The 68899-nt window shown below is 43.5% G+C and overlaps 1 protein-coding gene across 1 annotated transcript; it reads right to left on the minus strand.

Moving 5' to 3' along the window:
- Positions 1-24719: 24719 nt before the first annotated feature.
- LOC121294915 (lysyl oxidase homolog 1-like) lies at positions 24720-51327 on the minus strand. Its single transcript, XM_041219109.1, has 7 exons — positions 50010-51327; positions 42658-42766; positions 42175-42312; positions 34857-35013; positions 28290-28385; positions 27560-27675; positions 24720-27418 (listed from the first exon to the last, which is right to left on the minus strand). The coding sequence occupies exons 1-7, from the start codon at positions 51028-51030 to the stop codon at positions 27412-27414; spliced, it is 1644 nt and encodes a 547-aa protein (XP_041075043.1). The 5' UTR covers positions 51031-51327; the 3' UTR covers positions 24720-27411.
- Between the last annotated feature and the right edge of the window lie 17572 nt (positions 51328-68899).

The following is a 68899-nucleotide window of genomic DNA, read 5'->3' on the forward strand; positions in this document are numbered from 1 at the left end:
CTCGCTCAAAGTCCTGGGCCAAGAACAGGGACTTTAAGGGGTTGATGAGCGACAATGTTGCCAGTTGTGATGACAGCTTCCAGACTGACTCCTTCAGCCGCTGGGGTTGGTGGTCTCCAGACCTCCGGCAGTGAAACTGCTGTGGGGGAAGGTGCTCTCCTGACATTCCCTCCTTTATAGCCGGCAGCTCCCTCTGGGGGGATTCCAGCCCCCAGAACTCCTGCAGCGAAATTGCTGTGGGGAAAGGTGGTCTCCTGACCTCTCCCCCCTTTTTCATAGCCAGCAGCTCCCTCTGGGGGGGCTCCGGCCACACTGACCCCTGCGGATAAACAGAGCTGACTGCAACCCCTGGCGAAGCAGTTCCAGCAACCCCAGGCAATACGAAGTGGCTGGCAACCCCAGGCGATTTGGAACGGCTGGCAACCCCAGGCGATGCCAGGCAGGCATCCTTGGGTGAAGTGAGGCAGGCATCCTTGGGCGAAGCGAGGCAGGCATCCTTAGGCGAAGCGAGATAGGCATTCTTGGGCGAAGCGAGACAGGCATCCTTGGGCTAAGCGAGGCAGGGAGTCAGCACAAGCTGGGATGTGGGTGTTGGCCCTCTTCTCGGCCACTGCCGCCGGACGGTTCGTCCCCATGCTTCCCTCAGCAGCCTATGAAGTCCCATATCGGCAACCAAGTAATTGATCACCACGGCTGCTGGGTTCACGAAGGGCATTAGGTAGAAATGTTGTTCCCAGCGTTCTCAACGTTCCCCATCTCTGGCCCACAGCAGGTCAACAACCAGTGGGATGTCCTCCCCCCTCCACTCCGGGTCCGACACCCAGTCCAGCATCTCATCAGAGGACGAGAAAGGCTCTGTCTCCAACCTCCTGGGCTCTAGTTCCTCCTCTTCATAACTGCGGAAGGGACAGCTTGAAAAGCGATGCCCCTGTTCGCAGAGGGGGCACACCGGTGACGGCTGGTTATATTGCCCTGGGTTCCTAGCCTTCAAGCAGAACTCCTCTATGTCCACTCCTCCTGCAGTCATTGCTGCCGCTTTTCTCTTCTGCTTCTTCTCCCCATTTCTTTATTATTTTTATTTTTTTTCCCCTCCACACAAAAAAAAAAATTACTTTTTTTTTCCAAAAAATTGTGCTCCCTGCTCTGTTCTGCATCTAGGAGGTGCTGGTAGTCCTGGTTCTGATAGCACGTGTCACAAAGATGGCCGGAGTGGGGGACGTCAGACCAGAAACATGAACCAGGAAATAAACGACAGAAAGGTGGAGTTTGGTGGAGCTGAGCGAATGGTCTCGCTCAGCATTTAATAGTGCACAGACAGACAGAAAATAAACGGTTGTAAGACAAACAAAAACACAAGACACGGCACCGGAAGCCAAAATAAACAGACAAACAAAACGGACTAAAACTAAACAAACACAGTGATCTGATATTGTACTTATTATTACTGTTATTATTACTATTACCTCCGTCTCCAATCCCATTCTACACTCACCGAACAAACAACCCAGAGTGAGTGAAAACATGTAGCTTTTAGGCAGCTGTACTGAGACTCGATTGCTATTCAATCATTCAGTTGGAGTCGCGGTACAACTGCACGTGAATTAATAAAGTGCAATTCCCTGTGCTCATATATTATTACTTTTTACTTGGACGTGACGTGCTGTGCAATCCTCATGCCTAAATACAAATATACATTTTATACACTCATGTTACACAGACCCCTTTTTTTACCACATTTCCAGTGTCATACTGTGACAGAAATACAATAAACCTTGGTTGTAAATCTCCCTCCCAACCTGTGAGGGTACTAAGCGAGGACAGAGTTTTTTTGACAGGCTTACCTGACAGTTCTTTCCCCAGGTCGGAAAGTCAGTCAATCTTGAAAAAGGCAAGAATCCGTTGCAAGAATGTATTGACCTGGAAGGGAAACAATGCAGCAGCCGCAAATTGTAAAGGCAGTTGCATTTGTTTACCAAGGGGTCATGAGTGACAGCATATAAGGGGGATGGAGAATCGTAATCAGTTCCTTCGCATTGGTTTGTAGTGAGTTAAAGCCAGAAGGACAGTAAAAGTGTGTTGTTATTGAAAACAGTGAGTGTTGTGTTTTTGTTTGTTTGTAATTGTCTCGTCTTGTCTTGCATGTTACCAGACAGTTAACACAGTTCCGGACCTGTCACCTTTGTCACAAATATAAAAAACCACAAGCACTAATTCACGCACTAACAGACTTGTGTATGTGGTTTTAGCGGGTGTACAATAAAAACAGGATTATTATTTGCAGGGCAACACAGGGATTATAAATTAAGTAATACACATTGCTGTATTACTCACCTCCATTATTATTTATTGTTTGTTTTGTCGTCAGGCGCTGGACTTATAAAAATAAAACAAACCTTTTCACCTGGATTACAATTGTCTGTCTGTTCTTTAATCACCTGCACCTGCATACAATCAACCACTTTGTCACACATACCCACACAAAGAAAGCAATACACACTCCAGTGTTTAAATATGGTCTTCTGTCTGCATGACTGGGGTGTTGTTAACAGCCTAGACCTGCAGATTTTGGACCATATTTGGACACCATGGAGTGTTATTGTGCTTATAAAACGGCAGCCCCAGCCAACCCTACCCATCCCAAAATGAACTGGTGGTCAAGTAAATCAGGTAGAGTGGTTCAAATAGTTCCAAGCTGTGCTGGTATGAAGAGATATCTGCACAGGTTGAAACACTTGTTAGCAAATGAAATTGATCCTGCCCAATTATTATTATTATTATTATTATTATTATTATTATTATTATTATTATTATTATTATTATTATTATTACTATTTTTTATCAGATGATAGATCGCGTTTTAGTCCTGCAGCACTCTGAAGAGTTATAGCCAGCCTGTCTCCATGGCAGCAGCAGTGCTTAACACAGGGTCCTGAATGAAGCCCACAGAGTGCCACAAGAAAGAAAGATGTTTATTCCAAAACAAACAAACCTGCTTTACAGCTGCAGCCAAGGGTCTGTGCTTTCAATCTCTGGTTATGTTTGTACATTGCATATATTTGCCATCATATGACTGCAATTAAAGCAATATACGCACTTCATTATGAGCACATTTGTGGTTCAGTCGTTGTGATTTGATGCTGATTCTGGGGTACGTGACATGCTAGATTGTAAATGTGCTAATCAAAGCACCAGCAGACTGCCAGAAGAAATTCTTAAAGAGTACTCTGACTTGCTTGATGGTGTGTTTCTTGTGTATATTACACGTGCATATTTATATTATATATGAGAGTCTGACCTAATTAATCAGCTGAACCATTAAAGAATGACGCATATCGATTAATTAGTTTCTTCTAAAGCTAAACAAATAGGCCAATATGCTGGCTTTTTTGGTTTAAATGTGAGTAACCACATTTTGTATTAGGTTATTAAAAACAAATGCAGAAACATTGAGTCAAGTGTCTATTACAATTGCAATCCTACATGTGAAGCCACATTAATAAGGAGGCAGAGCGAATGCACACTTACTGGAGGAGAGTGTGATATCTCACCATGTACTGGGATAAACTTGACCTTTCTTTTTTTTCAACAATACATGGCCATGTCTTTATGCAAACTACACATGGATTGTGTACATTTCATGCTGGCTATGCAATGAAGCCTTGTTTAAAAGCCACCCCCAAATTAGGGGAATTTGTAACAGTCCATTGACTTCAGTGTTAATAAATAAACAAACAAAGTTAATAAAGGCCACCCCACTATTAAAGCCACGTTTTGTTGATCCTTGTCGGATTTGCTTAGTCAGATTACTGCATGGCATGTGTCTTAGCCTGAGTGTAGTTGCTCTAGCTGTAGCTGTGCTCACCCCCATTACACATTGTATAATATAACCGGAAATTAAAAGCAAACAAACAGCCGAAGTTTACTTCTTTGACAAACGATGCTGCCAATTTGTTTAGTGATTTTGTTTGGTTTCCGTTATCATGAAAACCATTTGCTGACTGACAGGTTTGAAAGTTACTACGTACTCACGCGATCTCTTTGGCTGTGTGAAAGGGTTATGACGGTATTATACCGGCATAGATTGTACAGTTTCATACTGTGTGAATAGGTATTTAAATTTTTTTTTAAAATTACCTCTCTGAGATGGCTCAGGAGTGGCATTTGTGTGTGAAATGGGTAATAGATGCATTTATATATTCTTTATGAATATGGGACAAAGTTATATCCATAGATTGAGAACATGGTCAAATATGTTTACGTATTTAAAAAAGGGTTGTTTTCTTCTGGGGTATAGGTAAGATGACCATATGGCTCTGTGCTCAGTGGGACAGTTTGGGACAGTTCAGGCTTTTCAACTCACAACCCAGTGCATTCTGGTAAGCGTAGTCCTGCTTCTCTTAAAGGAAAGAATGGTACCTGAGACAGGTAAAATATACCAGAATGCATTGGGTTGTGAGTTGAAAAGACTGAACTGTCCTGAACTGTCCCGAACTGTCCCACTGAACATGAAGCCATATGGTCAACTGTCCCCCTTGATCAGCAGCAGTCAGAGAAACTGCTGCTTAAATGTAACCACTCATGTTCCCAGCTAAGAAGCCTCACTGGGACACATTGCAGACGACAATCTTCCCAGCCAAGTTGAACAGTGAGTGCAGGTTTATTTTGCTCCAGCCCCTTGAGTGTGTGTGTGCAAGTGAAATTCTCCCCATGCTAGCACAGTGAAAGCAGCGAGTGAACCAGAGCTGAAAAAGGAAGGAATATCTACAATATGGCAACGATTCCACATGCATTGGATCAGGAATGTGAGCAGTCTGGGCAGGAACTGATAGACTCATTTGAAAATCTTTATGCCTGTTAGCCCTTTCTCCATGCTAGGGATAGCTATTTAAAGTGTTTGTACTTTCACATTATTTTATAAATCTCTTTTGCACAGCCATTATCTACATGGGTGTCAAAAGTGCAGTTTTGAAAGAAATGGCTGTTCTAGTAAACATGTATTTTATTTTGAAACATGATATCTGGCACTACAACAGGTTAAATTAAGCTTTGTTTCAAAGCATGCCTTCACTTGGAGGGTGACATTGTTCCCAGTTGCTTCCTCTACTGACTGACCTGCTCTCAGCCATATGATACTACTTTAGGTTAAATAAAGCTCTCAGTTTCAATGCCTTATTTTCAGTATATCTGTGTGACAAAGTGCCTGCCCCTGTGTATATTATCTGTTATATGTTGCGTGTAGAGTGTTAATGTTGGTGTATAGTCATTGGTACATGGGATATAAACGGGTCTGTGTAACACGAGTGTTTAAAATGTATATTTGTATTTAGGCATGAGGATTGCACAGCACTTCACATGCAAGTAAAAAGTAATAATATGTGAGCACGGGGAATTTCACTTTATTAATTCACGTGCAGTTGTACCGAGACTCCAATTGAATGACTGATTAGCAGTCGAGTCTTGGTACAGCTTCATAAAAACAGCATGTTTTTACCCACTCGCGGTTGGGTATTCAGTGAGTGAAGAACGGGTGAGAGAGGAGGATAAACTATTTACAACAATTGCTATTGCGTGCTGATGGGGCCAGCACGATACTTATTTATTTAGAAACTCGCCATGTTTGTCAGTGTGTCTGTCTGTGCACCATTTTGTTAAGTATAGTCCGTTTCTTGTTTATCTATTCATTTTGGCGAATGTGCTGTGTCCTGCCTTTTGTCTGTTTAAAACCCTTTTATTTACAATAAACCGGTGCAAGCAAGCATCTCATCATTTCAATTCATCCGTCCTGTCTGTATGTATTCCTTTCCTGGTTCTGACGCGGCCCACTTCGGCTGTCTTTGTGACAATCTGTTACATTGGCACTTCCTGGGTCATTTCTCTGAAGTGTCTTCTGGATCAAAGTATGTTACTGGCTGAAATCATGTCAGTTAATAAGTGAAGGAGTGGGCACAATTTTACCCTGCAGGTGAAAAGATCAATCAAGAGCAACACTTACTGAAAGCATGTCTTTCAAACAGAGATTTCTTTAAACAATTGTAGTACCATATGCCATGCTTTAAAATACAAAAAGATGTTTGTTATGAGGTGTTTCTTTCAAAATGTGATGTTTGAAAATGAGTTCACTTAAGGAACAGATTCAACCCACAATGTCATACACATTTCTGATTCAGTTTTGATAATAATAATAATCAAAAATAAATAAATAAATAAGTGAATTGAAAATCATGGACATCAAGTTTTTTGAGGACACCGATCACATGTAATTTTATCTTTTTTCTTTTCTAGAATGTGATCTTTAAAATCTGTCAGCCCCACCTAGTGTCTCTGTCACAAGATTTAAACGCAAGAAGGAATCCCATTCAGTATCAGTACTTAAAATTCTCCAGACAAGATTGTGACTAGATAAATAGAAAAATGATAAAAACTCAGGCCTAGATTCTCAAAGATATCTCAAACTGTCATTAGCGCAATTTTCTCAGATAGTGGAAACACTCCCCAAAAAGTTCTCTTTCAATTTGAAAATAACCATCAACTAATGGGTATCGCCGTCAGGTGATAGGATTATGCTGAGCTTAATATAAAAGCTGCCTTTAGGCTTCAGTAGCTCTGATGTCAGTCCCCTGCCCCTCAGTGTCTGTACCCTTCGTTGTCTTACTTGTGCATGGGAAGCTTGCAACTGAATCTGTAGTTTTGCGTTTGCTGAGCGCGGGCCGCAAAATCACCGGGCTCAGTTGGTTTTTGGCGCTCGCTTTAGCTTTGGTATTCAACATGCCGGCTGGCACTGCCCCTTAAGCACTCAGCTGAGTCACTTATTCGAGCGTTCTTGCTCTTTTCAGCTTGTTGACTCTTCAAGTCTGTCTCCCTTGTATTATTTTAGAATTTATTGTTATTACTTGTATTATTTTATTACTTTACTAACGTTTTGTTTTCTTTCTTTCAGAGAGAAACACGAGGTGTGTGTGTGTTATCCTTGGGCCTCACGGAACACTACAGCAGCGGACTTGATTAGACCATAGCCTGCTCCATACACCAGCTGCACAGCTTAACCCTGTATGTTAGCTTAGATCTCCCGATATAAATTTTAATCAGATTTTCTGAGGGATTATTCCCCAAGTGTGTCTCACCACATCCTCGCAGCGAGACGCGCACGTGCGCAACCGTGCACATCCATTCCCCATACACCCTGTGCACAAACTTGCACCGTGCCCCGTGCACACCCATGCCCATGCACCCCATGCAGTCTCATGTTCCGTGCACTCCCGTGCCCCATGCACTGTGCACTCCCGTGCACACCCATGCCCGTACACATCCGGGCCCATGCCCAGTGCACTTCCATGCACATCCATGCCCGTGCACCCTGTGCCGGTGCACATCCTTGCCCATGCATCTCCGTGCAATTACCTGCACACTCTGTGCTTGTGCACTCTCCCATGCACATCAGTGCGTGCACTCATCGGTGCTCTGTACACCACCGTGCACACCCGTGCCCGTGCACTTATCGTGCACCCTATGTGCACACGTGCTCCACTTGTGCCCCGTGCACACCTGTGCCCATGCGCTCCACTGTGCAACCCAAGCACATGCACTGTCATGCTCACTATGACGTGCTTCCACGAATGCGGCTCTTGCAGCCGGAACATGCCCCCAGAGTACCTGCATGAGTTTTGTGTCTCATGTCTAGGACCAGAACACACTGCCTCAGCTTTGACCAACAGAAAGTTCTGCACAATCTGTGGGAAGTTCCTGAGGCGGGTCCTCAATGCTAGAGCCAACAGGGCAGTGGGACTTGGATCTGCTTCCAGCAGATGATCCCATTTTGAGTCTGCCCCCCTTCAGGGGAAATAGCACCATCTCCCGGTCACCTACAGCTCTCCAGGTCACCCTCCTCATCTCTTAGGCGATGCTTTCGCTCACTCACTAGGACAGTGAGGAAGCGTCAATGCTCCTCCTCAGAGGAACGCTTACATCCTGCTAAGAAGTGAGTGTGCCCCAGGTCCCCTAGGGACCTGCCAATTGGGATCTCGGCCCTCATGGACCAGATTGGTCATTTTATGGAGGTGGTAATGGGGCAACAGTCATTGAGCATGTTATCGGCCTCTGGCGCCACAGCTGCGCCGGTTCCCCAGCCGTCCAGTCCGACTCTTGAGCCGAAGCCTGAGCTTGAGCCTAAGCCCATCCCAGACTAAGAGGAGGATAGCTTCTCTTTGCAGGCTTCTGGTGACGAGGAGCTCATACAGGAGGGACGTTCTTGCAGCTCGCTGGATGAGCTGCTGCAGGAATCGAAGGCATCTAGAGTGTCAGCGTTTGAGGCTCTGGTTTAGCGAGCGTCTCAACGCCTAGGGGTGGAATGGCCCAGGGACAAGGAGCCCCAGGGCTTCTGGTTCCCCTCTATCAAGCTAGTGTATGACAGACACAGCCCCCTTTCCCTGACTTTGTCAGGGAAGTCCAGTCTTCCTGATCCAACCCAGTGTCAACACTTAGCATGGTGGCTGGAGCTTGTTTTTTTCCTTCCATGCAGGGAGTAGAAGGAGTCGGCTTGGCAGCCTACCCCCCGGTGGACTCCACCATTGCTGCCCTCGTAGAGGATCCGGGCATTGGACCGGCCAAGGACTTACAATGTCCGAACAGATACTGTCAGACAACAGAGACTCACCACAAGAAGGCGTATGCCGCTTGCTCCCAAGCTGCTCGGCTTTCTAATGTGGCGAGCATGCTTTCTGTTTATCAGGCTATCCTTGTTAAGAAGCTCTCTGATATGGTCATGGGGGCTCAGAGACAAGAGCTGTGCCATTTCTCTGAGGCGATCACCAGACTGGCCCAACTCACGGCCAGAGTGGAGGATCCATCCCATGTGGTGCTGGTGGTCATCAGACGGCAACTCTGGCTTTCCCAGGCAAGAGTTCAGGAGCAGGACAAGTCCTCTCTCTTGGACACCCCTATCACTCCTGGCCCTGTAGTGGAGGAGATGCTTCAGAGGACTCTGAAAACCAGGGAATCGTCAAGGCAGTATGCCTGGCTACTTCCACGGAAGCCCGTCTTGCCTGCTAGGGCTTCTCTTCTGTAGGGGTGACAGCCTCCGCCCAGGCCCGCTCGTGCAGCACCTGTCCCACAGCGTGGTTAGCCTGAAACAAAGGACAACTGGAGCCCTAGGGGGAGTAGCAATCGCCAGCGCCCCAAAGGTCCCGCAATTGTGGCCCCCGAGAGGCCTAAGGCTCAGCATCCTTGAAGGGCCACAGCAGCCTTCAACCCCAGTCTCCCAGTTACTATACTGGCAAACCAGTACCAACGACAGTCTGGTGCTCAAGACTATGCAAGCTGGTTACAAACTTCAGTTCCTGTTAAAACCACCCACCTTTCGGAGGGTGTGATAGTAACTGCAGTGAAGAACCCGCTCCAACGTGCGGCTCTCAACACAGAAATCCTGGTGCTTCTCTTGAAGAATGCCATTCCCAAAGTAGATCCACCTCTTGACGGGAGGGGTTCTATTCAAAGTATTTTCTAGTGCCCAAGAAGGATGGCAGGTTCCACTCTATCTTGGATCTGAGACTTCTGAACAAACACCTTTGGGTGTTACATGTCAAGATGCTCTTGCACCGCCATGTCGTCCAGGCCATTCGGCCAGGCCATTGGTTTACCACCGTGGACCTGAAGGATGCGTACTTTCACAAACCCATCAGGCCCAGGCACTGGAAATACCTTCGATTCGCGTTGGCCTGTCCCTTGATCCTCACAGCTTTTCCAAGTGCGTGCAAGCCATTCTGGCTCCCCTGCAGGTTCATGGTGTTCGACTGATGAATTAAATAGATGACTGGCTCGTCTGTGCTCATAGGGCGTTAGTCACAGACCATCTCCAGCGGCTCGGTCTCAGTATGAAAATGCAGAAGTAGCGCCTCACGTCAAGCCAGCAATTGGATTTTCTGGTACTCAATCTGGACTAGGTGTCTATGAAAGCCATATTAACAACTCGGAAAGTTACCAGAATAGAGTCTTGCCTCTCCCTATTCAGGTTGAGAGAGACATTAAGCATGGTGCTGTGTCAGCGCATGCTGGGGTTGATGGCTGCTGCCTCGCAGGCCCTTACTTTGGGCCTTCTCCACCAAAGGCTTTTCCAGGCCTGGTTCAACTTGTTTGTGCTTCACCCGCAATGAATCAGACATCGCTGGAGAACCCTGCGCTGGTGGAGGATCCCCTCCAACCTTCATCAGGGGACAACCATGGGTCCCATCTTCCGGAGGGATGTAATCACCACAGAAGCCTCCAACCACGGCTGGGGCGCAGTCTTGAACAATGTGGGGACTCGGGGAGTGTGGACGGGCCTTGGGTCTCAACCCACATAAATGCCCTGGAACTCAGTGCAGTATATCTCGCCGTACAGCATTTTCTTCCGGTTATCCGGAACAAACACGTGCTGGTATGGTCAGACAGCTCCACAGTAGTGTTATATATCAACTGCCAGGGCAGCCTGAGATCTCAGAGCCTTCACTACATGATGGTTCGGCTGTCACTGTTCTCTTCGAGCAGTCCACTTACCGGGCAAACTCAGCCACGCAGCGGATCTTCTCCCCATAGGAGGTCCCCTGGTCTCGGATTGGACTCTCTACCTCAAGGCTGTACAGCACATCTGGAAGTGGTTCAGCAGAGCAGATGTAGATCTCGTCGCTTCGCGGTAGTCTACGCACTGCCCTCTTTGGTTCTCGATGAGAGACCTCGACAGTCCCTTAGGAGTCGATGCCCTGCACCACAAGTGGCAGGCTTGTCTCCTATATGCCTTCCCACCGATACCACTGCTCCCCGCCTTCCTAGAGAAGGTCAGGGTAGAGAAAGCTACAGTGTCTGGTAGCTCCTCGGTGGCCCCGAAGGACCTGGTTCTCGACCCTGGTGCAAATCCTGCACGGCCAGCCAAGACAGATCTCCCTGCAGGCTGATCTCCTCTCTCAGGCTCAAGATGACCTGTGGCACCTGAACCCCCAGCTGATGCAGCTGTGGGTCTGGCCCCTGGATAGAAACACCTGTCAGCTCTAGGGCTGTCATCCGTAGTTATTGCCACTATTCAGATCACGAGAGCTCCCTCTACCAGGTCACAATACGTGAATAAGTGGCAGTTATTTCAGAACTGGTGACTGGCCCAGGGCAAGGACCCAGTTACCTGCCCCATGGCAGTTATCTTACAGTTTCTCCAGAAACTATTCTATGACGGTAGGTCCCCTTCCACATTGAAGGTGTACCTAGCAGCCATATATGTTTGTCACACTCGCTTAGATGGGTTATCGCCTGGAAACCATTTCCTGACATCCCAATTTCTTAAGGGTGCGAGGAGGCTACATCCTCCCAGGACATCTAGCCTCCCCTCGTGGCATCTTGATGTGGTTCTGAAAGCCCTTACAAACGCCTCATTTGAGGCACTCCACACGCTGGATCTGAAGCTCATGTCTTAAAGACTGCATTTTTGCTGGATATTGCTTCAGCAAAACGTGTGAGAGAGCTGCATGCACTTTCAGTGCACCCTTCTTGCACTCGCTTCTCTGGAGACTGGTCTAGAGTCTCCATGCAGCCAAACTCGGCATTTTTGCTGAAATTAATATCCCCGTTCCACGTGAACCACTCTGTGGAGTTGATGGCATTCCATCCTCCTCCCTTCTCTTCTTTGGAGGAGCAACGGTTGTACATGCTCTGCCTGGTGCGGGCATTTAGGTGCTATATTGACCATACCAGTCAGTGTCAGACACACTGAACAGTTGCTTGTGTGTTATGGTTTTAGGACGCTGGGTCAGGCATTGTCTAAACAGTGCCTGTCCCATAGGATAGTGGACGCCATTGTTCTGGCTTATGAATCTGCTGGCCTTTCCCCTCTGGGGCAATTGAAGGCGCATTCTACCAGGGGTATGGCGATGTCCTGGGCCCTCTTTCGAGGTGTCCCAGTTTCTGAAATATGTGCTGTGGCTAGCTAGGCTACACCACACACTTTCATGTGATTCTCAGACTCAATTATTTTATTACACCAGTGGAAGAGACCACTTTGTGTTAGTCTGGATTAGACTGCTGTACTCTTTGAGTACTCTCTCCAGCGTTACCCATGTGGTAAGAGTATCCCAGTACGATATCATACTGTTAAAGACCCTCTGTTCATAGAACAGTGTTAGGACATATGTCTCAAACCAGACGCTGAGGCGCTGTTCCGTGTATTTTTTACATGTAGACTGAACCTGTCCTATTTCCGCATGGTCTCCCTCACGACTGCTTTGGTACACAATACCCATTAGTTGAAAATAGTCATCAAGCAGCGAGGTTGCTTCAGTAGCCCTTGCAGCTACTACGCTCTGCATAGTCATTCAGCACACTAGGTGGTGGTGCTGACATCAGAGCTACAGAGGCCTAAAGCAGCTTTTATATTAAGTTCAGCATAATCCAATCACCTGACGATGATGCCCATTAGTTGATGGCTATTTTCTCTTTCAGATAACCGCAGTTGCATTCCCCATGTTAAGTTATCGACCCAGAAATAAACAACTCAGACATGTCATTTGAGAATGTACCCCTTGATATTGGAGCTGCTGAACCCAGAACTTCACAGAATGTACCCACCCCCCCAAAAAAATAAAAAATAAATAAAAAATAAAAAAACACGCTTGTGTAAAGCTTGTTTCTCCCATTCAATACTGCTAATGACCACCTGATAAGCCTGTTACTGTGTGCTTTGTACATCTGCTATATTCACTAACCAGCAGCAAATGACAAATTGCATACAAAATGAATCACGTGGAAAAAGATACCACGTCCGAGTCATTTACATACAATTAATAACGGTAATCCATGGAAATGTATTCAAATTCTCTCCCCTAATACTGCAAGGGAGGGACTTGTTATAAAAATCATATTTACTTAAAGGTGCTAACTTTCCTGATGTTTCAGCACGTGTTAAGCTTACAGAACACTACAAATAAAATGTCAAATATAGGCTACAAAAGATGTCTTTCGTTTGTTATGAAAATGCAACTTACCAAAAGATGACTGAGAGTGAACTGTATTATATAATCATTTCCTTTATTCCGATTCCAAACGTGTTGCTTTCTCAATGCAAGATGCATTGTAGGAATAGACAGTGCTGTATAAAACCCCATGATATACTGTATTTTTTCCATTATTATGTTGTACTGCCAAAATGGCCATGAGACAGTTGTGCTCTTTTAACACATGAATTACACTGAATTATTTCAGACCTAAAAACATTACCATTTTTTTAAATGAAAAGACAACTGTAAATACTGCACAAATTGTGACTAGTCAGTGAAGCACGTCAAAATCGCCAGATAAGCAGTTGAAGGCCGGGCCTTGTTTTGATTGTAGCTGCACATCCCAGTGCTTGCGTAGCAGATTAGCTGCAGCACGGCTGCTTACAGCTGGATCAGCCGTATACTCCTCACCGAGGCTCCCTCGTTGTTGAGTTGAGACGTACGCGAGCTCCGTTGGCCTTCATCACGTGTGTAGGTCTTACAATCAAGCAGAGAGTGTGCTATCCCCCATCTGTACTGTAATATTTAACTGTTTTTGTATTACTGTGTTGTAAAGTCAATCGCCCGCCGAGGCTTCGGCCCTGTCCCCCTGTTGTACGCTATGCGCTGCTCAGGGGTGTGACCACACGATCAGGGTAGGCACTGTACATAACTGCCCCAGTGTTTTTAATACCACGGTGCGTGAGACTCAGCAAATGCTACTTTGGTACCACTGCGCTTATTGACTTGCTGTACCGATACAGGCTAGCGTGCTGGTGCTGCATGGTACTCTGTGCACACAGTGTGCAAGGTGCCTGGAGCTGCACGGTAATCTGTGCACATTATACTTGGTGCTGTACGCTGCTTTGTGCATTAGACTCGGTGCACACAGCGCTCAGTGCACGCAATCTGGTGCTAGTGTGGGAACGCAGTGCTGTATGGTACTCTGCGCATGGTGCACACAATGCACACAGTGCTAGGCCACTGCTTCAGACCGAGTATAACAGTGCCTCATCTGTAGACGATGCTCCACTCAACTGTAGGCTACGCGCTGCCCCAGTCATGTGACTGCACGCAGTCCAGGCTAGACACCCCTGTCCAGCCACTACGCTGTGTTTACTCTTTTTCACGTCTTTGCCTTGCTCCGCTGTAGAGTTGACTCTGTTGGACTGCCTCAGCTGCCTACTCGGCATGCTGTTTTTTTAAAAAAATGGTGACTGCTATTTCTACTGGGACCCAGCTCTGCTGCGCCCCACTGTGGTGTTGCATACGCCAGCTTGTTCAGCCTGTATGTATGTGTGTGTATTCGTTTCTTTACTGCTGTGCAGTTAGAAATAGGTAAATAATAAGCGTGATTCCTCCACGGGAACCCAGCTCTGCTGTGTCCTGCTGTTGAGTTGAATCCGACAGCTGTTTTCAGCTCGCCTACTCAGCGCGCTGTTTATAAAAGTTTTTAAAAAGTTGCACGCACTGCCATGGTGACTGTTATTTTACCCTCAAAATTGCTGTTGTGTGTGTGTGTTTTTCTTACTGACTTGCAGTTTGAAAAGAAAAAGTAGTAGCAGCGTGATTCCTCTACCAGGACCCAGCTCTGCAGAGTCCCGCTTTTGAGTTGAATCAGCAGGCTTATTTTAGCCCGGCTACTTGGCGTGCTTGGTCACGTGCCTGGCATGGTGAATGAGTTCTCCCATAGCTGAATGGCTGTGTGTATCAGCCTGTATTTTGATCCTATTACTGCCTTGCAGTAGAAAAAAAAAAAGTTCTACTCTCTTATTCCTGCCTAACACTCCGCAACTCCTTGAGCCTGTGCTCCACTCTAGCTTACACTATGTGCTGCCACGTGGTGTGACTGCACGTGATCCAGGACCAGGTTATCACCGCTCTGCATCATGGTGCAGCACCATGCGCTCCCCTGTACTGCTCTCCTGATTGCCTACCGCAGTCACTTGAGCTATGTATCCACCCCAATGTATGCTATGCGCTAGCCCAGGTTGTGTTGACTTCACACGCCCATGCCTTGGTGCTTGGCACCACAGCATGTCAATAACACTCAGTGTCCCCAATGCTATTGGTGCATCAGTAATGTATTCTACCTCACTCAGTGTCCTCAGTGCGTCTGCACCCTTGGTGCCTGAGTGCTTCAATACACAGTTGAGCCGTATGGTGGCTCGCCAGGCTGTTGGACCGGTTATCATACTGGACCAGAAGAACCTGTTCCACATTCCTATGGGTCCAGCTCACAGGAAGTATCTCTACTTCGCCTTACAGGCGAGTGTCCTGAGTTTCCATGCAGTGATTCGGCAAGATTTCCTCAGCCAGACGAGAGGCACAATTTAGCACCCGGAGCCGGGCAGGCTCCAGTTATGGGTCTGGTCCATGAAAGGACCTCTGGTCAGCCTTAGGGCTATCAGACGTGGTAATGGGTACCATGCAGAATGCTAGGGCGCATTCCACTAGGTCACTGTATGCCTATAAGTGGAAATGTTTTCAAGATTGGTGCCGTACTAATGGTCATGATCAAATCTTCTGTCCATGCCTGTCATCTTGCAGTTTCTGCAAGATCTGCTTGAGGCTGGTAGATCACCTTCTACACTGAAGGTATACCTAGTGGCTATTTTTGCTTGCCATGCCCCCGTTGACTCAGTGTCTCCGGGCATGCATTTTGTGGGTACCCGGTTTCTCCGAGGCGCTCGGCAATTGCGCCCACCTAGGAGAGCTACTCTTCCAGAATGGAGCCTTGAGATTGTACTGGAGGCTTTCACGCAGTCCTCATTTAAGCCTATATACTCCATTGAGTTGAAGCATCTGTCCATGAAGACAGTCTTCCTCTTGGCTATAACCTCTGCAAAGGGGGTTAGTGAGCTGCAGGCGCTATCTGTGCATAGCTCCTGCATGCGTATTTAGGATAATGGTGGCAGAGTCTCACTGCATGCAAACCCTGCTCTTCTCCCCAAGGTGGTTACAGCCTTCCACATGAATCAATCTGTGGAGCTGGAGTCCTTTTATCCTCCACCGTTGCTTTGGAGGAGGATAGGAAGTTGAAACTTCTCTGCCCGGTTCGGGCATTGAGATCTTATGTGGATAGGACACGAGAGCGCTGCGTCAGGCTGACCAGCTCTTCGTCTGCCGTGGAACTCAGACCCTGAGACAGCCCCTTTTGAAGCATCGACTGTTGCATTGGATTGCGGACACAGTGTGTGTGATGGTGCTGGCTTACCCCCGCCTGGGCGGATAGCCGCACATTTCACGAGAGGTGTGGCTGCATCATGGGCCCTTTTTCGAGGTGCCTCCATGGCTGAGGTTTGTGATGCAGCTAGCTGGGCTACCTCGCATTCTTTTTCCAGGTTCTATTGCCTGAATGTGATAGATCCCATTGCCCTCTATGGGCACTAGGCTCCTTGAGGTTGCACGCTAGGAGTCTCTCATATGCTGTCATTCTTTTCTCCCTCGCGACGGTAGTTTACCTACCATAAACCTGGTTCCCTGAAAGAGAAGATGGCCACCAACTGCAGGGTCACATTGGTCGACATCACGGTTTCGTCATGAAAAGAGAGTGAGGCTCCCCTGCATGACGGTTATATACACTCAGTAGGCGAGACCAATGGGGTCACCGAGGGGAGGGGGCCTATCAGCAGCTTTGATAAAAAGAGCTCAGTGACACCTACCAATAGGCAGGCATATATCCCATAATTATGTTTTGGTGGCCAGCTTCTCTTTCAGGGAACCAGGTTTACGGTAGGTAAACTAAACACATTCTCAGTGTTAAACACAATTTTGTATCCCTGCATGATTCCATGCCTGTGCAGATGCAGTTTTTCAAAGCTGGACGTGGATGCGTGATATTCCTGTGCCCAATTCCTGTTGTGTTTTCATACATTGCCATTGAGTTCTGCTGCAGTTTGCATCATACATTGAAAATGACCAATAGCAAAATAAAAGAGCACATTTAACACACTGATTTTCTACAGTCCGCTCAGCCTCCTGCATTGCTTGATGCACGAAATCCTTGATTAAAAGTAACCTTATAAAACTGTATTTTTCTTTTAAAACACGTTTAAATTTTATTACATGTATAGCGATCTTGATATATGCAGGCATCAATCTAAGGGGTTACAGAAGTCTATGAAGACACATAAATCTCCGTAACACCGGGCTGCCTCCCTTCATCCTACGGAGACCAACTGAAGATGTAGCTGGTCCGGCTGGTGCCTCCTTGGTCGCTGTCATTCTGACAAAGTGAGAGCCAGACTAGCTGTCCTTTGGAGTGCACATATACTAAAATAAAGGGTGTGTAACGCATGAAGCATTTCCCTTGCTATGGTGCCTGGCAAATGAATCATTCTTCTTCTTAGCGTGTGCTGTTCTTGCGCAGCCAAGCAACTGCTGAATCAACAGCTGTGTGTAAAACGCAGAGTCCACCCAGGAAACTTGTCAGCAGGCAGTCCTCCACAATGTGAAGCATTGTCTGTTTCTGCCCATATGAGCAGAGTGCTTGTATTGCTTGTATTTATGACTGCATCTCAGTTCGCACTCTGTGCACATTAATTTATTGGACATTTACAGTTTCTTTTGTATATTTTAAAGCTATTTTAAGCATAGCCTATTTAAATATCACAAGTACATGGTGACTATATAAATATATTAACATAGCCTTGCATATACACCTACCTCATAATTTTCACTGTCTGAGGATGTACAAGGTCATTGTAACATCGGAACTCGAATTGCTATTGAAACAACCCTTAAAATTGAAACAAACTTTTATTTAAAATGATCTGTGTTGGCTGCAAAAAAAAAGAAAGAAACAGACAAAATAGTTTTTTTTAAAACATCCTTGAAAGACATATGCAGCAACATTTTCGAGTTTTCTAAACCTTTGTAATTAATGTTGACACATTAACAATGACTGTTTAATTCCCATTTACTGCTTTGCTGCCTTTAATCCCAAAATATTAAAAACGTTAATTGCAAACCTGAAATGACAAAACCAAAGGTTTTGTGGTTTTTTCTTTATAAAAGGCACTTTAGGGAGACACTATAGCCTGAGTGTGTCACTGTTAAGCACAGCTCCACAATTAGGGATTTTTTTTTTTCCTATTAAACAAGGCTGCACAAAGGCTTCCACTAATCTAAAAGTGTTGACATTACGTGTTTCTCCACTTCCTGTGCTCTTTTTAAACAATCCTGTGATTGTGACCGGCTTGTTCGGTAATTGTTTAGCCTGAACTAACTTCAAGTTAGATTTTCTTGTTTTTGTGTACTGCGCTGTCTAGATGCTTCACAATAGTATCTTTTCTTAGATGATCAAAAGAGACATGTTGAGCAAAACAGAATCCCACCATCTGCATGCAATGTCCCCTTTTCTTAGCTTTGAATACGATCATCTTTTGAAATTATTATTTTTTTTTTTTTTTTTGTCAGTTGTCTGCATTTTTAAGTTTATCATACACAGCAAGCAAATAAATCAACATTATTTAAACAACTATTTAAAACTTCCCTCCTCTGACTTGCATGTTACATCATTGTACAGTATAAGGAATTTGTTTGACCCCGTTGCAGTAGTAACGTTAGGTTATTACCGCAACCCTGGTTCCCTGAAAGAGAATGACAACCATTACCGAATGGGAAGAGCCCTCTTTGACCGTCAATCACTAAACATATATAAAAAAAGCTGCCCTGTCAGGGTCCTGCTGTGAGGAAGGACATCCTCACAGCAGCATATTGCCATTTTTTTTCAAAATCAGAGGTCAGCTGGGGACACGACCTCGAAGGGTAATGGTTGTCATTCTCTTTTAGGGAAACAGGGTTATGGTAATAAACTAATGTTCCCTTTCAATGGAATGACAACCATTACCGAATGGGAGGCTGTATCAAACCTGTCGTAGCTGCAGATTACTGACAGTACAGCCTTATGTTGATAGCCACGGAGCCCACATGACGCCTAAGGGCATGCCGCCTGCAAAACTCTAGAGCCCAGAGAGGGTCTCGTTCGGTTTGTCATATCAAGGTGGTAAAAACGCGCAAATGTCTGACTACCTGTCCATGCAGCAGCATTACAGATCTCATCCAAGGAGGCGCCATGAAGGAAATCCCATGAAGTTGCCCGGCCCCTGGTAGAATGGGCCGTAATGTCCCACGGCATGGGGGAGTCTGTCTGTTCGTACACCAAGCATATAGCATCTGCCATCCAGTGCGCTAGACGTTGCTTCGATAGGACCTGACCTCTAGAGCAGGAACCATAGCAGACAAAAAGCTGGTTGGACGGTCTCCAGGATGCCGTCCTATCCAGGTAACAGTGCAGAGCCCGAACTCATGCGGGGGAGGTCTGAAAGTTTCCAGAACCACTGGTTGGTTAATATGGAATGATGAGACCACCTTTGGCAAAAAGGCTGGATTTGTTCTTAATGTTACCCGCGAGTCATTTCCAGTGAAAGCCATACATGTGTCATCGATAGACAAGCTCACAAACTCATCTGGCAGACGAAATGGCTATTAAAAACGCCACCTTCAGGGAAAAAGGGCGGAGTTCTGCTGATGCCATTGGCTTAAATAGGGGACCTGTAAGGACATGCAGTACCAGTTCTAGATCCCACTTGGGGACCATACTTTTCATGGGAGGACGAACCCTCGGACCACTTTAAGAAATTGTAGAGCCAGAGTTGGAGCTTGGCTGGGTTCGTGTGCAATAATAGCCCCTCTCCGCTTGGCTCAGGAGATCCTTGCATAGCTGGAGCTGCCACAGTTGACCCAACAACATGTCGGAGAGGAGAGCCAACAAGAGCCCTTGTGGCCAGGGTTGGGCTAGAGCGTCTCTCCATGGAGAACCATAGGGGTCAATGAGTGGACTCGGCTCTGGCAAAGAGGTAGACTCTTCTGGACAGGAGGTCTGCTGCCTTGTTGCCCACACTGGGGAGGTGAACTGCCCTGATGAAATGTAAGCTCCCCATACGTCAAGTGTCTGTGCGTCCAGGACAGGAGTCTGTGCATCCAGGACAGGAGTTTGTGCGCTGCATGGTGAAGGCCCGGTGAGTGCAGGCCGCTGTAATGGTTTATGTAGGCTACCATTGAAGTATTGCCCGTCCAGACCAGCACGTGTTTGTGCACTAACTGCTGGCGAAAACGAGATAATGCCGGGGCTACTGCTTGCAGATTTTGGGCATTTATATGCGCTTGTGCCAATGTCCCTTCCACTGACCTCTTATTCCCCTTCCATTCCAGACCGCTCCCCAGCCCAGGCTGGAGGTGTCCGTAGTGACAACTTCCCTTCTGTGAGGGGAGCCGAGGGGAGATCCGAGGCACAGATTGCCGGGATGGAGCCACCACTCCAGTGTCTTCCGGTATTGCTTGGAAACTCGCACCAGCCGGTGCTGATCAAGGACTGGGTGCACCTTCAGTGTATTTACCCAGGCTTGAAGTGGGCGCATTCTCAGCAACCCTTAGGGAAGGATTCTTGAGTCTGCTGCCATCAGCCCCAACAGCCTTTGATATGTTCTGACCTGTAGAAGAGCATCCTCTCTGAATTGGGAGAGTGTGACTTCCAATGACTGAATCCTGTTTTCCGACAGTGAGGCAAGCATGCTCACAGAGTTCAGTTTGATCCCCAGGTACACTATGGACTGAGACGGTATGAAGTTGCTCTTCTGTTGATGTATGGAGAGGCTTAGCTTTGGAACGTGTGCAGACTAGCCAATCGTCCAGATAGTTCTGGATCTGAATACCCTGCAGTCTGAGTGGAGCCAGTGCTGCATCCATGCACTTTGAAAATGTGCTGGACATCATTGAGAGGCCAAATGGCAGCATTCAGAATTCGTACGCATTGCCTTGAAAGGCGAAGCGCAGATACTTTCAGTGCACGGGACAGATCGGGACAAAGAAGTAAGCATCTTTCAGGTCAATTGATGTGAACGGCTGGATAGACTGGAGGTATACGCTGTGCTGTCAACATGTTGAACTTTCTTTGTTTGAGGAACATGTTGAGAACTCTGAGATCCAGAATAGGTCTGAAACTGCCGTCCCTCTTGGGCACCAGGAAGTGCCAGGAATGTTGAATATTGGCGATCGCCTGTTGAAGGAATATCATGCTTGCTGGTTAGACGGTGGTAAGGAGCATACCCTTGAAGGATGGCAGACCTAAGCTGAAATGTAGAGCGTATCCATGTCTCATTGTTGATTGCTATTGCACCCAGGAGTTCTGGGTACAGCCTTGCCATGGGTCTTTTCCTTGGGTCAGTCCAGATGTGAGGGGGGTTGATGGCAGCAGGCACCCCTCAAGGGCAGTCTCCCTTGGGCTTGGGAGGGGGCGGGTCTTTCTTAGGCCCCGGCCTTGGTCTCCAGCTGGAGAACCGGTTACCCCTGGCCGGTGGTGGTCCCTTGCTGGTGACTCTTCCTCTGCCTGCTTGTCTGTTCTGGGGTGGAGGGCGGCATTCAGTCCCTGTTGCCCCTGCAGGCTGTGAAGGCCACCTTGGGTGCTGACGGTAAACCAGATGGCGTGAGAATTTGGAAGCGACCTCTGTCGCCTCTGTGGCTTTGTGGAACCTAACACCAATACCTTGACCGTGTCCCCAGTAGTGGGGAATGGGCATAGGCCTGCATCTTGAGCTCCTGCAGTGTGCAGCAGGAACTCTGCTGTTCTGGAGGCTGAGGGCGCGGACGCTGAGTTGCTCCAATAGTAGCGCACCAGTTCCAGGAAATCCTGGCACAAGGGGAGGGCCTGCTGTGGGTGTCCTTTTTGATTTAAAAAACAGTTCCCCTTTCCCTCTTTTTCTGCTGGCCAGGGAACGTCCGTGGCTGCAGCTGCATGATGCATAAGGGCCCGGAACTCTTCCCTCTCTGACGCATGCGGCAGAGGCGGCAAGGAACCTCCCGCTATGGCTTGCCTGATTGACGTGGCTGGCTGGCTGTCTGACCTTGACACTGTAAAGGACAGCTTGCCTGGGCTAGGAGGTCTAAGTGCTGGAGATGGGGAGCGAGACTGGGGAAGTTGGGGCTGCCCAGTGGTAGGGAACAGTCTACCCTATGATTTGAGAAGGGTCTTGCATTGTCTGCTGAGCCCTTACAGTCTTTGCCATCTCCTGAAAACGCAGCTCAGCCGAACTTGAGCATCTCTGAGGCAACTCCGACGAGGATCATCTGAGCCTGCGTGAGGAAGGAGAGCGATACCTGTGTGTTGACTGCCTTTCCCCTTGTGAACACCCCCTCGAGCGGTACCGCCTCGGCGGTGACTGTCTCTCTTCCCCTGAGAGGCAAATGGTGGTAGAGAAGGGGAGGGTGACCCAGGTGTGCAGGGCAGCTCCCTGGTCACCATGGTGGGGGTGTGGGGGGTCCTAGAGGACCTTTGTGAAAGGCCCTGGACCACGGATCTCATTCTCCCCTGGCTCAGGGAGAGAGACTCCATTGGGGAGAGGGCTGCTCTTCTGCATTTAATTCTTTTGGAGAACTTCCTGCATGGAGAGCAGTCCAACTCACCCGTCAGTGCTTTGGCCACATGATCTGGCCCCAAACATCTTCCGCAGGACAAGTGCTCATCCTATCTGAGCAGCTTCGCCGCACACTGGTTGCACTGGTGAAACCCAGCCAAGGACCTAGTGGAGCGCACTGACGTGACGCGGGGAGCAGGCGGAGATGGCTGGCAGTCAGTGCCGAGTATAACGCCTATGAATCTCGGTCGTGCCGCTCTATCGGCGACAAGGTCGGTGCCGAGCAATCGATGCCGAGTCACTTGGTGTCAAGATTGGTGTTGGGGTCGGCGCTCGAAGGGTGTTGCAAGCCTGTGCTGAATAATCGGCATCAGAGTCTGCGCCAAAGATAAATGTGGTCGATGCCGGGCTGATGTAGCCGAGTCAATCGGCATCGGCACCGAGGGCGAGCGCGGCCGCACTAGATAAGCCCGAGGCTTGAGAGCTGAGCATAGGCCAGAGCTGTTTTTTTTTTTTTTTGGTCACTAAGGCCGAGTAAATCACCGTATAGGATGCCACCCCAAGCCCGTGAGGTCACTCTACAGTACCGCAACTGCTCAAACACGGTGTGAAAAACTACACATGGTAGCGGTATGGAGAGTAATGGCCACTTGCCAATCCAAAAGAGTGGTTGAAACCAGCTCTATTCAGTAAACTGACATGAGAATAAGACAGGAGCACTCTCTAAGAACGCATGAAAGCACTAATTTTATTGTGTAAGTTTTAAATTTGCAGGTAGAACCAACAAATTCAACCAATTTCGACAAGAAAGCACAAGGCCATTTTCTCTCTCAGTGAAATGAGAGAGAAAATGGTGATGACCCTCTTCAGCACGAGGGGGGAGGGACTTCCTCCTCAGAGCAGGGCCCTGATAGGGCAGCTTTTTTATATATGCTCAGTGATTGACGGTGAGAGAGGGCTCTTCCCATTTGGTAATAGTTGTCATTTCATTGAAAGGGAAACAAATGTACGGCATTGATGTTACTGACATAAACAGTGGAGGTAAAGAGCTATGTAAAATACTGTAAGGGAAATACAATGCATATTGTTCACTATAGGTAGGCATTTTTTTTTGTGAAATTCATGATATCATGGATTTTCCGGGGCCCTACATATAAGGCTAGTATGATCTGTGCTCAATCTGTGTTTAGTTATTACCTCCTCCTCACACAGCCCAAGTAACATCTGCCTGATCTGAAATACTCTCTCCCTGAATTCTTGCTCTCCTGTGCAGCTCTTCTGCTGCTTCTGTGTCACTGCATGTTTTCAATAAGCGGTACTTTTAATACCCGCCGAGGCGCCTAGTAAAGTTAGCGTCCTTAAGTGAACATGGTTTGCATATCCAATACCTCCCTCACCATATTTTATGACATGATTTGCATACATTTCCACATATTAACATTATTTATTATATTTAAATGACTCGAACGCTGTACTTTTTTCCACATGCTTTTTTCCACGCACTGCCTGCCACTGGTTAGTGAATGCAGTTGGTGCACAAAGCACTTATTAAGTGGCTTTCTGCGTGCAAAACACGTTACCGCTGTTTAGTACACAAGGCCCTTAATTGTGTAGGAACAGAATTACCAGCTTAACATTTTCACTAGGAAGTTCAATTCTTTCATGTAAGGTATAAAATGAATTATTAAACCATGGAGATATTTGGTGGACTTATTTATGTGTGCTTCAGAGGGATGAGGTATTGGAATGAAGGATGTTAAAGTTTAAATCCTGCAATATAAAATTATTATCTGGTTATGTGCTGGAATGTATCATACACATGTTTATGTTTATGGTTTAGCTTATTATTGTACTTATTTTAAATGTTCAATGTATTATTAAAGTACATTCAATCACGATACTGTTCTTCAGCATGATTCACTTTCAATGTGAGAATCTTTTTGTTTGAACTGTTTCAAATCTCACATTGATTTTTTTTCATGTGCAGTACTTTTAGATATGGTATGTGAACTATACTTTAATACTGCAAGAGAAAAAGTACAATTACAAATAAATATATTGTAAATTGTAAATGCAGAGGTATGTGATAGTTTAAAGGCATATGATGGTTTAAATGTTGAAGAACTTTTTAAATAAAACATTTCAATTTTTTTTTTAACCTTCATTGAAAAGAAAAGCACATATCAATAAAAGACAATGTGAAAATATATTTTAAAAACAGAACATATAAAAAAGGGGAAAAAAAAGGGGTGAAATTAAATAATAAAACCATTATACACCGTAAATGTATTTATTAAATAATAAAACCATTATTCCCCTTAAATGTATTTATGCACTTATTTTATTTATATGGAGCTTATACAAAGTTCAAAAAAGTATTTTTCAATGTCTGCTATCTACGGTGGCTATTTATGAAGTCCGAGAAGTGCAACCAGGGGACTTGTATCTACTTCTCTGTGTAGATTCGCTACCTCTTTGCACTTCTCAGCCACCATAGCTATCCCCTACAGTAAAATCCCACATTACCTAACACAGAAACCTTACAGTAGGGTTCCAGCTACAATACAACATAATAACTCCCTGAGTTCAGGGCTCACGATAATACATTATTAATGCCATAGACCCCCTCCACACTTGTGTTCTCCTTTTCTCAGTAAGTCTGTGAGGAGTTGCTTCCAATGTCAGTAGCTCAATTTCAAACACTTTTCCATGTAAGAAAAGGCAAAACAGTACTGTAAAGATGCAAGTAACACCCCTTGACTCAGTAGCACCCAAAAAAGAAGCCCAAGATTTAATTGCTAAGCAAAAGGGACAAACCATCCCCGACAAGGACCCTTTTTAAAAAAAGTAACTGTACAGCAAGATAATGATACAGAACAAGCTGCACTAATTTAAAGTTGTTGATAGTTATGGATAAGGCCCCAAACCACTGACAGACCAAACTGAAAGTGATTTAGCTCACAACATAATTCCATAAATCATAATTTTTATGAATTTTCATTAGTTATATAGATCTGAATTAAGGCATCTCTCTTTGCAGACCATGTTGTGAAATTGTCTCCAGCCTTCAACGGCTTCTTTCCTGCCATTATCCAACCAGTTGCTTTCCCTGGTGACTGACCTGCTTTCAGCCAACAACATGCTTTGACCAAAAAGCACGGCTGATGTGAGCTTTACTTTATCAAACATTAGCCACTCGCTTCCCCATAGACCAAACAAATTAGTATCTGGTTAGCATATGTGGTTGCACACTGTATCCAGCTGCAAGAATCGTGTGTTCCTAAAAAGAGGAATTCTTTAGACAAATTAAACAAACAGACACAGAATTATGAGGAATCCTGAATTAGTAAGTCCTGTGTATCACAAAGGCTGTACCTGCAAAATAAATATGATTCTCATTCACATAGATGCTTTTAATGACTCTTTATCCTCTAATTAATGTGTAATTGGAAACATGAATAAAATGCTTGGCATCGCTCCCAGGTTGAGCTGGCTCCAAATCAGTGTTAGGGATGGGAGTGTATGTATATTTGCTCATACCTTTATAACTTTATCCTTCAGGCTTGCAAACAGGGATTTCATTATAAACAGCCTGAGAGACGTGGAAACAAGCAATTGCATAATAAAACCATCTGTATTTAGTTTACAGCCATAAATTATTCCCTAATATGAATCTTTGATTAAAAAATGTAATGATTGTATACACATACAGAGGATATAATACACACATTAAAAATAGCTGTTCCTGTCTGTCTATAGTGCTCAGTGATTACAATCCAGCCCAGTGTAGAGCTGCCAATACCATCTCAAGGTATTGCATTAGAAATGTTCTGCCTTTGGAGTCTGTCAAAAATTATTTGGTGGAATGGGGGCTTAAGGAAGGATAAACGTATTTAGACAATGAGAAATGTGAAGGAGCAGTAACATCCTGCCAAACTAAACATCTGCCTCTCACAGTGGAGAGAAAGAAAAGGAAAGGGAAATGTTTACTGATGTAACACAAGCACAGTCCCAGTGCAAAACATGGTATTATTTAAAAAAAATGTTTTCTTGCTCTTTTTGTGTGTGTTTGTTTGTTTGTTTGCTTATCTGTTGTTACTCTTATACTGTAGCAACTTGCTGGATTGATTTTCTAGTGTGTGAACAGAACAATCACATATTGCTATAAAAGAGCATTCTCTAAAGCACCCAACAGCTATTAAAAGATCTTCGATCAAAATCATTTGGCAAATATTAGACAAACACCCTTCCAGTTTCATTATGACCGGGTGCTTACTTTATTATTAACTCTTTATATTTCCTTTAAACTATAATAATGTTTTGATAATTAATTAACTTGATTAACAGTGACTTTTTTAGGTTTATATCTGAGTAGCCCTAATGGTATGGTATTAACTTACCGCCGCTAAAAAACAAAGCAATGAAAACTTGAAGAATTAAATGGAATACTGTAAGACCATCCAGATGAGTAATAGGTAGTTCTGGATCATCCAGTCCCTTGCTAAACTGCTCCTTGGTGGGTCAAACTACGACTACTGGATGGGGGATTCAGACTGGACACATGCAGATAAGAAGCACATTTTATGACACACATTAATACCAATATTTAGCAGTATAACTTCTGTGGAAGATCACTATTTATATTAAGCAAAACACCTTTAAAGGACAAATCAGTGTCTTTGCCTCTTCATTCAAGAATGATCTTCTGGATGTAATCCACAAGACATAATGATTGTTCTGGAGGCTTTTAGAGATATTAACAAGGGGTTTTCATTAATAAATGTATTGAGTAACCCCAATGAACTTCTAACAAAATAATAGTAATACAAGAGATGTAAAAAACAGAAATCTGTCATATTGTGTTCTTTGTAGGTACAGTGTTTGAGTGCTGGTTGATGTCAGTGATGTCCTGGGCCCCGGGTTGTTCTAGGTTTGTAAACAGACTCATGGGGTCCATTCATGAACTGCATTTCCATGGAAACCAGCCTTTCAAGAGCTTAGGAAATATGTCAGGACCTGGTGAAATAGAAAAGGGGGAATGATGGAACATACATTGATAATCCTTTTATCTTATTACTGCACTGATATTACTGATATGATTGCATCTCCAACTATCACCAATTTCAGCAAAATGCACAGCAAAGTAAAATTACTTACTGGGTAATTTTGCAATTTGTAGTTGTAACTACACGTCCAGTGTAATGGATATTGCACCTCACCACATTGTTCGTGAAATCGGACTCCAGCACCGTGTATTTGGGGTTAACTTGTAACTGAGGGAAAGCAAAAAATCTCAATAAAGTTCAAGATTGTTTATGCAATATATCATAGTGTCATGCTCACAAAACCACAGCAGAATTCAACCCAATTGTCTCTGCTTGAGAGAGTGAATAGCAGGGAGGGGCTGTTCAGGTCAGGATTGAGGTGCACTTATAAAACTGTTGCTTCCCCTTTAGTGGACTACATTTAATTGGGGGTTGGGTCTGGAGGTCACATGACCCTGAGATATATAAAGCTGCAGCTGAAGGTGGGCAGTTTTGGTGTACATTAACTGCAATAGCAACAAACACTGCAGAACTGTACCGAAACTGAAAAGTCTGGATAAAAATCTCCAGGGGAAGGGAATGCGGATAATAGACTAACAAAGGAAGCACCTGAAGATTTTTTGACTGAATTTCCTTATAAAACAGGCAAATTGCATTTTACTGTATGCCAAAATCAGGAAAAATAATAATAATAATAATAATAATAATAATAATAATAATAATAATAATCATCATCATCATCATCATCATCATCATCATCATCATCATCATCAGCTGTGGACAGCATCACAAGACTCTGCATTAAACACTGAGATAAGATGGAGAGTATTTATTAGTGTCACCTTGAGGATGTAGTTTCCTGGAAGTACATCTGTGATGTCAATCCACTGACAATCGATATCTGCATTATAAGTATCATAGCAACCAGGACTTAGACCCTGTAAAGAAGAAAGAATTGTGTTCAACTGTATTTTTATATATTTAAGGGAAATACATCTTTGTTTTCATTTGCAATTCATCTGCCAGAAAACTATTTGTCTTCAAATTAGGAGCTAAAACAAGTAAGGGTCCTTTTCATGGTGCTTTAACTTATGAGTATAAATAATACAGTTATGTTATAAACGCTGTATGTGGTGAGGTATTTCTTACATCCACTAGGGGCAGTGTGTTGCAGTGGGGGCAGGTTAATGGTTACACTCTGGTGTATCAGCTGTATCTAGAGATACAACATGTCTTTTTTTTTTAGATTTAGTGAATCTAAACAAGAATGCATTGGTGAGATAACAATAGGTTGCGAATGCAACCCCAGTTCCCTGAAAGAGAAAATAACCATCAACGTATGGGACATTGTCGTCAGGCAGTAGGGATTGGTTGAGCTTTATAGCAAAGCTGCCGATACGCCTCTGCGCGAGCTGACGTGTAAGCCCGCCCCCCTGGGAGCTTACTATATGCAGCGCACAGAGACTCTCTTCCCCTTTTGCTCTTCAGGCCGTGAAGACTTCCGGAGCGACCTCGCGGCTTGATGGTTATTTTCTCTTTCAGGGAACCGGGGTTGCATCCGCAACCTATCGTTCCCTTTCAATTCGAAAATAACCATCAAGGTATGGGAACAGTGTACCCAAGCCGTCACTAGGGAGGATTCTCGGCAGTAGGACAGACTTACGTCATAACGCAACTGCATAGGCAATACATCTAGGCATATGCAGAGCTGTGCCTCACCGTCTATGCTCGCAATGACACCTGTCCTAAGGTGGGGTATTAAACACTACATTTGCATCCTGAGGTGCCATAAAGTATAGTCCAAATAATGGAGCAGAGGAATCCAGCATGTTTAATCTGTAAAACCTCATGAAGGTATGTGGTGTAGCCCAACTGGCTGCCGCGCAAATATCAGACACTGGTACCCCTCTAAAGAGGGCCCAGGACGTTGCCATACCCCTAGTGGAATGCGCCTTCAATTGCCCTGACGGTAGAAGGCCTGCAGACTCATAGGCTAATTTAATAGCATCCACTATCCAGTGAGAAAGGCATTGTTATGACAACGGCTGACCCAAGGTCTTAGAACCATGGCATATGAACAGTTGTTCTGTTTGCCTCACGGTCGTTGTACGGTCAATATAACACCTCAATGCCGCACAGGGCAGAGCATGTGTAACTGTTCTTCCTCTGGGGAAGAAAAGGGAGGAGGATGGAATGCCATCAACTCAACTGGCTGGTTCATGTGAAACTGGGATATGACCTTTGGTAAAAAGGCTGGATTTGGGCGCATGGAGACCTTAGAACCGTCTCCTGCGAAACGAGGACATGAAGAATGCACTGACAGTGCATGTAACTCGCTGACACATTTAGCTGACACCACTGACAGCAGAAACACAGTTTTAATAGAGACGAGCTTCATATCCACAGTGTGGAGAGGCTCAAATGGTGCCTTGGTAAGGGCTTCTAGCACCACTTCAAGGCTCCATGACGGTAAACTGGTCGTCCTTGGAGGTCGCAAACGTCTTGCGCCTTTGAGGAACTGCGATGCCAGAAAATGGCAACCTGGTGATAACCCGTCAATGCGTACACAGCCCTAAGGCTGACAGGCGCTCCCATTCAGGGGCCAAGCCCATAGCTGCATGAGCTTGGAGTTCGGGTGCCAAAGCCGTCCTTCAGCCTGGGACAATAGGTCCGCTCACAGAGGAAGCTCCCACGGTTGACGATGCAGCAACTGCATCAAGCTCGGAAACCATATCCTTGGAGGCCACCGAGGAGTGACCAGGATCACTGTCGCTTGCTCTACCCTGACCTTTTCTAAAAAGGCCGGGAGCATTGGAATCAGTGGAAACGCATATAGGAGGGCTGGCAGCCATTAGTGAGCCAGTGCATCGACTCCTAGTGGGCTGTCGGGGTCCCTCACCGATACCATAGGGGGCAGTGCTTGGTCTCTCGTGAAGCAAAGAAATCTACTTGCACTATGCCGAACCATTCCCAGATGCGCTCCACCACATGAGGGTGGAGACACCATTCACCTGCAAGAGGGCTTCCTCTGGATAGAAGGTCCACTGCGTAATTGGCTCTGCCTGGTAGGTGAACTGCGCAGAGAGGTCAAACGCGGCTGTGCCCATAGCAACAGCCGTGTTACCATTCGGTGAAGGCGGAGGGACCATAGGCCGTCCTAGCAGTTGATATATGCCACAACCGTGGTGTTGCTGACCGCACCAACACGTGCTTGTCTAGAAGCACTGGCAAGAAGTGCCGGAGGGCGAGGTCCACTGCTTTGAGTTCCAGAATATTGATGTGGGCTGACCTCCAGGGTCCTGACCACACTCTGCGGGTCCCTGATTCATTCCAGACTGCTCTCCAACCTTGGTTGGAAGCATTGGTCGTAACCACCTCCCTCTGGAAGGTGGGACCAAGTGCATGCCCTGAAGGATGTTTGACGGAACTTTCCACCAGCATAGTGATTCCCAGCAGGTTTGGGATACCATCAACCTGCGATGTTTGTCTCTCCACGAATGTAACGCGAAGGCATTGAACTAGGCCTGTAGGGGTCTCTGGTGTAATAAGCCCAAAGGAAGGGCTTATGAGGCAGCAGCCATCAGCCCCAGCATGCGCTGACACAGCTCCATGCTGATTGTTTCTCTCAACCTGAACAGGAAGAGACACCGCTCCAGCGAGGCAACTCTTTGTGTTGACAAGGTCACTTCCATGGACACTGAGTCCAGATGCAGACCCACGAATTGGTTTGGCATGAGGCGGCTCTTTTCTGAATTGACCTTTCAGACCTAGCCGCTGAAGAATGTCTGTAACCATCACTGGGTGCTGTGGCAACTGTCCCTTCGACTGCGTGCAGACGAGCCAGTCGTCCAGATAGTTCAGCAGTCAGACACCTTGAGCCTGCAAGGGAGCTAAAATGGCATCCATACATTTGGAAAAGGTTCGAGGAACTACTGACAGGCTGAATGGGAGGACACAAAACTTCTAAACCCTGCTCTGGAATGTGAAACACAGATACTGCCTGTGACCCGGGCAGATGGGAACCTGAAAGTACTCACCTGTCAGGTCCATGGTGGTGAACCAGTCGCCGTGTCGGACTGACTGGATGATGTGCCTGTGCGTAAGCATCCTGAACAATAACCGCCATAGGTATTTGTTCAGTACTCGCAGATCTAAAATAGGGCGGCACCCGCCATCCTTTTTGGGCACTAGGAAGTATGGTCGATCAGAGCAGGGTCTACTTGTTGAACGGCACGCTTCCTGAGCAATGCTTGTATTTCCACATTCAGAGCTGAGGACTGAACCGAGTCCTTCACTGCAGTTACGACTACCCCCCTGAAGGGGGGAGGCTTTAACCGAACTGAAGTATGTCCCCGGTGGATATAGTTTTGCACACCCAGATGTCATTGATGCATTGTTGCCAGCTGTGGAACAGTGTTAGGGTGGGATAACAGCTGCCTGGATGTCTCAGTGCTGTTTTGGCTGTGCTCGCTCATGAGGGGCCTGGCCAGAGCCATGAGGATGTGACCTGCCACCTCCTCTAGGGCGCCATTCTACGCGCCGTGGTTTTGCAAACACAGGCTGGCCGTGCGCTGATGGACCTATGGGGGAGGTCCTACTACCCCGTGGTTGCGCCTGCTGCTGTGGAGGTGTCTTTCGCCATGGCTGTTTCTGAGGCTGCTTCGGCTGGAACTGCTTATTTGGCCACATCTTAGTCTTTTGCTGCAATGCCTCCCGCGCCTTGACGGAGCGTTGCAATATCTCCTCCACCGCCGGACCAAATGTGTGTCCGGGTGTTATCGGAGCATCCAGCAAAGGGGCCTTGTCAGGCTCCTGCACTCTCGCCTGCGAGAGCTAGAGCTGTCTTCTGGCCACCACCATAGAGGCGATGCCCCTGCCCTGAGCCCGCGTGTTGAGCTGGGCTAGCTTCACCAGCAGCTGATTGACTGTGACTAGCTCGCTTCTGAGGGCCACAGAAGGGCACTCAAATAGGTCTCCAAGGAGTGCCGCCTGGTAAACCATTATTAGACTGGCTATGTTAAACAGTCTGACTGCCTCCGTGGCCGCAGAGTACCCTTTTTTCAGGTGTACCTCTGTGGTTCTGCACTGCTTATTGGTGCATGAAGGGTCTTTTGTAAACCCTTTTGTAGTGCTGGTGTCTTCACTAACGCGGCGAACGCAGCGTCCACCGGTGGAAAGGATGCTAAACCAGCATCACTAGACCCCTGCATAGTAAAGGCCGAAGCCTTGCGAGACATCGCAGGAGCAGAGGCCAGAGCCCCCCAAGTAGACTGCACCTCCTTAACAAAGTCCGGAAATGCCAGAAGCATCCTGGACTGATGGGACTGGGCTGAAGGAGACTCAAACAGAGATCGCTGATGAGGCTCTGTCTTAGGCCAATCTATGCCCAAGTGGCGGGTTGCTCTGTCCACCACAGACCACATCGGGTCGTCGGTATCCATCACCTTGGACTCAGCGTCCTGATCCGAGTGCTGAGAGGCTATCTCAGCCTCTATACTGTCCCCTTCCAGGATGTCAGATGCATCCCTGGAAACCGCATCAATATCCCTGTCCTTTTGAGGTTGCAGTGGAAGGGAAACGGCCGGTGGAGGTTAGACTGCTGCCCCATCATAACCTCCATGAATTGAGACATCTTGGAGGTTAACTCCACCACCCCCGACCTGTCTCTGTATCGCCTGTCGCGACAAGGGGAACGAGAGTGTCCTCTGCGCCGAGGCGATCTGCAGGGCGACCTAGACTCCCGATGAGGGCGTACCCTAGAAGGGGAGGGGCTGCAAGCCCGAGCGCGTCTGGTGGGGGACCTCTGTAATCTGGGAGGCCAGGCTCGTGGAGAGCTGCAGTCGCCCTGGCGGCGTCGCCATAGACGACGGCGGGGCTGAAATGGTGTGGGAAGATCCCGAGGAAGAAGAGTGCCCACCCATTGATTTCTTAGCCCTTTGCTAAAGGGCGTGTGTCTGGAAGCCAGCACAAAGGCTTTGCCTGACAGGATGTGCAACGATGGAAGCCCGATATCTCCATCGAGCACAGCACAGCAAACATCAAAGGTGCATGGAGCACCGAGCGTCAAGCATCGAGAGCCGAAGCGCCGAGCATCTAGCATCGAAGCACCAAGCGTCAAGCGTGTAGCTTTAAAGTGCAGAGCATAGAGCGTGTAGCGTGAAGCGCCGAGCGTTGAGGGTAAAGCATCAAAGTGGCGACTCATTGAGCGTGTAGCGTCGAAAGGCAAAGCATCGAGCGTGTGGCGTCGAAGCGCCGAGTGTCGAGCGTGTGGCGTCGAAGCGGCGAGCAGCGAGCATGTGGCGTCGAAGCGCAGAGCGTCGAAGCGACAAGCACCGAGCGTCGAAGCGCCGAGCATTGAATTGCATGTGTCAGGCGTCAAAGCGTCAAGCATCGAGCACCGACACACGAGTTCCAAGCACGAGACACCACGCAGAGCGAGTACCGAGCGTCGAGACGCTAGCACAAGACACCTAACCGTCAGCTGACCTGTAGAGCGGAAACGCTAGTGCTGGTACATTGTCTTATTTGGTGAATACTTACCTTGGTGCTTAAGGGAGTATGTGCTTGGTTGTCGTCTTCTTAATGGTGAAAAGGGATTTTTTTTTGGGGGGGGGGATGCTGCTGCAAGTGCTTGTGACTGTAGGAGTGACTGTAGGGAAAACCGTACAGCTACCACATGGTGGGGAAACACACAGCAGTGGAAGATTTACAGAGCCAACAATGTGCGCCCTAATAATATATATATATATATATACACATATATACACACACACACACACACATAAAGAACCCAAAAAACACACAATTAAATGTTAGAAAATATATAATAAAGAGAAGATGAAGACCACTAGGTTAAACAAAAACTTGATGCTGAAGCAAAGCGTGAAGGATATATAAAGTATATATATATATATATATATATATATATATATATATATATATATATATATATATATATATATATATATATATATATAAAATATATACACAATTATATAACCAAGAATACCAATAATAAGTGCAACTGAAATTAACTTGGAGAAGGGGCAAAAAAACAACTTCTCAAGCCTAAGCTTAAATGAGTACCGTCAGCTACAAGCTCTAGTACCTACCGCTACCGATGTTGAAGACAAAAGAGGAAGAGAGTCTCCGCGCGCTGCGTATAGTAAGCTCCCAGGGGGGCGGGCTTACACGTCAGCTCGCGCAGATGCGTATCGGCAGCTTTGCTATAAAGCTCAGCCAATCCCTACTGCCAGATGGCAATGTCCCATAGGTTGATGGTTATTTTCGAATTGAAAGGGAACTCTGATATTTTATTTAATGTGTTCTCCAGCAGTTAAGATTGTTGGGATGGAGACTTGCTCTCCCTGTTCTGCACTGCACTGTATCAGAGCCCCAGTCTCACGTACCTGTGTGTGCGATGTGCACGCATAGCGCTTCAGGTGACCGAAATCACACGTTGTGTCCTCCAGGCAGAAGCTGGCTTTGTGTCCTTCAGCAACCTTCCTCCCTGTCGCTGCATTTAGCAGGTCATAATGACTGAACTCATCCATGCTGTGGTAGTGTCTGAGAGATTCAACACAGAGTTACATGAAGAAAGAGGACATTCAGGGAATGGCTTTCAGACACACACTGTGCATGCATTCTCATCACTCAACTCCAAATTGTCACTTATACATTTCTTCAGAAATAAAGTACCAGGTACTTACAAGATTAGGGGCTTGTAAGTATTTTTAAAGAAGGAGACACTTTGTCACACAGAGGGTAAGGGTAAGGAATGCCTTGCCTGGTCATATTTTTGATGCTGAATCACTTGGATCTTTTAAGACCAAACTGGACAACATTTTTGAAACCTGATGAGCACATATGCTCTCTCATTCATACATTTGTTTATGTTCTATGTGTGGGAGTCTCTATTTGTTATAAGAGACGTCATCTTGTGCAGTTTGAAGCTACTCACAATGTGTGATATTATTTTTGTTATAACATTTGTTATTGAGATACACACAAAACATATTAACATATTATTAATGACAGAAATGAAGACTGTACCCATAAACTACAAATAAGCATACAAGATAGTTGTTGTTTTTGAACTAAGCTGTATGTTCTGTACACTGGGCTATATCTATATACAGGTTATAATGTATGGTTGATTTCTAATGAGCAATTTATAACTTGTTAGAACTGTAATAATGTTATGCTTTCCTTGAAATAAATCTAGCAAGTAACTAAGAAGCTTTAAAACCCCTTTGTTCAAATTCACCCTGGATGTTAGAAGTGATAACGGGGTCAGTGATTTCAACAGCAAGGACAAAATTGTATGGAGCAAAGGGGTGTTCCAGAGCAAAACAAACATTTCAGATATTGTTGTGATTATTGGCTGTGGTTGAAAAGCTGCAGCAGGAGGTTTACGCATAATATAAAGGAAGTGAATGGATGACTTTTACCAGTCTCTGAATGACAAAAGGGATTTGTTTAAACTAAGAGATTTCAAATTGCAGCTGCTAATGATAACTTTCAAAACTGAGAACAACAACAGTGGAGACCATACCAATTAGACATTTGACCTGAAAGTTCTTGTAGCTAATAAAATTATTCCACCAGACTACCTGTTTTGGACTTCTATTGGCTACATACTGTACAGTAGGTCAATGCCTCTCTCCCCATAAATCTGTTACACTTGTACTTCCTAGGTCATTTCACTTCAGCAGTCAAATCCTGTTACAGGCAATCGTAATCTATAAGTTACTGGTTCAAATCCCACCTCTGCCACTGACTCACTGTGTGACCCTGAGCAAGTCACTTAACCTCCTGCTCCATGAGATGTTCAGTCAATGTCCTATTATAAGTGACTTTGCATATAATGCACAGTTCACAGCCTACCTCTGTAAAGTTATTTGTGATGGTGATCCACTATATAAAGATATTATTATTATTATTATTATTGGCTGCAAGCCAGGGGGAGCAGCAGATTGGCTAATGACAGGAATTAAACAGTTGAAGCTGTGTGGATAATTTCACCCTTCAGGTCAGGTCAAAGGACTAAGGAAGTGTAGCACTATCTCCAAGGCTTTCAAACAGTGATGTTTTTAACGTAGTATTGTACCAGATACAATGCTTTAAGATGTAATAAATACATGTTTACTATACATTAATATGCTGGTCCAGTCAAGGCACACAGTTGCTGGCTATTCCAGCATTGTGTTTGTTGATTTCCTTTTCCTTATAAGTAAGTTCCTGTCCACCAACAACAGTATTTGTTAAATAAATGTTGAGTTAAACTCTGTTTCTTATTTTCTCAGGATTTTTCTTTTCAATTAAAAAAATGACTTTTTTTCTTTAAAAACTACACAATGCTGTAAAAAAAAAAAAAAAAAAAAAAAAAAATTAAAAACCATGACTGAAATATTCTCATTTGTGTTTGGTGACTGAAAACAGCTGTAGTAGATACAGTGCCATGAAAAAACTATTTGCCCCTGTCTGATTTTCTGTATTTTTGCACATTTTTCACATTGAATTTGGTCAGATCTTTTGTGGGTTGTAGCAGCATATAGAGGGAGTCTGAGAGAAAACATGACACCAAAGTTTGGTGCTTCTTTCATTTGTTTGGTGTGCAAGGTAATGAAACATTAAATCTTCAGGTGTGAAAAAATTATTATCCCCTAGTTAACTCAACCCAATTAAAGGGATAATTAGGGTCAGCTGTTTAAATACTTTGGTTAACAATCATGCCTGATTTGGGCCAGCCCTGTCCATTATAAAGCTGACTGTAACTTTTGCCCTTACCATCAGAGTGAAGTTGTCAGCACACAGGTTGTAGAGGCACATCGTGCCATGATCAAAATAAATTCCTGAAGACCAAAAAGCAACTGGATGATCCTCAAGAGTTCTGGAACAATATTCTATGGACAAAAGTGGAACTTTTTGCCAACATGGGCCCCGTTATGTCTGGCAAAAACCAAACACTGCATTCCACAGTAAGAACCTCATACCAAACTCTCTCCAAGAGCAAGGCATAAAATCATTGAGGAAGTGACAACGGACCCTAGAACAACATCCAGGGACCTGCAGGCCTCTTTCACCTCGGCTAAGTTCAGTGTTCATGCTCACTAAGAAGAACATGAATGCTTGTCTCAAGTTTACCAAAAATCACCTGGATGATCCTCAAGAGTTCTGGAACAATGTTCTATGGACAAAAGTGGAACTTTTTGGCCAACATGGGCCCTGTTATGTCTGGCGAAAACCAAACACTGCATTCCACAGTCAAGCATTGTGATGGTAGTGTCATGATTTGGGGATGCTTTGCTGCATCAGGACAAGGACGACTTGCCTTCATTGAAGGAACCATGAATTCTGCTCTGTATCAGAGAATTCTACAGGAGAATGTCAAGCCACCCATCGGTGAGCTGAAGTTGAAGTACAGCTGGGTCATGCAGCAAGACAATGATCCGAAACATACAAGTAAGTCTACATCAGAATGGTTGAAGAACAAGAAATTTAAAGTTTTGGAATGGCCTAGTCAAAGTTCAGACCTAAACTCCATTGAGATGTTGTGGTAGGACCTGGAATGAGCAGTTTATGCTCGAAAACCCACAAATGTCACTGAGTTGAAGCAGTTCTGCATGAAGGAGTAGGCCACATTTCCTCCACGGCGCTGTGAGAGATTGATCAATAACTACAGGAAGCGTTTGGTTGCAGTTATTGCTGTTAAAGGTGCCATACCAAGTTATTGAGTCTAAGGGGTCAATAACTTGACCAGGGGGCACTTTCTTAATAAATAAATGAAATACGTATCAAAATGTAGTGTTATATGTTCACTCAGGGTCCCTTTTAACTAATATTAGATTTTGGTTGAAGATCTGATAACATTCAGGGTCAAAAATATGCAAAAATGCAGAAAATCCGTCAGGGGCAAATACTTTTTCACGGTAGAGTAGTAGTATTTGCTTAGTAGCAGCACTGACTTGATAATGAAATGAGCCACTAGCTTTTCAGTGAAGCATGTAGTTTAATTAATGTAACAATCGATGCATAGGCTTGATCACAATTGTATGTACTTAATATAAAGGAAAACTATTCATTTGGAATATACCACTGTTGTGCAGTAATAAAACAGATTGCTGTACTAACCAGCTGAACATGATGTAAAGCATTTCTCTTCCTATGGTTTCTGGTAGCTCATGAAAATACAGTGAAATATTTATGCCCGATAAACCGTTACATGCAACAATTATCAACTACTATTTTAAGAGCCAAAACCTTCATTTCTCTATGGAACCCCTTTACAGCCAATACTGGCTGATTTATCTGTCACAAAATAAAAATTAAAAAAAACCAAAACAGTACAACTAATATCATATGCGCCTAAAATTAACTTATTTGAATGTAAAAACAACCTATCGCCACCTAGTGGATACATTTGCAACACTGCTATATGAAAGTCCAAATTAACAGATTGCAGTTATGATCACTCCCTCAGTATTTTACATATATAAAGGGAGCATTATCTTAAAATTAGTATTTTAAGGGGGGTTTGTTTGACCCTGCAGTGAAATAAACTGGTCAACAATGTCTGCTAGCTGAAGAATTAGTCTTACATAAAGATTATGGAAGACTGAAGTAAAATGACAAGACATTATTTTTTAGGTTAGAGAATAGTAAACTGCTCATCATATCTGAAGCAGCAGAAAGGAGCAGCAACTGGCTGTGGTTGAGACGGAAAGATTTTGATGGGGATCTCAAGCACAATAGAAAGAAAGCAACGCTAATGTATGTGTAAGCTGGGCTGAGCTGAGCGGGGGATGGAGGGGGTGATGCTGGGACGCCAGAATCACTGTTGAGCCCCCTTGAGGTGTCGTGGGCTAGTCGAAGAAACACAGAGGATGGAAGGTGCCCACTTGAAGACCCCAGAGATGTACCCTACTTAGCTCAATCCAGATGGTTGTCATGCTGATGTGCTGGGGAGACCGCACTGGGTTGATCCCGGAGCCAGCATCGCAGCCGTTGTGTGTGCTGATACACTGGGGAGGCAAAATAAGCTGATCCCTGGAGCCAGCATTACACTTCAGCAATCAAAACCAGACAAAAGGATATCTACATCATCAGATGGAAAGCAACACAAATGGATGAAGATGCAGATGGATCACATTAGTTTACTGTAAAGCTACGTCTTAGTTGGTGCTTATCTTGGCGAGAGCCAAGTTCAAATCAGCATGAAGTTTAACATCTACTCTCATGTAAGGGAAATCTTTTTTTAGGTTTGAGAATAGTACACTGCTGGGGATGTAATGTGGCAGCCTAGGATGTTCACAAAAAAGATATTTAGCAGAAGCCTGACATTTGCACACCATAAACTAGCATGAGGCAACCTCTGTCACACACTCCACCTGCACAAATACAGGAAGCCACCTCTGAACTCTGAGGTCATGTGCCATTAATGTGTTGCTTCCAATAATTTACTTGTCTGAGGGGACAAAGAACAAGGAGCACTGGAATTTGAAAATAAGATGAAAAACTGAAACACATTTAAATTTATTTTTTGCAAGATTCTTTGTTGCTTACTTTCTGCAATATAAGAGTTTTACTGATGTTTATACAATTCTAAGACTATCGGTACTGTGTGCATGTGGAACAACATTCACGCAAAGGCAAATTATTTGAATGTCTTTGTAACAGGGCGAGGTCTGTGCTGGCTATCTGATGCATGCATGATCCTATAGGGGGAAGTCGGGGGCCCCCATAATGTCTGCCTGTCGATCATGGCAGTGACACTGAGAGGTTGGGTGAGGGTGTGTTGTCGCTCCCTTTCTCTGAGTGGTTGGGAGGCGAGCCATGGGGGGTTCGCTCGGCCTATAAAAATAACGCTTTACTGTTTCCACAGCCCTGCCCATCTAGGAAGAATGACAACGGGACTGTTCATAAACTGGATAACAAACTGTAACAGACCACCAGTGTCTAAAGCAAGAAAAAGGAGAAATTACAGCTGAGGAAGACAGCCGGTGCCAAATATTTTTATTAATTTTTACGAACCCGAGTGGGACATTTAGGATTAATTGGGGAAGTTTGGGCAACCCCGAGAGTTATAGTGAAGGAATAGCAATGCATAAATAAGACCAGAGCCGCATTGAACAGTGGTGACTATGGAATGCTGCCAGGAGCAGCACCTTTTTTTTGTAGGTTTTATTTTCTCCTTTGCTTTCGCCTTTTGTTATTGAGTATTATTTTCAGCCCTTGCATGTGCACTTGAACTGTTTGCAGTAAAAACACCTTCATGTGATTCCCCTAACCAGATGTATTCATTCTGCTTCCCATCAGTGTTTTCAACTCAATTTCTGTCTCAATGTGTATGATGACAAGTAAGCGTGCACAAATGATTGTTGTGTCCTGTAAAAAAGTGATGACTTTATTATTAATAGACCATTCTGGATCATCCAGACTTTGCTGAAGGAATCAGAGTTCAATTGGTTGAGTGTTGTGGCACATTTTCATTTTTAAATTAAATGTATTTTCGTATTTCTAAATGTTATATAGTTATGGATGAAATATCCCTGACATTATCTTAGTAGAGAGTCTGATTAGTCAGTTCCAAGCAGATAAGAGTTAACTCTGAATTTGAAGAAACACTTATTGAAAGCATGTGACAGTGTGAGTGGGAAGACAATCTCTATAACTTTACCCTTGACTAACAGCAGGGCTCATACATGTGAATAAATTCCCTCGAGTCTGAATGAAGCAATTCCTATTTACGTCATATATTTGTAATCTGTTAATGGGCAGTTAACATACCACAGTGATTAGGTAAACCACACCAAGATCCTATGAGCTGCATTGGAATTCAGGCTTCATGTGTTAAAGCTAACAATGCCATTGGGGATGAAAGACTATAAAGGCATGAAAAGACCTATTAGGTACACGCACAGACATAGGATAACAGCAAATTTCCAATTCCTGAAGTTCCACAATCACTTGTTTTTAAATTCATAGGCAGTCCACATTCCTTGCTGTTAGTTGTTACCAGGTAAGTCCTTGACAACAGTATGAGCAGTAAAAATGATTGAGCCTTATTACAACCTTGCAGTTCTCTTCTTTGAGATTAACAAACACATTAAATTTGGAAGTGAAAATCATAAGAAGCTCTGTGAACCCATTGCTCCACCTCTGCCCCTTGCATTTTTCTTGTAGGATATACAATAGCTTGGTTTCTTTATCCAAATTCCACATATGAAAATATTAGATATTAACTTAACAAACACGCTTTTGTTACTGTGCCTCGCAGACAAAGATCTAGATTCTGAGAGCCTTTTACTCCAAAAAGTCATCAGCACAGTTCAGGGAGTGGAAAAGTTACCAAACCAGAAATAAACATTTCATTGAGGGACTTGTTAGTACTCAGTTCCTTCTTATAAATGTATTTTCTGTCAGACAAAATTTGTCCTAATGACTATTTGGAGTAAATAGCTTTGAGAATCTAATGTTGGAGAATGTACAAGAATGATGCGTGGAATGTAGAGTCAAAACGTGTTATGTGATTGACAGGAACAATGTTTAGTGAAAGGAGTCATGGGACCTAGAGTTGTTTAAGGCTGAATACATGAGTATGAAACACACCTAGTGTGCAATCACAGCTCGCAGTGAGGCTGGCTGGGCAGCTCACACCATTCACTTTGCCATAACTTAGCCAGTGCACAGAAACACTACGATTCCTGATCTATGGGCGGCACTTACTGGTGACAGCTGTGCCACTCCCAGGTGTGACGTGGTCTGTTGGGCATGAAGTCCGCTGTGCCCTGGTTCTTAACCCTTTGAGGGAATCTCAGAAGCACTCTGACATCGTAGTCGGTGGTGTCAGCACCATAAGCAGAGCTACAAAAAAAAAACATCAATTATTTTCTGTCAAAAGCTGCATTAAAAAAATTATCATCCGTGGTAGTTGTTTTCCAAATCTTATTTTTTTTCTGTTTTCCTTGAAATGTATTTATAAAAAGTAAAGAGCTCAGTAAGGTTCATAGCAATAAGTTCTCTACTAAAGACCGTTACAACTTGCTTCTAGTTAATTCCCCACAAGGGCTTCTTGCATCATCAATGTGACTAAAGCAGGATTAAGTTTTTTTTTTTTTTTTTTCATTACAGGGAAGCTTGCACAGGTATTAGTTGTGTTTCATTGTTTCTACCTTTGACACACTTAGTAAGGTAGATAAAAGGTCCTACCTGGCGAGACACTTTTCCTCAGCAGCACAGCGCAGGGAGTAGAGGTGGGCCCTCTGGATGTAGGTGGAGGCCTGAACATAGTTTGGGTCAGGGACCAGGTCTGGCAATCCTAGAATTAAAAGAATTAATGATAAAGAAAAGATAGGGGACCAAACCGCACCATATTCTGAGATAAATAAAAGGAATCTTCAGTCCTTCACTTACATTTGGAATCAGTCACTTGCAAATTACCAAGCCAATGGTTTATTGTAGGTTACTTTTATATTTTACATTGCTGTTGTCTACCTAATTGTAAGATTTTAACCTGTTTTGCTCATCAACAGATGAGCTTAAGTTATTTTCTTTCATTTTGAAATATATAGCCTTTATATAGCCTTTAACAGATCTAAAAAAATACCATTCATATTGTAGAAAAGACAAGAGCTGTTGTATTGGGTCAGAAAACTGCTAATAAACAACTTAAAACATACTGTTGCATTGTTCAGGCAATAATAACGCAGACACCTCTAGAAAATCAATGTGGAGTTCAGCTGCTAGTAACAGTCACCTGTAGAAAATCAATGTGGAGTTCAGCCGCTAGTAATAGATACTTCTAGAAAATCAATGTGGAGTTTAGCTGTAAGTAACAGACACCTGTAGAAAATCAATGTGGAGTTCAGCCGCTATTAACACAAACACCTGTAGAAAATCAATGTGGAGTTCAGCTGCTAGTAACACAGAAAATCTAGAAAACCAATGTGGAGTCCAGCTGCTAGTAACACAGGCACTCTAGAAAATCAATGTGGAGTTCAGCCGCTATTAACACAAACACCTGTAGAAAATCAATGTGGAGTTCAGCTGCTAGTAACACAGAAATCTAGAAAACCAATGTGGAGTCCAGCTGCTAGTAACACAGGCACTCTAGAAAATCAATGTGGAGTTCAGACCCTAGTAACACAGACACCTCTCGAAAATCAATATAGAGTTCTGGCAGTAGTAAAACAGACACCTTTATAAAATCAATGAGGAGTTCAGCTGCTAGTTACAGTCTCCTGTAAAAAATCAAAGCAGAGTTCACCTGCTAGTAACAGAAACACTTCTAGAAAATCCTTGTGTAGTTCAGCCACTAGTAACACAAACACTTCTAGAAAATCAATGTGGTGTTCAGCTGCTAGTAACACAAACACTTCTAGAAAATCAATGTGGTGTTCAGCTGCTAGTAACAGTCACATGTAAAAAATCAAAGCAGAGTTCAGCCGCTAGTAACACAAACACCACTAGAAAATCAATGTGGAGTTCAGCTGCTAGTAACACAGAAAATCTAGAAAACCAATGTGGAGTCCAGCTGCTAGTAACACAGACACTCTAGAAAATCAGTGTGGAGTTCAGCTGCTAGTAACACCAACACCTTTAGAAAATCTATGTGGAGTTCAGGTGCTAGTAACACAGACACCTTTAAAAAATCAATGTGGAGTTCAGTTGCTAGTAAAATATACACTGCTAGAAAATCAATGTGGCGTTCAGCTGCTAGTAAAACAGACACCTCTAGAAAATCAGTGTGGAGTTCAGCTGCAAGTAACAGTCACCTGTAGGAAATGAATTTAGAGTTCAGCCACTAGTAACACACAGACCTCTCGAAAATCAATGTGGAGTTCAGACCCTAGTAACACAGTCACTTCTAGAAAATCAATGTGGAGTTCAGCCTCTAGTAAAACATACACCACTAGAAAATCAATGTGGAGTTAAACTACTAGTAAAACAGACACCTCTAGAAAATCCATGTGTATTTCAGCCTCAAGTAACACAGACCACTCTAGAAAATCAATGTGGAGTTCAGCAGCTAGTAACAGATAGTTCTAGAATATCAACGTGGAGTTCAGCTGTAAGTAACACAGACACCTCTAGAAAATCAAAGTAGAGTTCAGCCACTAGTAACACAGATACCTTTGGAAAAACAATATGGCGCACATCCAGTAGTAACACAGACACTTCTTCAATCAAGTAATCAATCTTTATTTCTTACTCCGCTCCTTATGTGATAAATCACCTCAAAGTGCTTTACCAATAACAGTACCAAAAAACAAATCTTATACAAAACCATTTTGAGAAATAGCAAAAGATAAGATGATAAAATACCTCTTTAAATTATATATGTTAAATAATAAAAATATATTTTTAATCTTATTTTAAAAACCAGAGACAAAATGTACACTATTTATCAAAAAAATAATTAGTATTAAAAAGCATGATACACTTTCCCTTTACGTTACATAAAAGCAGTGAGGGATGGGACCTCCCTTACAAATCATGCAGATCATTTCACAACTTAGTGGCTCTACAGCTGAACGCACTGTCTTTTTTCTCTGTATCCATGGCATATTGAGTAAATCTCCATCTTATGTTCTAAGAGGGCGACTAGGGACATATGGGGTTAGCAAATCTTTTAGATCTTGAAATCAATGCTGAACTGTACAGGAAGCCAGTGTAAGACTGCTGCTATCACAGGGTTAATGAGCTCAAAAAGGCACTTTAATAAGTTGTGGCTTGAATGAATGATCTGGATCAAAAATTACATCCACATTTGTAAATTCAACCATCATCTCAGAGGAGAAACTACCACATGTGAAAGCAAATGGATTTATATTATTTACGTGGTTCTGGTCCCAAAAGCATCATCTAAGTTTTATCTGAGTTTCATATTAAAACATTTTTGACATCCATTGCTTAATGTCAGCGAGACAGGTAGTCAGAATATTTTTAGTGGAGGTGTGTGGCAGGGCAGGGCCCTGTTTGTAAATATTGTGGGGTTGTGATTTGGTGGTGGTTGGATTTCCTATCCCTGCCAAAACACATGTGAGAATGTGGCTGGAGCTAATTGAATAATTGATAATTAGGCTCCAGCCACATGCTATAAAAAAAGGGGGAAATTGCTTTGTTTGGTGGAGGTGTTTTGGAATGAATGTTTCTGTGTTTCTGTGTTTCTGTGTTTCTGTGTTTCTGTGTTTCTGTGTTTCTGTGTTTCTGTGTTTCTTCTGCCCAGCCTGAACAGTTTTTTTGTTTGCCCTTTTATTTTTGGCTCTGAGCTGTGTTTTGTTTGACTTTTTGTTGATTAAAACAGTGCAGCAGTGCTTTCACTACAGTTTTATTGTCTCCGAGTCTCTGTCCTCCCGGCTATCCTACCACACGTGGTGTCAGAGTGGTATAGTGCCCCCTACAGACTCGGAGTGGGACTGTAGTTTAAAAATAATAATAATAATAATAATAATAATAATAATAATAATAATAATAATAATAATGTTTTAATATGGAGCTGGCCCAGGAGGTTGAGGATGACAGCTTTGAGGTTTTTTTTTAAGAGCCTTGCGGCGGAGTAATGCCCAGGCTGTGGGGTGCATGGACACACGGTGGCTATCTGCCCCACGCAGTATGAGGAGGAGGAGCTTCCATCCCGAGAGCCAGAGAGGGAGGAGCTGCTGTCCCGAGAGCCAGAGAGGGAGGAGCTGCTGTCCCGAGAGCCAGAGAGGGAGGAGCTTCCACCCCGAGAGCCAGAGAGGGAGGATCTGCCGTCCCGAGACCCCAGAGGGAAGGAGCCGCTGCTCCCAGAGTCCAGAGGGGAGGAGCCGCCACTCCCAGAGCCCAGAGGGAAGGAGGCTGATGCTCTACAGCAGCCTCTACATGTGCTGCTGAGAGGATCCCAGTGGAGGCGCACCCGATCGTTACGGCAGTTACCAACCCTGCCTCAGAGGTCACTAGAATGGCCACAGCCCCCACCACCGGTGGTGTGGGGGCTGCAGCTGTTGCCGCCGGAGGAGCTGGAACTGCCTTCACCAGCCAACAGTGAGGAGGAAGTCTGGCCTCTGCCACCCTGGCCAGAGGTTCCTGCACTGTTGGCCATGCCTGTACCGCCCAAGGATGCCTGCCTTGCACCGCCCAGGGATGCCACGCCCGCTCTGCTCAGGGATGCCACATTTGGATCGCCTGGGGTTGCCTGCTGCTCCACATCGCCTGGGGCTGCTGGTGTCTCCTTTTTTGTCTCCTAGGGTTGCTGAAGGTCCTGCTTTGCCTAGGGTTGCCTGCTGCTCTGCATCGCCTGGGGTTGCCTTCTGCTCCGCAGCGCCTGGGGAGCCGGCGGTTACAGAGTACGAAGGAGAAGTGGAGCTCCCGCTGCCATCTTCGTGGCCAGGGGCTCCCCTCCTGAGTTCGCCTCCCGACAGTCCGCTGCTGCCGTCGCCTCCCGAGGGTCCACTGCAGGCTTCGCTTTGCTTGGGGTTGCTGCCAGCCCTTCGTGGCAGCAGGGAATACTGTGGCCAGAGCTGCACAAAGGGGAGCTACCAGCTACAAAGAAGGGGGGGAGGAGACCACCTCCACCACAGCCCTGACCACCACCCCTGGAAATCAGTCGTGCTTCAGGTAGTGTGCTCCCTTGCCCCAACGTCGTGGTTCCCCTGTCGGAATGCCCAGACCTCCCTTCGCTGGTCCTAACTCCCAGGTTGCAGCATTGCCAGGCACAGTTGCTTGACTGCTCCCCTACTCCGCGCCACCTAGACTTGCAGACGTCACGACATGAGGATCGGATATCAGGTGCGCTCCCCCTGTTTCTCACTTTGTTCCCCCTGAAGCTCCAGATGTTGCTGCACAGTTCCGCAGTCGCACACCTCTGCCTGCCATTGCTTGCTCCCGGTCACCAGCCTGCGCTCCAGTCGCCCTGGTCAAGCCATCTGGGTCCCCCCTTGTTGGTTCGTGATCCCTTCCAGAGGACGCCAGAGGGACCGACCCATCCCCAAGCCACATGCTATAAAAAAGGGGGAAATTACTTTGTTTGGTGGAGGTGTTTTGGGGTGAATGTTTCTGTGTCGTGTGTTACAAAGTTCAGTGAAGGCTCTGACCAGCCTGAACAGTTTTTTGTTTGACCTTTTATTTTTGGCTCTGTGAGCCGTGTTTTGTTTGACTTTTTGATTTACTTTTTGTTGATTAAAACAGCGCAGCAGCGCTTTCACTACAGTTTCATTGTCTCCGAGTCTCTGTCCTCCTGGCTATCCTACCACAAGGTGTCACCCGGTTTCGGGGATAAATATAATTCAGTATCATCAGTGTGTGTGTGTGTGTGTGTGTGTGTGTGTGTGTGTATGTATATGTATGTATGTATGTATATATATATATATATATATATAATATATATATATATATATATATATATATATATATATATATATATATATGTATGTATATATATATATATATATATATATATATATATATATATATATATATATATATATATATATATATATATATATATATATATTTGTATATATCATCATGGAAATGTATCTCATGTCTTTGAACAATATTGCCCAAGGGTGGCATATTCTAAAGATTTAGAAGTGAGTAGTTTTACAAGATATACGATTATACTGTAAATACAGTATAATCATAAATCTCGAAAAACTACTCACTTCTAAATCTTTTGTAGTCATTGTTGTATTACTTTTGTATAAATACATGTTAATTTGGATTCATGTGTTGTTTTATTCTGACTTTATGTGAATGAAAAGACACACATTTGTCCGTTTTCCCATTGGAAATAGTGATATTTTGAAATATCACAGTCCTGGTCACAAAAGCAAAGTTTGTGGGGAATAATAGCCATTTTCTATACTTTTGAGGCATAAGCAATTAGGAAATAACACTTACTACCCAGGAACCAAAAAAAATAAAAAAAAATGTTACACGGTGTAATCAATGATGCTGTACAGCCCAACCCTGTACTGTATAGTTTAATTCAGAAGAGTACTGCAGAGAACATAACAAGTTATCAAAGGTCCATTCAGATTAGAGGTTTACTGTACTTTCAAAAGTCTTCTACTGTAAAGTCTTGAACATGTAAAACCACTTAATAAAGAAGCGGTCCCCAGAATCTCCACACAGCCAGTAATGTGCAAGAGTTAAAGAGATCCTTCCAGTTTTACAATTACTAACCTTGTTTTATTCAGAGCCACATTGACCTCGGCAGGAGGCCTACACATAATCAGCTGGCTGCTAATCTGAAAGTTTTATAATATTAAGAGTTACAATAAGGGCTTGTTCATCAGGTTCTCTGTTTTAATATGTGTTTTCAGTGAACCAAATGCATTTACTTTTGTACACCATACTTTGCCTGCATACCGTGAATCTTATGTGGGTGATGTTCTTGTATTGTACCCTTAATTTATTTTATTGGATTTGGGTTTTAGTAAGTTGAAGTGGGTTTTATTCAAAGAACCCACAACTGCGCACCAAACGTGTTCCTGGGGGCTTTCCTGTCCCAGTCCACTTGCAGCCAGGAGAACTCATTGAACAGTATAATAAATGGGGCTTTTTCAAAACCAGATGGCTTGCAATTCTATAAAATAGGTGTTTTTTGACAAAAAAAAGGCTCTTTTGCCTGTATAGTTAGTCATGTGTTAGTCTTAGGAGTGTTGCATTACACCGACAGAAACTGCATTTTCTGTTCATGGCTCATGTGCGGAATATACAGTCTCATTGAGTTAAGACAGAGGTTTTTCTCAACTCAGTCAACCCCTGGATTACACAGCAATACTCTTACAATGATTTTCCACTACGGCATACCATATAATTGCACCCCACTCTCCTTCAGGACTCATACAACACACTCTGAACTTGGGTTAATACACAGTGCCCAGGCACTCAGCCGAAGGGCAGTCCACCCAAATCACTTTCATTATTACACCCATATGGAAATAGTATATTTATAATTGATAGGTCCTATGCATTATTATTTTAGTAATACATCATAAACATGAAAGCATAGGTATGCTATATTTATAACATGTCTTCACAAAATCGACAAATAGTTACAAAGTAACAATAGCAACATCATTTTCTGTCATAATTCCACCAGTGGCCAGCTGGAATTGTAAGTTGGTTAGACCTGGCTGTGGTTTTTCAGCTGGTTTGGGGGGGGGTCTGTAATTCTTCCAGAAAGAGATCTGGTTACCATCAAAAAAAAAAAAAAAAAACTGCAGTAGATATGCTCCCTTATTGCAACTAGTGATGCTGTTTACAGCAGGAAGATTATTAGGAGGCTGTTTGGTCCAGTGGTTAAAGAAATGAGTTTGTAATCAGGAGGTATCCAGTTTAAATCCCAGCTCAGCCACTGACTTGTGTGATCCTGACCAAGTCACTTAACCTCCTTGTGCTCTGTCTTTTGGGTGAGACTTTCTTGTAAGTAACTCTGCAGTTTATACATAGTTCACATACCCTAGTTTCCTATCTTGTAAAGTGTTTTGTGATGGTGGTCCATTATGAAAGGCGCTATATAAAGATTATTATTTTTGTACTAGCTTTGCTTTCAAAGCAGTTTATCCACTTACCTCTCTGGACTGGCCTGTAGACACTCCCCACACTGACTCTGGGTAGCTGGGCAGGCTGTTCCTCTGTCCCTGCGGCTGGCAGGGGATCCACTCTCTGGAAGGGGGGGTACTGTTCATACTGTGGGCTCCGGACAGGGGGAATGACCCTGTCTGGATTTGCAGCAGAGTTCCAGGTGCCCTGAGATAATGGGTCTGGGGCTGCAGCCCCTTCATGGTAGAGACTGTGAGTGTAGCGGCGGTCAAGGCCGCCTGAGAATGGAGGTTGTGGTGGCTGCTGAGGGGCGGCATTGGGCACATAGGGCCTCCCTTGTGATGGATTGTATCCTTGAGGTTGATGTCTGTAGGTTTCCTCACCATATTCTTCGTAATGGGGTCTAGGCTGCAACTGTTGTCCTGTCCCAGCAAAACTACCACCCCCAGCATACCCAGTTCCTCTGGAATACTGGTCTTCATAGCTCCGACCCTGCGATGGTAATTCCACAAGGTGGGGGTCATAAGGAACAGGATAGGAAGGCTGCTGGGGGAAGGGGTACTGTGGGTAAGCAGGCACATTGAAAGATGGTTGGGAAAATGAAGAAGAGGAAGAAGAAGACGAAGACCCAGTTTGCCTTAACCTGCTGGTGGAAGAAGGTCGGAATCGACTGCTGGCATCTCCCCCCTGCCTCCAGTTTTCTGGCACTTGTCCGAATCCGAAAGGATGTCTTGTCTGTCCCCTGATGGTCTCAGATGTCCCTCGGGAATGTGTTGATGGGGCCTGCCTACGTGTGTTTCCTTGGGTCCTCCGTGAACTATCGGCTGCATCTCCGACCAAAACCTGGGGGTTCCTGTGGCTGTGGTCCTGGCCTGCTGGGAGGTACTCTGACCCACTATTCAGCAGGCTATAAACCCGGCCGTTGTTTTCCCACTGGATCATCTGCCTCCAGGGGTTGCTGTCTGGGGGTTCTCCCTGTCCCTGAGCAGCTAGGATACAGCTCAGTCCAAGCAGAGTCCTGACAGCCCACATTAGGTCATCCATGGTCATATTCAATGCTAAAAAACAATATTGATCAAAACTAAAATAACAAAAAGAAGCAGCAGCAAATGAAGCCAAATCTCAACTTCAATCTGCTTTTAATCATCCAACTCTTGTGTGCAGCTTGATCCTGGATCCAAAGTTTTCCTCCAGTACATGTTTGAACAGAAGTTTCAGAAAGCAGTAAATGAACTTCCAGTTACAGTAAAATGAAGTCTCTTTCTGTCCTGCTTCGCTGAAGCTGCGCCTCCTTGTTCTTGTTCTCACATCGCTCTGAAACCCTCTTGTAGGAATGCCTGCTCTCAATCTTGGCTGCTGGTTTCATTTGCTTCTCTGATTGCTTGCAACAGGCTATGAAAAAAAGTTCACTCACAGGAGGGATCCTGCATGGCCCTAGTGCTAGCAACATTGCTAGATCACAGACCACAGTGGGAATGCTTTTAAGATTGTTACACAATAACTATTAATTTGAAACTGAAGTCTATCTCATTGTATCCTTATAGCGAATTTTAAAAAATAACACATTGCAGAAACTATGTGAACTGTGTGTCATTATCTAATGATAATTCAGCATAAAATGCCAAAACCATCTGTTACGTTTATCACAGATGCTTTTTGATTTGTTGTTTGTACAATCTTTTGGTTGAACAGCCTGTAGCAGTGCTTACAAACTCAGGTCTCAGTCATTTTTTAAATATGGTACATACCGTTGATCACTGCAATGTCCAGCCATGTCTTTCAGATCTGCTGCCCAATCTCCATTGTGACTGAAACTGTCTTGTATCCAGACAGTTCCCAGTACAATCATTATGTATATTACAGATCCTATTGTGTAAACAAAAAATCTAGTTAATGGGAGATACATGTAATTAATAATATTGACATTTGGCCATGATACAAAAAATAAATAAAAATATTCCAACAGTTTACACCGTATACTTAGTTTTAAGGATAAACATGGGCTAGATCCTCTTAGCTTTTTGCTCCAATTTTTAAGAAAGGAAAAAAAAAAAGCCTAGTGAATTACCAAAACAAAAATAAACAAATCAGATATGTAACTGAAGTACTATTCCGTTTTTAAATTTGAATTACTGCTTTGTTATTTCCTTTTAGAAAAAGAAAGTGCTAATGACGATTTGGAGTGAACTGCGTAGTCTCCTGCCCATTGGGTTAATTAAACTAATTAGTGTTGGTTAAGGATGCGTATAAGAAGACGAGATGCAGTAACACTCAATGCAGAAGGAAGGCTAAGGCTCAAGAGAGGGAGCTTTACAATCTTGTTCCAAATCATGTTTTTATTATTGAAAAACAAATAGCAGTTGCAATTAGATTTTGTTTAGGTGTGGTTTATAACTTTATAGGGTGCATTTTTCCTTTCTAAAAAATAACTATAACATAGATTCTCAAAGCTATTTACTCTGAATTGCCCTGAGCACAATTTTTATCTGAAAGAAAACACACCCTTTAAACATTTCTAAAACAGATAAGAAATGATTTAGGACAAGTCACAAGTTATTTCTGGTTTGGTATCTTTGTAGAATGCATTTTTCATTTTCAAAAAAATTGTGCTTAAGATGATTTGGTGTAAATAGTTTTAAGAATTTAGCCCATTTTGTCAAACTATAGCTAAAGCTTTGAGAACAGGGCATATTTGCACAGAACCTCAGAACCAGCCTGTAACCTGCCTGGTTCCCCTTCTTTAAAGCCTGGGTAACATTTGGCAGAGAAGTACTGCAGGAGTGCTTCTATTCACTTAGAAGGAGGGGGGGGGGGGGGGGGGGGTCAACAACAGGCTTGTTAAACCCACTGTATAAACCAATCTGCTTCAGTTCCAACACAAGCCCATTCTCTGATCTTATCTAACCAGCTTTAGGCACAACCTGAAAAAGCATTCTGTGTCCTTCAAACACCGCCCACCAGAATACTAAGAAAGACTGGTAATCATGATCGTTACAAATACTACCAAAACCTACAATTCAATTACAAATGTTTTGACTAGTAGTCAACGAAGAAACATTTCTCATTGAATGTAAGTTTATTTTAATTTTATTATTTTAATTTAATTTTATTATTATTTAAGTTTATTTTATTATTCAGCACTATTGAACATTTAATACTTATAGATGATGTATGAACTTTACAAAAAAATGTACCTAACATGTTTATTTATTTTAGTATTTATTTATTTATTTACTTACTTTCTTCTTTCTCTTTATCTCCTAGTTGAACCACTAACATTTTTACAAGGTGATTCATGAACATTGCACCATCTGAAAAGTAATATTATTTCAGAACATGTTCAAGCACCACCATTGGTTTGGCACATGGCAAGTCTTTGATTCCAGTTATTCGGCGAGGTGTTTGCATATTCTGTGCTCGTTTTGTCTTGTAATTCGTTAATGTTTGTGGATTTTCAGTCTTTTTCTGTTGTTCTGGGCTCACCCTGTATATTAACTCCAATAATTAAATAAACAATGATAGGTGAGTGTGCTTTCTGGTGAGTATGGGTCTGTTCATCTGACTCATGTGTTATAATGCCTCTCCTTGCAAGTGGTGGGGTTTGAGGTTTGTTAAGTATCTCTGTACTTTATGTATGTTGATATGCATGTATGCACATACAGTAGGTATGTGTATGGATGTATGTTTATAGAATAACTTAATCACTAGTCTCTGAACACTAACTATAGTGTATGCCTTTTTTAATAGAATAGCTTTATTACAAGTAATCACTAGTTTTTGTGCACTAATTGCAAGATAGCATTGTGTGTGTATTTTGAATTCTTTGTATCACTTTGTTGTTGTCTTTTTTGTAAGTGCAATCCTATTTATTCAAGCATCTGATTGAGGACTTGAATAATGGACTGAAATATTTTTTTGCTAAAAACACAAAATTATATACAATAGCTTTTGTAAAACAGTGTTTTATAGTATTTGTATTTCTGTATGACAGGGACTAACTGGAATAGAGTTTTTTAACTAAGTTAGTAACACTGTGCCATCTTTGTTTTGACTTGTGTATTCTCAGTTTAAATACATATTAGTAATGAACAAATAATGTATCTTTATTAACCCAATAGGCTGTAAACAGCAGTCCCAGCATACTGCCATTAACTGTTGCAGTAGTCAATTCAGCTGCTGCTGCCGGTGGGTGGCCCCAATGCAGTGCCTTGCTACACTTTACAGAGGATTAAAGCATTACCTAGGAGGCTATTGGACTTTCCACTTGACCTTATTGTCCCTGCTGGGCATGAAGTGTAGGGGAGTGGGTTCTTTGTATTTCACACTTACATTTTATAGATATCTGGAGAATTGCTTATCCAGCTGTATGAAACTTAACTGTTAACATTATGTAAGTCTTTGTTAATATTAGATTCTGGAGATATAGGGGGTGTCGTCTGCCTGTACATTCATCCATCTCTACGTGTTACACATGTTTTGCATTAGAGTGTAATCTAACAAACGTGATGTTTATATGATTCTTTTTTTTTTAATTCTGTGACTTTTAACCAGACATTTTAGGAACAGTGGCAATGGCCCTTCTTTTACGAGTTTAGCAGTATTACTAAAAATCACTACTGTATTTGAACCCCCCCCCCCCCCCCCCCCCCCCCCAGTAGCAATACATTAAAGAAATACTGATTTGATCATAAAAGGAAAATCTTAAAATATGTAGTTACAAGTGCAGGCAGGATCATAGCATCATTTTTACTTTAAAAATGAAATCCAGTAAGTCATGCCAATCATGCTCCATGTTGTGCCTCCACTGTCTGCCCTTATTCATATTAGCATATTAATCAACTACAATTATGTGCCAAATTGCGTGGTGGTATTGTGATGTGAACTCTAATATCTGCTAGGTTAGGACCATATAGTGTGAGTACATTTTTTACGAACAGACAATCAAACAATTACGTCATGTAACTCAAAGTGCGTCCCTCTCAAGTTGTTTGCTTCTTGTTTGTATCACTTAAACACTTTGAAAAGATATGCCGTTTGATTATTTGTTTCATCCCGGGAATATTGGCTGCACACAAACTGTTGGGAGAAGCTCCTGTTTCTGTGCATCCCAGACAGAGCTATTTGAAATTGTGTGAAAGAAGTTCTACTTAAAAAAAGTTATTATCCCGACTATGTGAATAGCTAAACTTATTATCTGTGTTACTCAGCTATACATGTGGTATAACTGGGGTAGCCCTATTTTTAAATTCTGTAAGGCATTGTTTTTACTTCTTGCCATCTACCAAATCTAGTGAGAACTGAGAGTCAGCATGCTATCTGCACTTTCTTAAGAAGATAACATTTTTAATTAAAAGCAGTGCTGTAGTGTGGAGGATGTAGAGATGTGTTGTAGCCTCAGGGATTACAGAGTGTAATCTTTTAATGAAGGCGGAGGTGTTTGCAAACGAGTACTTAAATTTTATTTGTGGATTTATCTCTTCATTCTCCTGCTTCAGCTACAGATTCCTATGCTGTGGTGTCAGGGGATGGGAGAACCTGACTTAAATTCTACCTGTAAACTGCAAAAATATAGCATCTAACTATTCAGTATTTGAGGTGTGTTTTATCCCCATTCTTCAGCAGCAGTGGTTAATTAACAGAGGTCCAGGGGAGGCAGAAAATCATTGGGTTCTGGTTTTATTGGCTCTAGGTGTTTGCCTTAAAATAGTTTACCATGTAAACTTGTATGTTCATTTTATTTATGTCTGTGAAACCTGGTGACTTCATCACATCAGTCTTATTTGAGTGTATTATTGACATCAAAATTTAGATGTCCCAAAATTTCCTGCAATTATTGTCTAATAAGACAGAAGTTTTGATAGTAGTTTCTCAGCAGCAACTCGACTTGTCGAAAATAGACTTGTGTGACTTAACTCCAATTTTAAAATCAGAAGTGAGAAATCGTTAGGTTACTTACCATAACGCTGGTTCCCTGAAAGAGAAGATGACCACCAATATACTTATGGGATATGCCTGCCACAGGTCAGGTACTCACTGAGCATTTTATGTCAGAGCTGCCAATAGGCTCCTCCGTCCGGTGACCTCCTCGGCAACACCTACCGAGGGAATAAACAGTCAACCTGCAGAAACCATTTCCTCTTTTGCATCGAACCCATGAGGGTGACTGATGCGACCTCACTCGTTGGTGGTCTTCTTCTCTTTCAGGTAACCAGGGTTATGGTAAGTAGTCTATCAATCCCTTTCAATTTGAAAATGACCACCAACATACTTATGGGAAAGTATACCAAAGCAGTTGAGAGGGAGAAGGAACGGCAGCAGATTAAGGACGCATCAGAACCGCATAAACCAAGGTAAGCTGTGCGAGCTTGCAACCTCAAGGACCCTCATGCCTAATAAAGGCAGGAAGGATCTACCACATTAAGGTGGTAGAACCTTGAGAAGGTATACTGTGTAGCCCAGCTAGCCACAGTGCAAATGTCAGTCAATGAAGCACCTCTAAAGAGGGCCCATGATGTAACCACTTCTATAGAATGCGAGGCCACCTTCCCTGGTGGTGGTAGGTATACACAGTTGACACTGTGTCCAAAATCCAATGGGGCAGTCGCTGCTATGAGAGGGCTTGACCTTGTGTCTTTTCACCATGGCAAATGAAGAGCTGGTCAGACTGACGCAGCACTCTCATTCTATCCACATAATCTCTCAATGCCCGAACAAGAGGGAATTCAATCTCAGGTCCATCTCCTCTGCAAAATATAGGGGACAGAAAGCTCTAGTTCCACTGATTGATTCAAGTGAAAAGCCATAATCACCATAGGAAGAAAAGCAGGGTTCGTGCTCAACAATATCCTGTTTTCTGTGCACTGAAAGATCCTGTAGCTCACTAACCTGCTTAGCGGAGGTCATGGCTAATAGAAAGGCTGTCTTCATAGAGAGATATTTCAACTCTATGGAATGTATGGGCTCATACGTGGCCTTAGTGAGAGCCTCCAGTACCACGTCTACACTCCATTTGAGGAGGAAGTCCTTCTTATGGAGGACATAACCGCTGAGCACCCTTCAAAAAACAGGTAGTTAGTGTATGAGCGCACAGGACACTGAGTCAATAGGGACATGGCATGCAGATGGTTCTGGGTGGCAGAGGGTACCTTTTGACTGACTGAGGAGATCCATGTGTAATGGGATCTCCCAGGTCTGGCCCTGCAGCAGCTGGCAGAGGTTTGAAAACCAGAATCTCCTGGCGATCTGGTCTCCTTGTCTTTCCTGACAGGGAGCTGCGGTATCAGCAGGAAAGTGTACAAAAGCAGTTTAGCCACTCATGGGCTAGGGTTTCAATGCCTAGTTGACCTCCGCAGCTGCAAAGGGAAAACCACAGGGGACAATGGGTCATCTCTGCCGTGGCAAAGAGATCAAATTAGGTTTCTTCGAAGCATCCCCAAATGCGTTGCACCACCTGAGGGTGCAGTCACCATTCTGACAGGTGAGGACCCTCTCTCTTGAGAGGAGGTCCTCTGCCCAGTTCACCACTCCTGGGAGATGGACAGCCCGAAGGGATAGTAAGTGCCCCTGTGTCCAGATCAACAGCCGAAAGGCTATGCGGTGTAAGACCGGAGACCGAAGCCCTCCCTGGTGGTTCATGTATGCCACCACTGACATGTTGTTCATGTGGACAAGAACAATGCCTGTTCTGGAGCACAGGAAGAAAATACTGAAGTGTGAGGTGGACCTCTCTCAGCTCCATCGCATTTATGTGCAGGGATTTTCAACGGCCCGACCAGGGTCCACAAACTCCGCTGCCTGCCCAGACCACCCCCCAACCAGATGCATCTGTTGTCACCACTTGACGGTTGTGTATCACTCCCTCCTTACGCCCTCTCTCAGATGAGAAGCTTGCTTCCACCAGCATAGGGCTTCCCAGCATAAGCAAAACATGGTCAGCCGGTGGTGTCTGGCGCGCTTGGGGTAAAGACGGAAGGCACTGAGCCACACTTGGATCGGGTGCATGTGGAGTAACCTAGTTTGGTGGTTGATGAAGCCATGACCAACAGACCCAATAGTTTTTAACACAACACCAATATTGAACCCTTGTTGAACAGGCCAGACAGTTGCGAATTGCAGCTACTCTGTCGTCCGACAGGTAGGTTTGCATCGTAAGGGAATCCAGCCGGAGATCCAAGTGTACTGTACTTTGCACTGGCATTAAATTGCTCTGGCATTATTGAGGGTGAGACCCAGTCTTTGTCAATCGCTGTGTGGGCCACTGCTCCTTCCTGCTACTGGGACAGATCAACCAGTCGTCCAGGTAGTTCATCACCCTGATCCCTTGCAGCCACAAGGGAGTTAGAAAGGCATCCATGCATGTTGAAAATGTATGGGGGGCTAAGGACTGGCTTCCAGTGAAATATAGAATTGATTTTAAAATGCTATTACGTTTCACTGGGCGTGAGCTAGGGGTGTAAGGATGGGGCAGAAGAAGCAGAACGGAGTGGTTAGTAGGACAGAGTGCTGTTAGAAAGGACCGGACCTAGGACAGAAGAGTGGGCGAGGCCCACTCTAGTAGCAGACCAGCAGAGCTGGACATGGAAGCTAGAATAAAATGTGGTCACTGACTGATGGCGGCGATGCTGACACATCCCAGGGGCAGAGGACCCAGCAACCGAAACCGGATAGAAAGATGGTCACTGACTGAGTGCGGCGGTGCCAACACAACCCAGGGGCAAAGGACCCAGCAACCGAAGAGAGAATACAGAAAGTGGTCACTGATTGAGGGTGGCGATGCCGACGCAACCCAGAGACAAAGGACCCAACAACCGAAAACACATATGAGGGTTATGACTTGGGGAGCTGCCCCTCGGGAGGAAAAAAGGTCCCGGTAGACCGGGACATGAAAGGAGATAGAGAAAGAGAGGTACCCAGCATCTGAGACTTCTGTAAAGGGGCGCTTGTTAGACCCCCAATTGGTTGAGACTTCACGCTGCCTGGGACCTAAAAAAAAGGACAAGGCTAGGATGAGACTCAAGCATGGAGTAGCCACGACCCGAATTGAGTATAGAACAGAGATTCAAGTGAGGTAGGATAAGCGCAGGAGTTGCGAAAGGACAGAGTGTGGCCGGGGGTCCGCTCTGACTCACATAGTGAGAACCCTCCTGAAGGTAAAGGGAGGGAGATGTATAGCCCTGAGGTCGGGGAAGTGAGACTCACTTGCCTACCAAAGGATGGACCCCTGGCTCCTTACGAAATCTCCCACACCGTGAGATGAACAAAAGACAGTACATGCCAGCGCATAACATAAACAAAAGACCAAAAGGACAAACGGGACAAACAGGGGGATGGTTAGTAATTTAGTAGGATGTGACTATGTTTATACCTGCTGTTCAGTGGAGAGGAAAAAAACCCTTGAGGCTAATTAGGGGAAAACCTCTAGTGGCCCCGGCAGAAAAGAAGCCTCCACTTCGGGCATACTACCAGTTTTAGAGGGAGCAGCAACTATATCGGAGAAGGATGAATGAATGTAGGAATCCACTGCAGAGGAGGACCAGCTCCCCCACATTCATGATCAGGCTGGGGGGTGGGGGTGTTGATTTGAGGAGGGAGGCCTGCTCTGAAGACGATGGTGGTGAAGAGGAGGGAGGCCTTCTCGGAGGCGAGGGTGGAGGAGAGGAGGGAGGCCTGCTCTGGAGACAAGGGTAGAGGAAAGGAGGGAGGCCTGCTCTCAAGGTGAGGGAGGAGAAGACGGAGTTCTGCTTTAGAGGCAAGGGTGGAGGAGAGGAGGGAGGCCTTCTCTGGAGCCGTGGGTGAAGAGGAGTGAGGCCTGCTCAGAGGCGAGGGTTTTAATTGAAGGAATATGATTTTTCGATTCTGGGCACAGAAGTTTGAAGACACTGAGTAGGCTGTAGAATAGGAGCTCTTGAGCAAGGGGTGAGGGCTGCAGACATGTAATGCTGAGCAGATTGAAGGAGGTTACTGAGAGTAGGATTCAGTCAAATAGCATCTGGAGAAGCTGGGGATTCTGGATGGGGATTGTGGAAGCAGATGGGACCAGCTGACTGAAATTTGATACCAAAAGTAGAGGCAGAAGGAAAGCTGGTGGCAGCTAGACTGAACGAACATATGAATCGTCTGCTGGGGAAGCTCGGTGTCTTTACGCCCCGTATTCTAGAAACGAGGGCAGAGGGATGAGATGCCGTCATTCTATGTGTTAGTTAATACGAGATCAACCAGCGGTTTGCTACTATCATATCTGCTTGAAATGGAAAAGGTGAACTCACGTTCAGAGATTTGGGTTTCGCAACTCCAGTTATTCTCTTAATAGTGGAACTATAATCAAGACAGATTTCCAGTCTCGTACCACGTCTCTCACCAAGTATTAATGCTGTAACATTTGAGAGGATGAGCGGAGATATGTCTAGGATTGCTGAGGAAGTGCCCAGTGTTTTGATTAGATGGGGATTAGCATTAGTCTTGATTGTGGGAATGCTGCCACAATCTGCATATTGGATGAAAGCTGGAGCATTGGAGGCTCTGGAGAAGTGCAGTTGCAGATTTAAACAGTAAACTAGAGCAACTTTTGCATGCTGCAGTAGTGAGCAGATCTGAAGAGGGAGCGGAGATCTTCTGTAGAAAGGAACGATTAACAGTAGAGGTGGGTTCTGCTGATCAGAGCAGAGGAAGAAAACGATGGAGTGCTGTCAGTAGTGTGCAGAGGTCCAGCTGTATAGAGTAGATGTCTGCTGAAGCAGAGATCTGCAATAGTGAACAGATGATTACCAATATTAAAGTTCTGTGGTCTGCTGCAGAGAGTAGGGATCTGCTGAATGTGGTAGATATTGGTCTTTCAGTGTTAAGGCAGATTTAGTTGGAGCCAGAGATGGGGCTGCTTTTGGGAGAAGAGTTGAAATTGAAGAACGTCGGTTGATATAGGTAGGCAAATGGTTGAGGAGGAGGGGGAACTATTGATAATCCCTCGGAATGACAACAAACTGCAGGAATCTATAGAAAAATTGGAGAGTGCACGCTTCACAGTGATAGCAAACCATCTTAAAGAGTATAGAATTTGTGGTGTTATAGTGCCATCTAGAGGTTATGATTGGAATTAACCATTGGCTTGAGTGAAGCCGGGAAGAATATATTTGGTTATTGAAATCCTTGTCAATGTAGAACAGCAATTGCATATTCTGTTATATTTGAATATATTCGTTACATGTTTTAGGACAGTTAGTCATGTATATGAATATGTTAATGTAGTATTTAGATGCCACAATTCGACGAGTTGAACAAGCCCTTGCAGGTTGTGAAAGCGCAGCAACAGCAAGCCAGAAGATTGCAGTACTGAGGCACGGTGCTGGGCTGGAAGCTGGATGGAGCAGGAAGGACTAACGCTGGAGCTCCTGCAGCCGAATAGAGGAGTTGAATGATGAGAAGAATCACTGGAGCAGGTAGGAAAATAATTGATAATATGTTGGGAGTGCTTCACAGAGAATTGACCTCCAGTGAAAGGCAATGAAGTGTAGATTAGCATTGACGGACCAAATGACGCCGTCTGAGCATTTACTACAAAAACAAAACGCTAGACAGCGAAGGTGCAAGTGATCAGGGCTTAAATAGAGAATAGGTACTAATTGACAAGAAACTGGAAGCTCCCAGCTGCACGCCCCCTGAACTACGTTGGCTTTTTTAAGTTTAGACCCTTAGGAATAAGAATCAAGAGGCCTGCTTGAAACGAAAAATGACCAAAAATCTAAAAAAATGTAGAGAGTCTTATTTTGCAGGCAATTAAGTTTTCTTTGATTTCAACATTCTTTTAAATCACAGATACACATGGTTTTGAAGATAGGAGTCAATAAAAAATAAAATTACATAGACTTGTATTTTCTCACAAGTGTTTGTTAGTTCTCTTTATAGCTTCATAAATTCTTCTTTTAAAAACTGTATTTGTGCTTGTTTTGAATAGCAAGCATTTATAAAGGCATTTTTAACTTGAAATGGTAGCTTTTGTGAGCAAAAAAAAAAAAAAAAGAAAAGCACATATCAGTAGCATGATGACACATAGCATAAAAACAGCTGAAGTGTCCTACATGCCAAGTCAGCTGAACTATAGGGTGGAATTTAAGGGTGTTTTTAAACTGAACATTCTGCCCAACAGTTTAACAGCACTGATTGGTTATACTTTTGTCAGCAGGTTAGTGGCCTAAGATTTTTTGTTACTATTAAATTTGAGCATTACACATTTATTTTATAACTGAATGCCTTGAATACATTTTTTCTCCTTATTATAATCTAAATTGTATTGCACATACGTATACTGTTATAATATCTAGCTTGGGAGATAGTGGCTGTGTCTTTCCATATGTCTTGTGGTACATTCATGTGCATGTCATACTTAAATATTTAATCATATCTTAGGAACTGGTCATTGAATTAGAATGAAACTTGGTATGGACATTCCTTAGCAACAAGCAATTAATGTTGTTATAAATTAATAAAGACTTTATTTTCAGAAAGTAACATTTAATCAAACCCGTTTTATGTATATAACTGGTTATTCCGTTTGTAGTACTATGCATTAGCATAATATGTTCCATTTAATAGCACCACACTGTGGTTTCAAAATGTAATGTGTGGGAAGGAAGTAGCAGGGGAAGTACTTAATATCAGTTGACCTAATCATTTATTTTTTCTATGTAGGTTAGAGTAAGTGAGGACGAATATGGAACCAGCACTTTCTTTAAAACAGATCCAGGCCTCATACAGACTTTTCAAAATGTCTAATATGTCAACAAGGGACTGAACAGGGTTTGTTACAGAGACTTACAATATTAGGCTATCTATCCCTGCTCTCTGCAATTGAAAAGAGAGAAGATAATGAAGGACTTTTCATACACATAAATGTGAAAGAGGAATTAATGGTCAAAAAACCAGTTTAGCATGCTAAATGTAGAAACCACTATACGAATTCTAAAACTGTAGAGCGGAAGAGACGGGAATATTCAAAATGCTCCACTACATTGACTAATGGGCCTGAAATATATTTGTTACGAACACGCTCTTTGTGTTCACAAATCAGGTAAGCGGTACCTTATAAACATTTTTCAGAAGGAACGTGAATATATAATACAGAAGAAAGCACAAGAACTTAAAGGTGATACCATGCTGACCAAAATTCAAGGCTTTGGAGCCACATGTATTGAGATGGTAGCAAAGAATTTTAATTATCATCGATCCTGCATAAACACCTATCTCAACACCAGAATGAAATCCATTGTCACGGATAGAAGAGATATGTATTAAATTGCTTTTACAGAACTTATTTCTCAGGTAGATGACCCACTTTTCAATAAAGGGAGTGTGATGTATATGTCAAGCTTATGCAATCAGTATCACCATCTTCTTAATAAACATGGAGTTGTAAATGCAGATGGCTATAGAACACTTAAAAAGACGCCTTGAAAAACATTACAAAACATCAACTGGCTGTAGGGTATTAATTGTACCTCAGAAAGCAAAGAGTATGAACCAAATGATTCTCTCCTCATTCCTGATGAGTTTGTTTATTAAAAATCCAAAGAACAAAGCAAATCTTCTAAACTACATTGGTGTTGCATGGACTAGTCATCTTGAAGAGATTCCTCCATGTCTTCACATTACCATCAGAGGTGTCCTAAATGATCCTGGATGCATACTGATGCTATCTCATAAGGATGTAACACATTTACTAGAACTGTCATGAGGAAGCAGACAAGGATGTTTGCACATATTGCATACTGTGTTAGACATCATCATTGTTACAGGGCTGTTCTTCTAGCGAATGACACTGATGTAATAATGCTGAGTATATATGACTCTTTGCGCATCCCAGGACTAGAGGAAATAGATACAGCTTTGCCTGCTCACATCATTTCAACAGCTATAGCCCAGAAGTGTAAAATGAGTGTTTTAGAGATCATTGACGTTCTCCTTGGTACTTACATCCTTAGTGGTTGTGACACAATTAGCTATCCATACAAGAAAGGGAAAAAAGAGCTCTGAAAATAGCCATTGAGAATGCAGATAAACTTTCAGCCCTTGGCATGTATGGAGAGCTTGGTGAGTGTCTGGAAGTTACTGAAGAAGTTATAATAGCTGCTAGAATATTCTTTGTTGCTGTATATGGCCAAGTAGACTTTCCTAGTAACCTTGAAGATCTACGAGCACATCTTTTTGCCACCACAAAAAGGTGATTCAAGATGTCTGACATACAGAGGATGCATTTCGCCTACATGTACTGCATAGTCTTAATCAGATAGCTGTAAGCAAACAGGCTCACAAACCATTTCCTCAATACCCTGATCCAACATCTTATGGATGAAAGATTGTCAATGGAAAACTTACCCCTGTCATGATGCTAAAAGAAGCAAAGCCAAAATATGCAAATAAACCAAAAAGCTATTTATGTCTAGTAAGCAAGTACCTTACTAGCTGTGTTTGTGCAAAGGTCAAAATGAAATTTACTGTTGCATGTTTGTGCAGGAAATTCAGATAGGTGTGGTCGAATCTTATTGAAGCACAATCGGCAGCACAAGAAAGCAACAGTGACAGAATAATCACAGGTATAGTGCTTGAACGAAGAATATATTAAGATAGAAAGAGTTCTAATAAACATTTGTGAAAAACATTGGAAAAGGCCCAAAAAGTGTTCTATTTACTATACAAGTTTATGTGTTTATTTATACTTATTTATATTTATTGACTCCTAGCTTCGAAACCATGTGTATCTGTGATTTAAAACAATGTTGAAATCAAAGAAAATTTAATTGCCTGCAAAATAAATTTTTAATTTTCTTTTTGGTTTTCTGTCGTGTTTTTTAGAAAAAAGTTGACATCATTGAAATAGTGATTTTTTTTCATATTTTGAAGAGTTTAGGCAGAGCAGGCCTCTTGATTTTTATTCCTGAGGGTCTAAACTTAAAAAAAAAAAAAAAAAACTGGATTGATGAGTATAGCAGACTGAGTCAGGAACATCCCATTTCCCTGACTATGCTTTAAGATCAAGGCTTAAGACTCATTTGTATTATTTAGCCTTATAATTATATTTTGACATGGTTATTTTAACTGTTCTATTTAATTATTTTTATGTACTTTTTATTTGAGTATTCTTTTTTGTTTTTATAATATCTGCCTTGGTAATTGTGAAGTGCCTTGAACCCAGTGGTATGAAAAGAACTATATAAATAAATTATTATTATTATTATTATTATTATTATTATTATTATTATTATTATTATTATTATTATTATTATTATATTGGCAAATCCTTGCTTTTCCAATGTTATATTGTCCTAATGTCAGGGGCAAGTGCATTACACTTACAAGAGAATGAAAAAGACCTTGATCCAATTTTAATGCTGGTCTTTGGGACAGAAGGTAGTCTCTGCTCAAAACTTCTTAAAGCAGAGCTTGAAGAAATTGGAGACCCCTTGAGATGCTTTGAAGAAAAGTTGTGATAGAATTTATAAAATATGATCATTAATTGATAGAATCTCTGGCAACAAAGTGGTTACCACACTAATTTACTATAGAGTATTGATTTTGAAACATTTATAGAAACCTAGAAACCTCATTATACAAAACATAAAGCTTTCTTAGGGAGTATTCAGGGGGAATGGTGAACATTCCTTCACCAACTGAAGATCAAAACCTAAGCAGCTTCAACCTATGCAGAATGATTGAAGGTTACTTCGTATTGTACTTGCTGTTAACTTTGCAATTCCCTTGCTTATCCCATGCCTGATCAAACTCCACACCACAAGCAAGATATGCTAGTACCAGGGCAGCACTGGCAGTTGGGGTTTGAAACATTTCATGGGCTCCTACAGCCTCTCTCAGTGAATTCACAAAGCGCTGCTAGTCTGTGGGATGGAGAGACAAATGCTCTCTTTAAATCAACCAGATGGATGGAAATATTTTGGGAAGATCATAGAATGAGCCATGTACGTGCACTCCGAGATTTTTGAGATATTCATTTATTTTCAAATTTGAAGAGATTTTAAAAATGTTCCATTATACGAGTCATATTTACTGTTCTGATTTCCACTAGTTGGTGTATACACAAAGAGGCTGGTGTAAGGATAGGCATGGTGCAAACAATTGCAGCTGCAAGATCCAAATTGCCTAGTGGTCAGGCAATTATTTTGCACTGCAGCCTATGTAAGCTTAAGAGCAATGCAAATTACACAAGCACAAATAAGCTGCAATCATGATAGTGAGGGTTGTAATGAGTGCCGCCTGTGCATCAGGGTATTTAGCAGCCGCACTTACAGCCCAGAGGTGAGGTGAGTTAGAGTACAGAAAGCAGTCGCTGTATGAAAGAAAAAAGATTTTTGAGGAGGAGCTCAGAGTCCTTATAGGTGAGGTCACTCAGCATGAAATTTAGTTATTTGGAAAAGCCTCAGCCAATATCAGTTATGCTTCCAAAGAGGCCATATGCTCCTCTGTAATGGAGAAACTCAATGCTGTCTCTGTTGCCAGGAGGACAGCCAACCAGGCGATGGAAAGGTAAAATTCAGCTATTAGATATAGGATGACCTGTGAAATGATAACTCCTTAACACCGCATTCTCCGGCTCCCAAACAAAATGACCTTGGGTTTGAATATGCAGGGTCTTCTCCTTCTTACCCTTCTCTTCCGAAGGTTTTCCTGCCTGTCCTCAACAAGAGCCAAGCTTCGCTGCATCAGTAAGTGTACCACAACAGCCATCTTGAAGCAAATGACAGATCTCTGAAGGTGTGTGTTTTTATACAGTTCTTAATTAATTGCTTCTACAATTGTTTTAACCTTGTATGAGGAGGTGCAAAGTTTTGTGCAAAATGAAGAATTGGCTTGCAATATGGGTGTTTTGCAGTCGAAAATCACTTTGCACGTATCCATACATCAACCCCAAAGAATCTTAGAATTTGATTAATGGCTTAATGTGTTCTTTGCACTTTAGCAACAAACCAAACGAAGCCTGCACTAGGTGTCTGTTTGGAACTGGCAAGCTCTGATGCGTGGAGTGCTGAGAGTGTATTTCCATGTGTTTGGATGTGCTTCTTGAAACACCAAAAGAGTCCTGGTGGCTAATGAAAGACAGCAATGATTTGGAAACACCCCTTCTCCCTTAGTCACTGGCCCCTCATACACATGGCTCAGCTATAAACTTCTTTCCACCCCCAATCACCCACAGTGAATTATTTTGTTTTATATTCAGGATGTACTGACAGAGTACAGCAGACAACATCATGCTGTTTTTTTTTTTTTTTTTTTTAATCTCAGCGTAAAACACTACCATGTACTGTACTGGTAAGCTTTACTTTAAAAGTAAAATGTGATATTTGGTTTCTGATTCTTGTTTTGTTTCTATTTTTTATCAAATCCTTGAAACGTGTTGTTGAAAAGTTTGAGCTCAACATGGTTCATAGCAATATGTTCTCTATTAAAGACCATTGCAAGATGCTTCAAGGTCATTTCCTGTAAGGGCTTTGTGCAACATCGATGTGAGACTAAAGCAAGTTTGGTTTGAATCCCGCTCACACCAAGTTACTGGTCTTGACAAGGGACCCCCCCAGGGAGAGCTCTACATTAGTTGTTGGGCTTCCAAGAGATTGTCTGGAAAATCGGCTTGAGAAAGCAGAATCTTAACCCACTGTATTAGACACTGAATAATATAGTGCTGTTATACAAGAGGTCTGTCAAATTACTCTGGCACACTCTGCCGGTAAAAGATTGTATAAACTGTGCTGTGTAAGGACTGAATTGGCACCCACTATTTTAATGCAGTTTTGGGAAACATGGTCACAATTTTTTGTGCAGAATTTTCTATAAATAGCCTGAGAATAGTCTGAGAATAATTAGAATTGAATTTCTCTTTATTAACTGGGAAAATCTATTGTCAGACTTGAATGAATTACAAGTAATTCTGAATAGCTCATCGGTGATGAGTATAGTTAGCAAAATATAATGTTTAGGCCCTTTAATGTTTTAGTATTGAGGCTCCTGAGTGGTGGATAAATCAATGGGATGCTAACTATAATTAGTTAGAGGTTCCTGCTTGTGGATTGTTCTTTAAATATTCACTAGTGATTCCACTCTAATTAATTGTTAATATCCATTCCATTGGTCTTTTGTACAAATGCAACATTGAAGATATGCATTTTTAATGTAAGCACGGATTTGATTAGAACCATGTGCCAGCATTAATCACAAACGTAACATAGCCACCAAGTCAGGATCTTATAGCCTGTTCACAAACCGAAGATAAATAGTGTATGATACTCGTGATTTGAAAATGTGTGGAGTGTATTCTCATGGTATACCCTGATGAGAAGCGTGTTCTCGTGGTATACCCTGATGAGGAGCATGTTCTCATGGTATACCCTGGTGTGGGCATGTTCTCATGGTATACCCTGGTGTGGGGCGTGTTCTCATGGCATACCATGGTGTGGGGTGTGTTCTCATGGCATATCCTGGTGTGGGGCATGCTCTTTGGATTCATTCCAGACTGAAAACACCCTAATAGTGAGAATCTTCTTTACAGCAGTTGCCTGTCGTGTGCCACAATTAAAGAATAGCAAAATACAGCATAGTTGAGAGTTTTATTTCATTAAGGGTGCACTGAACTGATGCAGGTAGTCTTGAACATAGGTTTAAATGATTCAAAGTTTTTTGTTTTTTTTTTGCACCCCACAAACCCTTACCAACGACATCATTGCCCAAACAGTTCATATCAAAATAAATACCCTGCCTGAGTGTGAGTCCCTGTATTCCCAATTCAATTCTCTTCTACCTCCTGGGCAGAGATATGGTAATGAGCTGTCAAAGTGGGTGGGCTCTTAAAGGGCCAGATGAAGCCAATAGTGATGGGTTCTTTACACCTGCCTTCTGCCTTATTTCATCATAATGCACACTCCTT

Source organism: Polyodon spathula, chromosome 19 (genome assembly GCF_017654505.1).
Source record: "Polyodon spathula isolate WHYD16114869_AA chromosome 19, ASM1765450v1, whole genome shotgun sequence".
NCBI classification, from domain to species: domain Eukaryota; kingdom Metazoa; phylum Chordata; class Actinopteri; order Acipenseriformes; family Polyodontidae; genus Polyodon; species Polyodon spathula.

Bases quoted from the DNA above. Each gene is read 5' to 3' on its own strand.
- LOC121294915 (XM_041219109.1), bottom strand. From the start codon at position 51,030: ATGACCATGGATGACCTAATGTGGGCTGTCAGGACTCTGCTTGGACTG. The intron at 42,767-50,009 runs GTAAGTGGATAA...TTTTAATTCTAG, and splicing joins CTACAGGCCAGTCCAGAGAG to GATTGCCAGACCTGGTCCCT. The intron at 42,313-42,657 runs GTAGGACCTTTT...TTTTTTTTGTAG, and splicing joins GAGGAAAAGTGTCTCGCCAG to CTCTGCTTATGGTGCTGACA.